Source organism: Arachis ipaensis, chromosome B7 (assembly GCF_059453495.1).
Source record: "Arachis ipaensis isolate K30076 ecotype BB chromosome B7, ASM5945349v1, whole genome shotgun sequence".
Taxonomy (NCBI): domain Eukaryota; kingdom Viridiplantae; phylum Streptophyta; class Magnoliopsida; order Fabales; family Fabaceae; genus Arachis; species Arachis ipaensis.
In genome coordinates, this window is record NC_142442.1 from 113,402,402 (window position 1) to 113,474,490 (window position 72,089).

General features: G+C 35.8%; 1 protein-coding gene, 1 long non-coding RNA gene and 2 pseudogenes across 2 annotated transcripts; 3 read left to right on the plus strand and 1 right to left on the minus strand.

Annotated features, from left to right (window-relative positions):
* Positions 1-2,021: 2,021 nt before the first annotated feature.
* On the minus strand, positions 2,022-4,909 carry LOC148553771 (uncharacterized). Its single transcript, XR_015891988.1, has 2 exons — positions 4,615-4,909; positions 2,022-3,780 (listed from the first exon to the last, which is right to left on the minus strand). It is a non-coding gene; the product is annotated as an uncharacterized LOC148553771 (long non-coding RNA).
* A 2,487-nt stretch (positions 4,910-7,396) lies between these two features.
* On the plus strand, positions 7,397-40,744 carry LOC148553772 (uncharacterized; annotated as a pseudogene).
* Positions 40,745-42,241: 1,497 nt separating this feature from the next.
* On the plus strand, positions 42,242-43,875 carry LOC107607484 (uncharacterized; annotated as a pseudogene).
* A 117-nt stretch (positions 43,876-43,992) lies between these two features.
* LOC107607485 (uncharacterized) lies at positions 43,993-44,558 on the plus strand. Its single transcript, XM_016309434.2, has 2 exons — positions 43,993-44,317; positions 44,407-44,558. Exons 1-2 carry the CDS (start codon positions 43,993-43,995, stop codon positions 44,556-44,558), a joined length of 477 nt encoding a protein of 158 aa, XP_016164920.2.
* Positions 44,559-72,089: the final 27,531 nt, after the last annotated feature.

Below are 72,089 nucleotides of genomic sequence, written 5' to 3' on the forward strand. Positions count from 1 at the left end.
AAATCTATACATTTTCGGACCACGATTATACCGGATAAAAACTGGGTCGTTTACATTGCATTACCTTGATACTTTCTTATAAGCTAGCATGTAAAAATATTCAAATTTTCAAAAATCCAACCATTATTTGACATGGTAAAATTCATTTAGAAAAATATAACAAGAACTAACTCTTCTCTAAAATTAAAGCATAACCATAATCAATACTAATATTATCTAATAACACCAAATATTTAAATCAATACAAATAACATAATATTATGCATTAGTCTAAAATCATATGCATTTTAAACATAAAATATTAACTTATAGTCTTATAATAACTAATAACACAAAATATTAAGGTTTACAATACTTAAATTCCACGTAAGAATAGCCATCATTCATTACTAATAACACAAAATATTAATTGTGTATAATGACCAGGCTACCAGGCCGAGTTCGGGTGACCCGAACCATGGTCCGGACCCGACCCGAAATAATAACCGAGTCTATTTTTGAGACCCTTACCCGACCCTAAACCCGGTGAAATCACACCAAATTAACCCCTAAAGTGTTCGGAACCGGGTCGGGTCTTCGAGCTGGGCCGGGCCATGCCATGCACACCCCTATTATCTGTTGTAAAACTGAAAAAGAACATGAACAACATCTTACAATTATGTTATAGATTCTAGAGGAGACACAATTGTATGCTAAGCTTGAAAAGAGTGAGTTTTGGTTGAATGAGGTCAAGTTCTTAGGTTATATGATTACCAAAAGTGGGGTAACAATTGATCCGAATAAAGTTGAAGCAGTGTTACATTGGAAAAAAGTCAAAAAACCAATGTTTATAACTGATATTAGGAGTTTTCTAGAGTTAGTAGGGTATTATAGGTGATTCATTAAAGGATTTCCTCAACTAGCTTTATCTTTGACTAGCTTTATCTTTGACTAGGTTGACTAGATAAAACTAACCTTTTTTATGAGGTGAAAGTCGTGGAGCTAGCTTTCAGGAGTTGAAACGTAGGCTTACATCCATTCCTATCTTAATAATTCCCAGTCCTCAGCAAAGTTCTGTAGTGTATTGTGATACGTCTAAGAAAGGTTTAAGATGTATCCTAATGCAACAAAAAAGGGTTGTAGCCTATGCTTTTCGGCATCTTAGATCCCATAAGGAAAACTATTTAACCCACGACCTAGAACTAGAAGTAATAGTGTTTGCATTAAGAATTTGGGGACATTTCTTGTATGGAGTAAAGTTTATGGTGTATAGAGACCATAAAAGTTTAAAATATTTATTTGATGAAAAGAAAATGAACACGAGTCAAAGAAGATGGAAAGAGTTTCTAAAAAATTATGATTTTGAACTTAAATATTATGTTGGAAAAGCTAATGCAGTAGCTAATGCTTTAAGTAGAAAATCTTTACACATGCCTTCAATGATAATAGAGGAGTATAAGTTATTGAAGGAATCTAGAAACCTAAAATTTTCGGTGTCATTATAACCTCATTGCTTATATGCTAGCAAAGTTAAAATTGAGTCTAATCTTAGGGAACAAGTGAGACTAACTCGAGAATAATCAATTTCCTTTCTCCCTCAAGATTAAGCTTTCAAGAAAAAATATTGATCATTTCAATATAGATGACAAGGATATTGTGTTGTATGAAGGGAGATTATGTGTACTTGACATGAAGAGTTAAAAAATTAGATTTTATCAGAAGCACACTACAGCAGGTTTACCATGCATCCTGGTGAAACCAAGATGTACCATGATCTAAAAGGTTCAGATAGAACACCAAAAGTTAGTAGGATTACTTCAGCCTCTAGAGATCCCAAAATGAAAGTGCAATAGTATATCCATGGACTTTGTTGTAAGATTACCTAAGACATCTTTTGGCTACGATGCTGTGCGAATAATAGTCGACAGGTTAACCAAATCTACCCACATTCTGCCAATAAGGATTAGTTGGCCACTGAAAATTCGCAAGTGAATATAGAAAAGGGGTAGAATCAAGGAATCACTTTTAATGCTAAAAATCAATTGCGCAAAAATCTGATTTCATGAGATAAAATATGTTTTTGTCTCGTGCTTAGTAGAACATAATATGAAGAGAGTAGAAGGAAACAAGAATAAGACCACGATATATCCTAGTTCGGTCACAAAGTGCAATGTGACCTATGTTCAGTCTTTACCACAACTATGATAAAATTTCACTATGATCAGATTGAACTACAACCGCTAATACTAAGAGAGTCACTTTTGTAAAAATTCCTAGGCAATCTCAAACTTAGTCACTCACCTAGATGCTAACCCAACCCATTTAAGGAGAATCAAGTGCAATCAATCCTAGTACACTTATCTCGAAATCAGACCTTCAAACAAAATTTAATTGGCTTTTGTATTCACACTTTTCTTTGCCTTTTGTATCACTTCAATGAAAGGCGTAACTCTAGACAAAGATAAAACAAGAACACATGTAAAAAAGGAATGATGATTGTGTGTTTCAAATCAGATGTAATTCTCAAGCCCGTCTGTTCTTTACATCCAATCACCTGAGCTTCCTTCATGTAGGAGAAATTTTTTTTTTGCTTTGACTAGCCGTTGCACACCTCAGGGCACCCAACCGAGGACAATCAGTGAGGAAGCCTTCCTTTTTGTGTTCTCTAAACTTATGGCAATAAATCAGATGTGCAGTACGTTAATAAGAAGGGAAAGGATATTTTCTTCATTGAATTGAAATGTGCAGCAGCTGTCCTAGTTTTTTTCTTTAAAAAGCATTTATAGCTCCTTTGATTTGCAATGTCTTTCCTATCTTGATATGAATCTCCTTGATTGATTCCTACAATATTTAATCATAAAGTTATTTATAATAGGAAATAATTAAGTATGTTTGTCATCAAAAGGTACAACTTAAATCTTGAATCAACAATCTCTCCCTTGATGACAAACATAATTAAACTTAAAAGAATATAGCGAGACTTCCTTGAAATTCATTGTGCTCCCCCTGTTTATGAGCACTTATCAATCAAGAGTAATAGTCCAAGGAACATGAACATCATACTAAACAGCAAGCATAGAGCTAATGCTAAATAAAGTAATCTAATACAGCATTCGGAGATAATTACCAAAAAAAAAATGTCAAGAAGAAGATAGAGAACATAGGCAACAGTATTAGCCAAAGAACATAACAAGCTAGAATTAACAATAACATAACCAAAGAACCAGCAAAAAACAACCAACAGTTTAACCTATACACTTTACTTTCTCCCCCTTTGTCATCAAGGGAGGAGACTAAAAAGAACCTGCAGCAGGAAGAAGTCTAAGAAAAAAATAAAAAAAGTGGTCGTAAGTCATTTTAGTTATCCAAAAGAACAGAAAATGAGATATAAAGAAACAAATCTCATAAAAGGTAAACAGTAGCAGCAACAGTGAAATATCCACTAGGCATCAGACTCAGATCCCCCATCTGAACCTCCTTCTTCCTCTTCTTCGACCTCCGAGAAGTAAGAAAAGTCGTTGAGCTCCTTAAAATACTACTCCACGACGCCGATACGTTGCTTTGACATTCGAATCTTCAACTCTAGATCAGCTTCAACTCGGCGTTGCATCTTAGTGCGTGTAAGCATCAAGTCTGTGAGGATAGACACCTCATGGAGCACATCCTTTACAATGCTAGAGAGAATTTTAATCTTGTTTCCCGGGGTCCTCTTTTTTCGATCTGTGGGTGAGTCTGGTACCTAGAAGTCTTTCGGAAGTTCAGTGGGTTGACCTCTTATGTTTCTTTTTACGCCACGACCTCCTTTCAAGAATGAATTATGGATTTTGATATTTTCAGCTAATAAATCAACATTATGAAATGCAAATATTTTTGAAAGAAATAGACCATAAGGTAAGCCAGCATTTTTCTCACTCTTCACACACTCATACATATGTCTCATCATGAGATATGCTAAGGAGATTAGAATCCCTTGATGAGTGCATACGTGACCAGAGTGTCACACAAGGTTATCCGATGTAAAAATTCACTTTGAGAAAGTATGAAATGTGTGGCAATGCGATGGAGTTGTGCATTAATGGGGCCAAGGGCTTGGTGTGTAGGAGTGAGGCCAAAGAAAAGAGAAACCTGGTTACATATAATGCGGACGGTAGTGCTGAGGCTAATGTTCAAATCAGAAACCCATTTTTCAAAAGTAAAAACGTTGATTCCAGAGTCTCAAGAACCCAGAGCTTCCCAATGCAATGTTTATCTAAAATAATTACTTGACCTTTGATATATGAAATAATTCGAGCATCTTGATAAGTCATATTGGCATAAAATTGCCTTACCAAGTCAGGGTATACCTTGTCACAAATTTCAAATGGAGCCTGGAGGTACCCATCCTTGGCGTTCAAAAATATGAACGAAATCCAGGCCCTTTTCAGTCGAAGATTCAAGAGAAATTAGTTTGGGGGAAACCATGGTTCGAGCAACAATGTTTTTGTGAAAAAAAAAAAAAAAACCAATTTGTCATATTTAAAAACTTTTTGGAATCAAAGTTTACTTTTGAAAGCTTGATAAACTTAGATTTGAAAGAATTTGGGTCATGCAACTTGGGTTCAGAGATGGGATGAAGAGAGAAGCCAGAGTCCATACCACGAGATTTGGGTGGAGGAGGTGGAGTGCCTTCATGGGTTTCCTTTTACTCAACAAGTGGTCACTTTCCATGTAAAGAACTAGGGCGCGATGCACTCAGTTCAGGTGTGGCAGCAGCAGAATGGCGAGTGGAAGATTTGGTGCGTGCCATGGATGCTGCAAGAGGTTGAGAAACGGGTTGAGAATAGGAAGGGGTGTATTGTCAACAGCAATGGGAGAGAATGGAGCTCGAGATGTTTGAGGGTTTAGATGAGAGTGATAACCTCCTTTTCTAATGACGATCTTTCTTATTGGCATTGTGACTCAGCACAAGACATAGTAATATGTGTGAGAGAAAAAGCATTTTAATGCTGAAAAGAGCAGTTATGAAAAGATTTAAAGGAGATAAAAGAGTTTTTTATAACGTATGCAATAAATTGAAAACCTTGAGAATATGAAAATATTTTTGAAATAATTTAAAAAAAAATTAGAAAAGATTTTAAAATCAAACTAAGTAATGCACGAAATAAATTGAAGAAAATCAATTTCAAATCACTATCAGGCCTACTATACATACAAATTTTTTTGAGTTCGGTTCCGTTATGTTACCAACAGCATATCTGCCAACTTCTGCCAACTCTTATTTATAATTGTGTTTTATGAAAGTGTGTTCGTGAATGTGTCTAATAAAAATGTCTTTTTTATAGCTGTGTTTAATAGAAGTGTCTTTATAGATATATTTTCTGGATGTGTCTTTTTATATATATATTTAAAATATATTAATTATTAGACACATCTACAAACACACTTCTATAAAACACAATTATAAATAAGAGTTGGGCAGAAGTTGGCAGATAATATGTTGGTACCATATACTTTTCCTTTTGAGTTATAAATTCTACAAGTTAGCCAAAATCCAACAAAAACGATGCGCACCACACTCCCTACACTCGAACGTAAAAACCACGCGCCTTACTCAACTGTTTCGTTTTTCCAAAGCACGCTCATTATGAAAGACTCTTCCTCTTCTTCCTCAATCAATACCCAAACCCTGGAGATTCAAGCCATGTTCGAAACCAAACAAAGATCTGAAGAAACTGTCCAACTCCTCGCGAAAAGTAGAAGAAATCGAGAAGAAAACATACAAATCTCCATCAAAAAACACCAAAAAGAACGAACAAACATTATTTAAGGTACTGTTTCATTTTTCTTCTAGGTTTTTCACATTTCTGTTTCTGATTTCGAAATCGAAGCACTATATCGTCGTATTTCTCTCTCTGTTTCACTGTTCTTGGTTTAGATCTCATATTACTCTTCTGATGAAACTCTTCAAGTCGTTTACGCTATTTTACGTACTTCTAGTGAAATAATTTTTAGGTGTATACATATAAACTCTGGTTTGTGCATGTTTGGATGTTTTTTAAGTATGTTTGTATACATATAAATTCTATATGGTGCATTTCTGGGTGTATATGTCGGACTTTGAATGTGACTGGTGCTTCTAGTAGCATTTTGAACTTAAATATCATTCTGAACTCATATAATGTCATTTTATGCATGTTTGGTTGAGTTGAATATGATTTTGAACTCATTTAATTTCGTTTAATTCAAAAAAGAAAATGGGTGTATGTGGCTGGTATTTGGGTGTACGTGACTGATTTTTAGGTGTATGTCTTTGGTATTTGGGTGCATTTTTTATCTATTGACAATATTTCTTTTTCCTTGCAGTAAAAATGACAACCAAAAACCAAGGTGAAAAAAATACAACATAAGCGCATATATATATATATATATATATATATATATATATATATATATATATATATATATATATATCTTAGAACAAGTCAATTTTTCCTAATACAAATATAGGTTATTTAAATGACTCTAATTTTACTTTGTTTACAGCAAACCAAAGACTTGAAGTGTGCCACCAGACTATTGAGTGAAAAATTTGAAAAGATGAGCAAGCCAAAGAAAGAGATCGTTCGTGAATTAGGTTTTGGTGGACTCATGCACATCCTGCCAATGAATGTGCCTCACAAACTATTAAAGGAGTTGGCTAACTCCTTTAAATTGGGCAAAAATACATTGGAAACAAGCTATGGTTCCTTTAAAGTTAAACCCAAAATAATAGGGGCTGCCCTTGGCCTCAATGCATCAAGTAACTGATTAAAGAAAACCTCTATAGTTCCATTCTTTGTAATATATTCTTCGTAATATCTTATTCTGATCTCATGTAATCAAGTAATAAAGTTAGGTGCATATGAGTGATATTTGGGTGCATATGAGTGATATTTGGGTGCATTTCAAGTAATAAATTATTTTCTTTTTTGTAGGAGATCTATTTCCTGATAAAGTGAGTTATAAGAATCTTTTTGAAGAGAACAAACTGATTTTTAGAAGGTTCCAGGGCAACACTCTAAAGAAGCTGACCGATGACACGATGAGTATCGGTGTTGAAAACGAACAAGATCGGCTGATGTTCAAGAGGATTTTCATCCTCTATATTCAGATGGCGTTCTTGTTGCTAACTACAATAACCAAAATATCTCCCGTGCATATAGCTCCAATTTTTGAGATGGAGAAAATAACGGAGGGCAACTGGGGAGCCCATGTGCTGAATTTCATCATCAAAGGCATAACAGATTACCGTCTGAAAAGAAAAAAAATCAATCGACGGATACCTCTATGCCTTGATGATAATCTATTTCCATCTAAAAAAAACAAGGACAAGAAAAGAGAAGAAAACCCTGAACTGCCCTGGGTTAGCAACTGGAATTGAGAGCAGTTAGTTGCAAAGATGAGAGCAGAAATAGACGGACATATGGTAAGCGAACAGAATACCTTCTCTAATTTGGGTGTGTTTTATTTATGTAGATGCTGTAAACTAACATTTCTACTGTTGCAGAGCATCATCAAGATGGCAGAAACAAAAAAGAAATTGAAAGAAATGAAAAAAAAGAAAAGAAAGAAGAAAAGAAAAAAACAAAAAAAGAAGCCAAGTTCATCGACTGAGAGTGATACATCAGAGACTGATGTTGATTTTTCCTTTGAGTCTGAGTCAGAAGAAGACTCAGAGGAACCTAAAAGGAAATAACCCAAAAGGACGGCCAAAAAGGAAGTAATATTTTTGGGTCTATTATATCAGTTTTAGGGTATTTTTTCTTAATAATTGTTTGCTTTCCAAAATGGAATCCAGAAAGAGGAAGCAGATTTTAGAGGATTCCAATTCAGAAAGTAAAAGTGAACCTAATGATGAGTAAGATTCTGAAATTACCATCACTTTCTTTCTTATTTCTATCAAAATTTAATGTATTAACAGAGGATTTCTCATTTAATTTCAAGAGTGAAGAATCGTTGCCAATTAAAAAATAAAAATTAAAGAAAAAAATTCACACTCCCACCAAAAAGTATGCACTGCTTTCGAGAGTATCTCATAATCAATATTGTTGTATTTGTCTGATTTATAATTTTTTTTATTTTCAGGACGCAATCCAAAAAAGAAAGAACATAATTGAGGATTCATCTTCAGAAGAAGAAATTCATTCCTATGATGGGTAAGATACTTTCTAAAGCTATCTTACACTCTGTAATCAAAACTATATTTTGTTAACATATACTTTTGAATGTACTGTCAGAATTGAAATTGGAACTGAAATAATAGAAGAATTTTTAAGACAATCAAAAAAGAAGAAAACAAATGAAGAGGCTGTTACACAAGGGTATGTTGAATTTGGGTGTATATTACCTTTTTTAAGGTGTTTTGGTTGCTGATTATTATTCTTCCTTTAATTGATAGAATTTTGATATCCTGATATAACTAAATAGTATTTTTAATGAATGATATTTATTCTATACTTAGAATGGCGGAAGTAAACTTAGCAAACGAGATTGATCCTTTGTCTCAAGGACAGACGGATTAAAGCAGTGTAAACAAACCTTCGAATTGCATGTAATTTCTTTTTCTAATACCATTTTCTAAATTCTTTTGTTACCATATTCTTCTAATCCTATATATATATATATATATAGATCAAAGAGCCCTTTAATGTTTTATTCAAGAAAAAAAAAGGCAGGAAAAAAAAAACAAAAATCTGCAACTACGTAAGTTCTAAAAAAAGAAAAGAGCCTTTCCAGGTGTATATGGCTATTATTTGGGTGCATTGTCTTCTTATTTGGGTGGATTTCAGGTTGAGCCGGGAAGAAGAATCGGTGACTAACCCAGCTCAACAACAAATGATCGTTTTTCAACCGCCCTCTCAACCGCTTAATATGTAAGTTTTATAACTAAATTTCAATCTTCTAATAATCTATTTTAAAGGGCTTTCTTAACATTTTATTTTTGTCTTATTTAGAGTTTCAATTCAACTATGCCTGCCTTCATTCCAGACAACATCAGTAAGCCCTGTGCCACCATTTGAACCATCACCCGCAACAGAGAGGTGAGGAAAAATATTCGGGTGCATTTTGTTATTGTTTGGGTATAATGTTTTCTTATTTGGGTGTATGTAAGACCCGGTTAATTAACGGCTAATTAACCCATAAATGAGAATTTATTCTAGAAAGCCAAAAATGTTATTTTTATGGCTTAATATGATAGAGGAGATTGAGACGAGAATTTCGATACCAATTTTATAGAAATCGGACCAAGATTGGACCGAACGGGCCAAACCGGACCGACCGGACCCAAAGTGGGCCCTTGGCCCAACATAACTAAACCAAAACCCTAGTTTTCAGCACTCTCTCTCCTCACACAACACCAAAACACGCTGAAAATTGAGATGGAAGGGGGAAGAACACTCTCTCAACTTCCTTCTCTCACTTGATCTTCAAACCACCATAACTTTTGATCTAGAGCTCCGATTGCCGCTCCGTTTGCGACCACGCGTTCACCACAGAGAGCTCTACAAAACCTATACAATCAATCTTGAGGTAAGTCACGTTTTACTATTCGAAATTCCAGCCCTTGATTTCGAGTTTTATGAGCAAAAATGTTGAGATTTTGGGTTCTTTGATGTTATAGGACCCAACTCTCTTGAAGGAGAAGGTTAATCTTGTCTCCTTGGACCTTGAGTGTGGTAAGATTCTCAACCCTAGTGTAATTTGTTGTTCTATGAGGTTTGGGTATTGAGATGTTGTGTATGGATATGATGATTGTGGCTTAGGTTGTGTATATGTGAATATTGGAGCTTGATTGGTGATTTTGGAAAGCTTGGAAGGGGGTTTTGTGTGATAAAATCTGTTCTTGGAGGTGTTGAGACCTTGAGAGCTTAAGGAGAAGTGGTTTGGAAGTGCTCCGGTTAAGCGTGGGAAATCGGCTAAGGTATGGTTTCGGTTTCCCGTATCTAATATGTAATGTGGTAGGAAATACTTAGGCTAGAGGCCCTAAGATAGGCATTGGATTGTTGATGTTGTTGAATGGTTGAGATATATGATGTGTTCATATATGTGATTATGAATATTGATGCCTTGATTGTGTGATATATGAGAAATGCATGTTGTGATATATGCTTGATGAATGATTGAGGTTGAATTGATGGGTGGTACCATGTTGATGGTGAGTATGATGTTGATCATGTATAATGATGGTTGATTGGAAATGGTATTATTGGAAATTGGGATGAGGAAGGATGTATGACATGATATTGTGTTTGTCCTTTAGCCATTTGGTTGAGAAGTGTTAAAATGGTTGGATGTGGTTTTGGAAATTTTGGTAAAGGGTCAATATGTGAGTTGAGGATGGCTTGTTATTGATTTTGGTACATTTTGAATAATTTCAAAGAGAAGGGTTGAAATTGGCATGTTTTGATTGATTTTGAAAAGAGTTGAAAGTGGCTTGTTTTGAAAATGGCACTTTGTGGTTTTGTATGAAAACATGGTTTTTGGGCATACTTTGACGGGACATAACTTGGACTACGGATCTTTGATTTGTGCCAAATCTGTTTAGAAATGAAATTGGATCCGGGATATCCATGCCGTTCGAAGAACGGGTGAAAAACGATTTAAAATGAGTAAGTTATGTCCGTCGGAAGATTGGGGGTTGAATCTGTGAATTCTGCAGTTTTTAATTTAGAAAATTTTTAGCAGAATGACCCCCCGCACGTAGGCGCACTTGGTGCGTAAGCGCCGTTCTTCCAGGAAGCGCCATCCACGCGTGCGCGTGATATGCGCGGGCGCGCCGAATGTGCTGCACCCAATGCCCAGCCATTTTCCCGAGAGTTGTGCCAAAGTTGTGCCAGTTTTGTGCCTGGGGCGCAAGAGTACCCACGCGTATGCGTGGCTAACGCGTGTGCGTCGTTTGGCTAATTTTCAATCCGCGCATTCGCGCGTATGACGCTTGCGCGTCGATGAGTTTTAAGGCCATCCACGCATGCGCGTGGAGTGCGCGTACGCGTGGACCTGTTTTCATCCCAAAGTTGATTTTTGAGTTTTAAAAGCCAAATTTCATACTTCTAAGCCTCCGATCTCACCACGTATGTCTTAAATCATTATGATATGCCTAGCATGAGAAAAAAGGGCTAGTGAATGTGGTAACTTGCGAGTGAAGCAAGGGGAAAAATGAATGATCATTGAGGATCAAAGATGATTATGTGAGATGCGGAGGATGGCGGTGGAAGTGCTTGTTTTGCCATGGGACGAAGGGCCGTAATTGTTAATGAATTGGCTGGTTATGGATTTAACCGTGAGCCGGATGGCTAGATTATTGCCGTGTTACGGCGGAGCCATGATTATGGCTAAGTATAAATGCATATATGCTGTTGAATGAATTGTGAATGTTTGCACTTCCACCATCGGAGATGAGGGTTTCCCTGGGTAGTAGCAGTGGCTAGCCACCACGTGCTCCAGGTTGAGACTCGAAGCTCTGTTAACCCAATGTCGTAAGTGTGGCCAGGCACTGTAAAAGGCCCGGATGAGCTCGCCCCCATAAATATTCACCAGTGATGGTGATGGATAAATATTCACCAGTGAGGGTGATGGATATGGATCATGATTATGATCAAGTTATGACGAGTATAACTCGAGTTGGGGATGCGCGACAGAGGGTCAGTCCAATGGTTAGCTACCAGGACTTGTCGGGTTGGCTCTATAACCGACAGATGATATCATCAGCCACTAGGGACAGGCATGCATCATAAGCATACTACATGAATTGTTTGAGATTGCCTATTTGACTGCATATTACTTGCTATTTGTCTAAATGTCTTAATTGTTCTTATTTGTAAATCTCTTGTCTGATATAACTGTGTTTGCTATATTATACTCCTGCTGGTGGTTAGGAGGTCTGAAGGAATTGGAAAGGAAAGTATTAGTTAGACTGAAGAATCTTTAGTCAGTTGCCACTTACGGTTTAGCTTGTTTATAAGCTTTGATATTATCTGGAGGAAGTTCTAGGATTGCCTTCGGCTTTCCTCTATTATTATGTATTATATATGTGGAAGTTGTTACCGTGCTGGGGACCTCTGGTTCTCACCCATGCGGATTTTGTGGTTTTCAGATGCAGGACGCGAGGCTTCTCGTTGAGGCATGCTGGAGACTTCTGGATTAGCGAAGATCCTTTGTTCTCGGAACTCTGTTTTGGGATATATATTTTGTTTAGATACTTTTATCTCCACTAAATAATACAAACTGTGATGACTCCTTCTAGAGGGGGATTTTGGAGATTAGATTTATGTATTTGTGTCCCTTTGGGTTTCCTTTGGGGTTTCCCTTATTTTATTATATGTATATATTGCTATGCTCGAACCGGTTATCTTCGCCGCCGGATTTTGAGTCTTGATATTCCTGTTTTGGATACTCTTTATATATACGATCTTGCGTTAGCTTATCCTTTGCTCGTTGTGTTAGTGATCGGAGTGTTGCGCTTTCGAGTTGCAGTTTTTGTCTACCCCTTTTTCTACAAGGCTCCTAGTTATAATCAATCATTCATACTACTATACGTACTAAATTTTTGTTTTAGAGGTCGTAATACCTTGCCATCTCTGAATTATGACTTAAGCATAAGTCTCTGTATGGTAGGGTGTTACATTATGGTATCAGAGCAGTTCGTTCCTGTAGAGCCTGAGGAATGGACTGACTATGCTTCTGTGCATTCTCTGTATGTGTGTTATGTGCTGTTAGTATATCTACTTGATATAGTTGGCATAAACGTTCATGAGCATGCATTTGGGACTTTGAAGCACTAAACTTCGGATATTGAGACTGATCAACTTAATATCGATTGTTTGGTGTGTATAGGAACCAGATGGCGCCTCGTGGACGCGGTAGAGGTCGTGGGAGGAGTCGTAATAATACTCGTGCGCCGGAGACTCCGGTGAACTTTATGACTGCGTTGGAGAACATGGCTGCTGCTATGCAAGCCACTGCTGAGGCTCTTGGTCAACAGATGAATAACCATGGTAATGATGGAGGTGGAGTTCAGGGCCCGATGACACTGGCAAACTTTTTGAAGGTTAATCCACCTAAGTTCAAGGGAACTACTAGCCCGACTGAAGCCGATACGTGGTTTCAGGCTATGGGACGAGCACTGCAAGCACAGGTGGTACCTGAAGGGCAGCGTGTGGAGTTCGCTACCTATTTGCTCACTGGTGAAGCGTCGCATTGGTGGCAGGGTATCCGACGCCTCCTGCAGCAGGGTGATGATTATATCACCTGGGATGTCTTCCAAGAGGAGTTCTATAAGAAGTACTTTCCGACTTCTGCTAGGACGGCCAAGGAGCTTGAATTGTTGCAGCTGAAGCAGGGTACTATGTCCGTATCTGAGTATACTGACAAGTTTGAGGAGCTGTTCAGATTCTCTCGTATGTGTCAAGGGACTCCGGTGGAATATGAGGAATGGAAGTGTGTTAAGTACGAAGGAGGACTCCGGAGCGATATTTTCAGTTCAGTGGGACCAATGGAGATTAGGACTTTCTCCGAATTGGTGAACAAGTGTAGGGTTGCTGAAGAGTGTGTGAAGAGGGCAACCACTGAGAAGGGAAATCACAAGGGATCATTTCCACAAAACCGAGGGAAGAGCTTTGCACCTAGAGGTCCGCCCTTCAAGAGGGGAGGTTCTTTTAGGAGGCCCAACAACAACAACTCCCAAGGGAAAAGGTTTGGGAAGCAGCCTCAGAATGATCAAGCTTGTACTAGGTGTGGAAGTCACCATCCGGGAGTACCATGCAAGGCCGGATGGGGTTTGTGCTACAATTGTGGAAAGGCGGGGCATAAAGCCGCAAGTTGTCCAGAGAAGCAAAAGCAAGGTGCTGGGAAAGCACAACAGACTGGTCGGGTGTTCACCACCTCAGCTGTGGGTGCAGAGGGATCCGAGACACTCATTCGAGGTAACTGTGAAATGGCTGGTCAAACTTTAAATGCTTTATTTGATTCGGGAGCATCGCATTCATTTATTGCATTTGAGAAAGCCCATGAGTTAGGATTGAAGATCGTAACCTTAGGTTATGACCTAAAGGTACATAATGCTACCCATGAAACCATGGTAACTAGGCTAGGATGCCCGAAAGTTTCGTTCAGGTTCAAGCAGCGTGATTTTGTCCATAATTTAATCTGCTTACCGATGATCGGTCTTGATCTTATCTTGGGATTGGACTGGTTATCTGAGAACCATGTCCTGCTTGATTGTTCTACAAAGTCGGTGTACTTTATGCCGGAGGATACAGAAGGGCCGGTTGTGGTGAATAATTATTACTTGAATTCGATGATGGTGAACTGTTCTGGAATCGAATGTCAGGGTATCCTGTTGTTAACCGCGGGTGTTTCGGGTGATGATCAAAGGTTGGATCAGATTTCGGTAGTGTGTGAGTTTCCAGAAGTGTTTCCCGATGATATTGAGGAATTTCCACCTAACCGAGAGGTCGAGTTTGCTATTGAGTTGGTGCCTAGGGCGGGACCAATCTCAAGTGCTCCTTATAGAATGTCACCATTAGAGATGGCCGAGCTAAAGTCTCAGTTAGAGGAATTGTTGGGTAAGAACTTTATTCGACCAAGTGTTTCCCCGTGGGGTGCTCCAGTGTTACTGGTGAAGAAGAAAGATGGAAGTATGCGGCTCTGTGTGGATTACAGGCAGCTGAACAAGGTTACAATAAAGAATAAGTACCCATTGCCGAGGATTGATGATCTCATGGATCAGTTACAAGGAGCTGGGGTTTTCTCTAAGATCGATTTGTGATCCGGTTATCACCAGATAAGGGTGAGGGGTGAGGATATCCCTAAGACCGCTTTCAAGACTCGTTATGGTCATTATGAGTACACTGTAATGTCCTTTGGGTTGACGAATGCTCCTGCAGTATTCATGGATTACATGAATAGAGTATTCCGTCCGTTTTTGGATAAATTCGTTGTTGTCTTCATTGACGACATACTGATTTACTCCAAGACTGAAGAAGAGCATGTGGAACACCTGAGGACCGTGTTGCAGATTCTAAAGGAGAAGAAACTCTATGCGAAACTGTCTAAGTGTGAGTTTTGGAAGGATGAGGTGAAGTTTTTGGGTCACGTGGTGAGTAAGAAGGGAATAGCCGTAGATCCAACTAAGGTAGAAGCTGTGATGGATTGGAAGCAACCAACCACAGTAACTGAGATAAGGAGTTTTCTGGGTTTAGCTGGCTACTATCGAAGGTTCATCAAAGGCTTTTCGCAATTAGCTTTGCCGTTGACAAAGTTAACTCGCAAAGACACTCCGTTTGTTTGGACTCCTGAGTGCGAGGAGAGCTTTCAGACATTGAAGAAAAAGTTGACCACTGCACCTGTGTTAGTGTTACCTGAGCCGAACGAGCCTTTTGAGGTGTACTGTGATGCATCGTTAAAGGGCCTAGGATGCGTGCTGATGCAGCATCATAATATGGTGGCGTATGCCTCACGACAGTTGAGACCTCATGAAGTTAGTTACCCTACGCATGATCTGGAACTCGCTGCGGTCGTGTTTGCCTTGAAGGTGTGGAGGCATTATCTCTATGGGGTTAAGTTCCAAGTCTTCTCCGATCACAAGAGCTTGAAATACCTCTTTGATCAGAAAGAGCTTAATATGAGGCAAAGGAGGTGGATAGAATTGTTGAAAGACTATGACTTTGAGTTAAATTACCATCCTGGAAAGGCGAATATAGTGGCAGATGCGTTAAGTCGGAAGTCGTTGTATGCGTCTTGGATGATGCTTCAAGAGGAAAAGTTGCTCAAGGAATTCGAGAGTCTAAAAATTGGTGCTCGAGAAGTATCTGGAACCTTGTGTTTGAGCCGATTAGAAATCTCAAGTGACTTTAAGTCCGAACTCCTAAAGGCTCATGAAAACGATGAAGCGTTATGGAAGGTTTTACCGGCTATCGAGCAAGGAAAACAGTGGAGAGTGTCGGAAGAAAAAGATGGGTTATGGAGATTCAAGGGTAGGATCATTGTGCCGGATGTTGGCACTTTGAGGCAAGATATCTTAAAGGAGGCACACAAAAGTGGATTCTCCATTCACCCGGGGAGTACTAAGATGTACCATGATTTAAAGGCGATGTTTTGGTGGCCGGGTATGAAGAATGATGTGGCGGAATATGTTTCAAAGTGCTTAACTTGTCAAAAGGTAAAGATTGAACATCAAAGACCTTCCGGGATGTTGCAACCTTTAGAGGTTCCGCAATGGAAATGGAAAAGTATTGCAATGGACTTTGTGTCGGGATTGCCAAGGACTAGGACTGGTTTTGATGCTATCTGGGTGATTGTGGACCGACTGACGAAGTCAGCTCACTTTTTGCCCATTCGGATGACTTACACCCTTGAGGAGCTAGCTCGGTTATACATAAAGGAGATTGTGAGACTCCATGGTGTACCTGCTACTATAATCTCTGATAGAGATCCTCGTTTCACTTCGAGGTTCTGGGGTGTATTTCAGAAAGCTTTTGGAACCCGATTAAGCTTGAGTACAGCTTACCATCCTCAAACAGATGGTCAATCTGAGAGGACGATCTAAACACTAGAGGATATGTTGAGAGCTTGTGTTTTGGACCAACCGGCGAGTTGGGATCGGTATATGCCGTTAGTAGAGTTTGCATACAATAATAGTTACCATGCGAGCATCGGAATGGCTCCATATGAGGCATTGTATGGGAGAAAATGTCAATCTCCGCTATGTTGGTATGAAGCTGGAGAGAAAGGCTTGTTGGGGCCGGAAATGATAGCTGAGACCACTGAACAAGTCAAGAAAATCCGAGACAGGATGCTTACGGCGTAGAGTCGCCAAAAGAGTTACGCCGATCAGAGGCGGAAGCCCTTGGAATTTGAGGAAGGAGATCATGTTTTCCTGAAGGTTACTCCGACCACAGGAGTAGGTAGAGCGATTAAAGCAAAGAAGTTGAATCCTCGATACATTGGTCCATTTCAGATCCTGGAGAGGATTGGGCCGGTGGCGTATCGGGTGGCTCTACCACCTCATCTTTCGAACCTGCACAATGTGTTTCACGTGTCGCAGCTTCCGAAGTACACTCCTGATGCTAGCCATGTGTTAGAACCCGAATCGGTTCAGTTAAGGGAAGATTTGACGCTTCCAGTGGCTCCAGTCAGAATTGATGATACTAGTATTAAACGATTGCGTGGAAAAGAGGTTTCATTAGTCAAAGTGGCTTGGAGTCGAGGCGGTGTTGAGGAACACACTTGGGAACTTGAGTCGGAGATGCGTACGGATTATCCGCACTTATTCTCAGGTAATTTGATTTAAATTTTGTGGGCAAAATTCCCAATTAGGTGGGTAGAATATAAGACCCGGTTAATTAACGGCTAATTAACCCATAAATGAGAATTTATTCTAGAAAGCCAAAAATTTTATTTTTATGGCTTAATATGATAGAGGAGATTGAGACGAGAATTTCGGTACCAATTTTATAGAAATCGGACCAAGATTGGACCGAACGGGCCAAATCGGACCGACCGGACCCAAAGTGGGCCCTTGGCCCAACATAACTAAACCAAAACCCTAGTTTTCAGCACTCTCTCTCCTCACACAACACCAAAACACGCTGAAAATTGAGATGGAAGGGGGAAGAACACTCTCTCAACTTCCTTCTCTCACTTGATCTTCAAACCACCATAACTTTTGATCTAGAGCTCCGATTGCCGCTCCGTTTGCGGCCACGCGTTCACCGCGGAGAGCTCTACAAAACCCATACAATCAATCTTGAGGTAAGCCACGTTTTACTGTTCGAAATTCCAGCCCTTGATTTCGAGTTTCATGAGCAAAAATGTTGAGATTTTGGGTTCTTTGATGTTATAGGACCCAACTCTCTTGAAGGAGAAGGTTAATCTTGTCTCCTTGGACCTTGGGTGTGGTAAGATTCTCAACCCTAGTGTAATTTGTTGTTCTATGAGGTTTGGGTATTGAGATGTTGTGTATGGATATGATGATTGTGGCTTAGGTTGTGTATATGTGAATCTTGGAGCTTGATTGGTGATTTTGGAAAGCTTGGAAGGGGGTTTTATGTGATAAAATCTGTTTTTGGAGGTGTTGAGACCTTGAGAGCTTAAGGAGAAGTGGTTTGGAAGTGCTCTGGTTAAGCGTGGGAAATCGGCTAAGGTATGGTTTCGGTTTCCCGTATCTAATATGTAATGTGGTAGGAAATACTTAGGCTAGAGGCCCTAAGATAGGCATTGGATTGTTGATGTTGTTGAATGGTTGAGATATATGATGTGTTCATATATGTGATTATGAATATTGATGCCTTGATTGTGTGATATATGAGAAATGCATGTTGTGATATATGCTTGATGAATGATTGAGGTTGAATTGATGGGTGGTACCATGTTGATGGTGAGTATGATGTTGATCATGTATAATGATGGTTGATTGGAAATGGTATTATTGGAAATTGGGATGAGGAAGGATGTATGACATGATATTGTGTTTGTCCTTTAGCCATTTGGTTGAGAAGTGTTAAAATGGTTGGATGTGGTTTTGGAAATTTTGGTAAAGGGTCAATATGTGAGTTGAGGATGGCTTGTTGTTGATTTTGGTACATTTTGAATGATTTCAAAGAGAAGGGTTGAAATTGGCATGTTTTGATTGATTTTGAAAAGAGTTGAAAGTGGCTTGTTTTGAAAATGGCACTTTGTGGTTTTGTATGAAAACATAGTTTTTGGGAATACTTTGACGGGACATAACTTGGACTACGGATCTTTGATTTGTGCCAAATCTGTTTAGAAATGAAATTGGATCCGGGATGTCCATGCCGTTCGAAGAACGGGTGAAAAACGATTTAAAATGAGTAAGTTATGTCCGTCGGAAGATTGGGGGTTGAATATGTGAATTCTGCAGTTTTTAACTTAGAAAATTTTTAGCAGAATGACTCCCCGCACGTAGGCGCACTTGGCGCGTAAGCGCCGTTCTTCCAGGAAGCGCCATCCACGCGTGCGCGTGATGTGCGCGGGCGCGCCGAATGTGCTGCACCCAATGCCCAGCCATTTTCCCGAGAGTTGTGCCAAAGTTGTGCCAGTTTTGTGCTTGGGGCGCAAGAGTACCCACGCGTATGCGTGGCTGACGCGTGCGCGTCGTTTGGCTAATTTTCAATCCGCACATTCACGCGTATGACGCTTGCGCGTCGATGAGCTTTAAGGCCATCCACGCATGCGCGTGGAGTGCGCGTACGCGTGGACCTGTTTTCATCCCAAAGTTGATTTTTGAGTTTTAAAAGCCAAATTTCATACTTCTAAGCCTCCGATCTCACCACGTATGTCTTAAATCATTATGATATGCCTAGCATGAGAAAAAGGGCTAGTGAATGTGGTAACTTGCGAGTGAAGCAAGGGGAAAAATGAATGATCATTGAGGATCAAAGATGATTATGTGAGATGCGGAGGATGGCGGTGGAAGTGCTTGTTGTGCCATGGGCCGAAGGGCCGTAATTGTTAATGAATTGGCTGGTTATGGATTTAACCGTGAGCCGGATGGCTAGATTATTGCCGTGTTACGGCGGAGCCATGATTATGGCTAAGTATAAATGCATATATGCTGTTGAATGAATTGTGAATGTTTGCACTTCCACCATCGGAGATGAGGGTTTCCCTGGGTAGTAGTAGTGGCTAGCCACCACGTGCTCCAGGTTGAGACTCGAAGCTCTGTTAACCCAATGTCGTAAGTGTGGCCGGGCACTGTGAAAGGCCCGGATGAGCTCGCCCCCATAAATATTCACAAGTGATGGTGATGGATAAATATTCACCAGTGAGGGTGATGGATATGGATCATCATTATGATCAAGTTATGACGAGTATAACTCGAGTTGGGGATGCGCGACAGAGGGTCAGTCCAATGGTTAGCTACCAGGACTTGTTGGGTTGGCTCTATAACCGACAGATGATATCATCAGCCACTAGGGACAGGCATGCATCATAAGCATACTACATGAATTGTTTGAGATTGCCTATTTGACTGCATATTACTTGCTATTTGTCTAAATGTCTTAATTGTTCTTATTTGTAAATCTCTTGTCTGATATAACTGTGTTTGCTATATTATACTCCTGCTGGTGGTTGAGAGGTCTGAAGGAATTGGAAAGGGAAGTATTAGTTAGACTGAAGAATCTTTAGTCAGTTGCCACTTACGGTTTAGCTTGTTTATAAGCTTTGATATTATCTAGAGGAAGTTCTAGGATTGCCTTCGGCTTTCCTCTATTTTTATGTATTATATATGTGGAAGCTGTTACCGTGCTGGGGACCTCTGGTTCTCGCCCATGCGGATTTTGTGGTTTTCAGATGCAGGACGCGAGGCTTCTCGTTGAGGCATGCTGGAGACTTCTGGATTAGCGAAGATCCTTTGTTCTCGGGACTCTGTTTTGGGATATATATTTTGTTTAGATACTTTTATCTCCACTAAATAATACAAACTGTGATGACTCCTTCTAGAGGGGGATTTTGGAGATTAGATTTATGTATTTGTGTCCCTTTGGGTTTCCTTTGGGGTTTCCCTTATTTTATTATATGTATATATTGCTATGCTCGAACCGGTTATCTTCGCCGCCGGATTTTGAGTCTTGATATTCCTGTTTTTGATACTCTTTATATATACGATCTTGCGTTAGCTTATCCTTTGCTCGTTGTGTTAGTGATCGGAGTGTTGCGCTTTCGAGTTGCGGTTTTTGTCTACCCCTTTTTCTACAAGGCTCCTAGTTATAATCAATCATTCATACTACTATACGTACTAAATTTTTGTTTTAGAGGTCGTAATACCTTGCCATCTCTGAATTATGACTTAAGCATAAGTCTCTGTATGGTAGGGTGTTACAGTGTATATCTTGAAAATTGAGCTGTAATTGATTTTTTAATAATTTGATTCCTTTTCTCTAATCCCGCAGCACTCCACAACCCCAGAAAGTTGATGAAAGCACACCGACGGTGTCACCAACTCCATCTAAAATGTAAGTTCAGCACAATAGAACTTAATTTTCAATATCATTCGTCTATTCTTATTCTTATAGTATGATATATGTCAACATGCAGTGATCCAGCCCCTGAAGTCACCGCTGTTACACTATTGATGATGGCCCGGACAGCATCCTACGTACCTAAAGAATTTTCGTTGCCATCATTTAGCCTTGACTTGACTGATTCAAGCCAAGAAGAAGCACAGACCCAAGAGGGGTAGGGGCAACCAGAACCTCAGGTGGGAAAAAGTCCGAAAACTAGAGTACTAATAGAAGAATTAGATGAGTTGGTGGAAAAAATTACAAAGAGTGGAGAAAAGACAGCACTGGATTTTGTAGAAGGTAAAAGTCCTCCAATTGAAAAGCAGACTATGGGCCAGATTTTTGACAAGTTTGAAACACCTGCAAGGAGAAATTTAATGTCGGCCGAAATGAAAGAAAAATGCTACCTCTGGGCCACACGTATAAGAACATATGGGGACGGAAGTACTGATGAGTATGATCCACTTTGCACACTCAATGTCCAACAACCATTGGTGTTGTCAAGAGTCCACTTTGCATCTCTAAAAGCTACTTCACATATCGAAGTTGACATAAGATTAGAATAAGATTAATGATTATGTTATGACATGTGACTGCAATATTGATTGATGTAATTAATTTGGCTATTTTGTTTTTCTAGATTGTCACTGCTATGTGCCTGATCCTGAACCAAGAAAATATTAAAAGATTCCAGGAAGAAATTTACTGTCTCCCACCTAATATTGTGGTAAGGTGTAATGTATTAAAATTTGGGTTCATTTTGTTATCTTTTGGGTGTATTAAAAGATTTCTTTTGGTGTTTCTCAAATGCTACAGAGCATGGCCATTGGAAATCATCCAGTTGGGGAGTTCTTACAGCTGAAATCCATAAAGCCATTTAAGGTCGAAGACTACCTAATGTTTATACCCTTTTTGGACCGAACAAAATTAGTATCACATCCATATGTAAGTTTTCATTTCTAAAACTTCTTATCACAATTCTTTGGTTATCTACGAATTAAACTAAAACACTATTCAATGTGGACATGTTTCAAATTTTTGCACCTGTTTGCTATTCAGAGCATTGGTGGATATGGGTGGCTGATGTAAGAAAGAAAAAATTTTATATACTTGACCCCTATCACAAGGAGTGTCTGTCCAAAGCCAGAATGAAGTTAAATAAATTTATTGTAAGTTTATTATATTTTTTGCGTTTTAAAATTTTGGTGCATTTCAATTCAAAGTAAGGCGTATATTGTGATCCTTTGAGTGTATTCATTTGTTAGATTTATTTCTTCTTATATTCAGCTTTGTTTTTTGTTTTAAGGGGTATGTGATTTCGAGAATTAGGGTATATGCCGGGGGACACCTCTCAAGATAAAAGATCATGAAATTGAACCTCCTTACATTGACATTTCAGACCAACAAACACCGTACAAATCTTTCACTCTGAAAATTGTGTTTTCACTTGCTGTCCTATTTTAATTTGCTAAATTATTTTTTGTTTTTAGCTATGATCGTGCTGTTTATGTCATGAAATGGCTTGAAATAATCAACCCTCAAAACGTTAAAAAGGGGAAGTATGAGTGGGACAATTGGACTCAGGTAATCTATCTATCTATTCTATTATATAAAAATCATATTTCTGTACTTAATGATGGAGCTGACGTGGCATGCTTTTGAGAGTGTTTCCCGATTTATTTCTTTTAACTCATTAATACAACTTATTACGATAAAATAACTATATCAATTTGATTTGGTGGTATTTTCTAATTTATTTATTTTAATATTCTGTTAATAATTTTTAATTTATTTCTTTTAATTTATTAAACTAAATTTATTATGTGTACTAATTAATTAATTTGATTAATTTATTAATCATTAAAATAATAAATTTATGAATAAAATAGGTAATTGAAATATTTTCAACTAATAATTGAGTCAAATCAAATCATATCATATATATTGAGCTAAATTCAAATAATGTGAATTAAAGACTAAATTAAAATGAGATAATTTCTTATTTATTCAAATTGAGTGCAATAAATACAAATTAATTTTGTTAGATAATCATAGTTGTCTAATCTACTATATATAGATGGCCACACAAAATTATAAGAATCGTGATTTTTATCGCTCTTACTATTTCAACTCTTCTTTTCTTCTTTTTTTTTTCTTTATGTATAATTTCTTTTATGTATAAATATACTCAAAATAAGAAAGTACGGATGAGTATTTTATTGATTGTTTGTTTGATGAATATATCTCAATTTAGGCATTGTACTACTGTAGATAGAAGTTGACCTGTAGCAATTCAAAATGACCAATGTATTTTTTTATAGTATTAGATAGAAGAATATTTGTTAAAATGAATATACCTATTGTAATGAAAATTTTCAATTGTTATATTTTTATGTCAGTCATGTAAATTCTTTGAAGGCACAAGATAATAAAATAGGTTGACTTTAATATCATTAGAAGCTAAATTTAATAGTTCAAATAAGCACCACTAATTATGTTAAAAAAGTAATTTTATAATAATAATGTGATTTACATATTAATTTTTTCGAGTAAATTCATTTCAAAATTAAATGTAGAAGTTAGATTCAATTACGCTAAAATTTTAAAGGTAATATAGAATTTGACAACAAAATTAACATTTATTAAGGAAATAAATTTATTTATGGCTATTTCCTAATTATAAATAATAACAAGACTTATGAAAAAGTATTAATGTCATCATTTTTAACAATTAAATCATAATATTAGGTAGTTGATAGTTTTATAGGCGGAAATTATTAAGTAATTACGTAAAAATTAGCAACGAACAAGCAATAAGGATTAAAAAAATCGATTATATAATACCAATTTCATAATTAAAATATGTCACATATCATATTCTTATATATTCTATTTATTATCTATTCTATTATATAAAAATTAAGTTTCTGCACTTAATGATGGAGTTAACGTAACATGTTTATAAGAATGTTCAGCGATTTGTTTCTTTTAATTCATTAAATACAATTTATTATGATAAATTAACTATATCAACTAACTGATTTGATTAGATATTTAAATATCACATAATTTATTATAATTTATATCAATTTGATTTGGTAGTATTTTTTAATTTATTTCTTTTAATGTTCTGTTAGTATTTTTTAATTTATTAAACTAAATTAATTATACTAATTATCTATATTAATTAATTAATTAGATTAATTAATTAATCATTAAAATAATAAATCTATGAATAAAATAGGTTCTCGAGATATTTTTATTAATAATTAAATCAAATCAAATTATATTTATTGAGCTAAATTTAAATCACGTGAATTAAGGACTAAACTAAAATAATATTATTTTTTTACTCATTCAAATTGAACGCAATAAATAAAATTAATTTTGTTAGATAATCATGGTCTTTTGGTCTTCTATATATAGATAGCCACACAAAATTATAAAAATTATTATATTTTTTTAAGTTACTACACAAATATTATATTTTAGGTAATTGTATATTTTTTATGTTATTTTAAAAATTATTATATAATTTTAAGATCATTTAGTTATGTTTATTTTTTTAAAAGCATTTTTATTATTAGAGAGTAACTAATGTTTGTGATAGTCTAAAATTGAAAAATAAAAATATAAAATATTAATATACTGAATTTTTAAAGTATAAATCTTGAAATAAATATGTGATTATAATTAATGTCATAATTAAAAATCTTTATTTTATTTCAATTTGTTTAGGACATGTTTATCTTAAATTTTATTTTTTTATTAATTAGTATTTTTTTATACATTTAATTGTCATTAATTTATATAAATTAAAATGTATAACTTTAAAAAATAGATACATATCTAAAAAATGAAAAAAAAAATTGTTAGTAAAAAATTTATGTCGCTTTAGCTTTTTTTTGACATTATATCTTATCTTTTTACTATAATTAAAAATTAGAAGTAAATTATTAAATATAAATTAGCAAAAAAAATATAATACTTAATGAATTATCATAATCACATTTAAAAGTATTTAAGTTATTTTCATATAATAAAAGTGATATGCTTCAAAAAATATTTGTACATAATTTACTAACAAATATATGAGATATTTATCATAATTTTATTTTTAATAAAAATATCATTGTATTAAAGTGATGCATTTTAAAGATGTATAAATGAGATTTTTATTAAAAAAATTTACAAGATAGTAAATGCAATTTTATTTTAATTTTATCCTTAACATTTAGTTTTAATTTTACCTTTAGAGTTTTAATATGTTTCAATTATATCATTAGAGTGAACAACATTAATTATAACTAATCAATTATATTATCTGGTTTGACCAAAATTAAATAAATATTAAATTATTTAATAAATAATAAATAAAAAATAAAATAAATGAATTTAATTTAAATTATTTTCTTATTATTTTCTATATATAGGAATCTTAACGTACTTTTATGTATTTTGATTAATAGTTCTCAAAGGAGTTACTATTTTATTTACTAACATTTTAAATTTTTTATAATATTTTCATAAAACTTGATTAATAGATTCTTCTTCACAATGTTTTTCTTAAATTTTTTAACAAAAATATATTTTAATTTTTGTCTTTCATCTTTTATATTTATTTATTATACTAATTTTTTTACAGTGTATTTTTATCAACTACATACATTATTTTTAGTATTTTTTTACTTTTTTAAATTATTTTATTACCTTATTTTTAATTATTTATTTTATTTTTACTTTATTTTAGTTTTAATTTTATAGTTAACTTTCAATTATATAAAAGTCAATAGTTTCTTTCAAAACATGGTTAAATATATTATCTATTATATATAATCATTAGGATAAACAAATAAATATAAATTGAATATATAATTTAATTTTAATTTAAACTAAAAACTAAATGAATTGTCAGAAAAATAGCAACTAATTTTATTTTTAATTTCTCTATAATTTATTTAAAGGTAAAAATCTCTCTATAACCACTAACATCATCGATAACAAAATTATAAGTCTCTATAAAATAAAAAATATATAAAATAAATAACATATATATAATTTTAAACTTATTAATCATAGACTATGGACAAATTTTTTTTTTTTTAAAAAAATCTTATGGATCAACATGTAATTTTTTATATTTTTATTTTTTTTCTAAAATTTTTTAGACTTATCAACCTTTAAGTTGTCTATATATCACTTCTCAAAATATTATGATTTCATAGGATATAATATGTGGGGTAAATCACCTTTAAAAATCATTTGCATACCAATTTTATGTATATCCCCCAAATTAAAAAAGGCTACGCGCATGTCTCAATTTACATATCTCTGTAAATCAAATTTATGAAGTTCGAATTATGTGTTTTCGTAGTAAATCGAATCTATAATATTCAAATTACTTGGATGCTATCTATGTTACTAAATCGAACGAAGGAGATTCAATTTAAAATGAGTTGGATTGCTACTAAGTGAGTATAAATCGAACCATATTGCTTCGATTTAGCATGGACCACATAAATCGAAATTTATAGATTCAATTTAGTAGGGGATGACATAATTCAAATTCTTTGAATTCAATTTACTTTCGAATCACAATGTGAAGTAATTTGAATCCTATAGATTTGATTTACTATTGATTACCCTAATTCAAATTCATTAAATTTGATTTATATGGAAATGTAAAAGGAGACAACTAGGTAACGTTTTTGGATTTGAAGGATTCAGGCAATTTTGGGGTGGCTTTAGTTTATCAACGTAAATTAACCTAATATGTGATATTAGTTATTGTTATATATATAAAAAACGTGATTTATTTATGCATTGTTTGGATTAGAAGAATTTGTAGGGAAATAAAATGCTAGAAAAGAAAATGGATGAAAAAAAATCAATTTTTCATTATTTGGATCAACAAAGAAATTGAATGAAAAACATAAAAGTGTATGTAGAGGTCATGTAAATTTTTTCTCTTCAAAATTGCGAAAAAAATTGATGCAGAAGTGCAAACATGGGTACAAATACGAAGTTACTATTTGAATTATAATTTATATATAATATATAAAATATTAATATAATTTTACTCTATTATAATTTTTTATTTTCTTACTTTTCCTTCCATCCAAGCAAAAGAAAAATTTTTCTCTATTTTCTTTCCATTCATTTTTGCTTTATCTAAACAACACACACAAAAAATATACTTTTCTTTCCTCTCATTTTCTTTCCTCTTATTTTCCATCTTATATCCAAACAATAGCTTAGTGTTTATCCTTTTATCTTCTATTAATATTGTTATAACAAGGATACATATGACCTTATGAAAATGATATAACCTAAACTCTGATTATCACAAAAACAGTTAAAATGGATATTTGCAAGGATCACTCGCGTTTTGTGGCTAGATGGGGACTCGTGAAATCCTCACAACCTGCCACGCGAAAAAGAATAGGGACTAGGGGCGGCAAACAGGCCGAACCCGTCGGGCTGTCCCGCATAACCCGCCAAAAATGGCGGGTTGGGCTGGAATTTTGAGACCGCCAAACTTAAAAAGCTGGCCTATCCCGCACCGCTTAATCCATGGGTTTCGGCAGGGCGGGGGCGGGATGGGACAAACTTCTCCGCTGGGCCAAGCTTTTATTTTATTAGGGCCAGTTTTTTACAAATTTCTATGATGTTATTGATCTACGAGAGGATGAAGATGATAATTGAAGATGTTCTAAGTTATATTTCGGATTACGTTTTATGTTTGATTAATTATAAACTTGAAGATGTTTAATTATATATTTTGGATAATATTTGTTTTGATTTGAACAATGTTGGTTTTATTATTTTATTTCAAAAAATTTGGTTTATAATTATGTTTATTACATATTTATAATTATTAAAATTTTAATGTGTGTGAATTTAAAAATTATAATTTTTTTATATTTTTATAAATTATAAATTTATTGAAATTATTGTGAAAAATTATATATTATTTAATATTTAATGGTTTATAAAAAAAGGAGATCTCGCCAACTCGCAAGTCTACCATTAGGTGGAACGGGGGAGAAATTCAAGACCGCCTTACTAGGCGGGGCGGGGCGGGGTAGACCAGCCCACTAGATGGCAGATTTTTGGCGAGACAGGGCGGATTTTTCCATTTACCACCCCTAATGAGGACACAGACATAAGTACCCGCTCCATGGAACGTATTAAATATACACAAATATAAAATTATTAATTTATCCTAATTTATACATATATAAATCCATTTCTTGAATTTAGTAACCCTAATTTCTGCTTCCAATTCAAATTTTTTCTTTTTCTTCCAAACTCATTCTCAACCTCGATCCTCTCTCTCTAACTCACTTTCTCTACCTCTCAAGTTCGTCACTACGTCGCTCAGTATCGTCTCAAAAAATTATGTTATGTTATTATGTTGGAACATGTTTTTATGTTTTCTCCTTTTAAAATGTTATTTTTTATAACGAATATGTTATAAATTGTGTTGAATTATATTAAATTGATTATTTTATGATTATTATATTATGTCTTTTTATATTAATTTTTTTCAAAAGTTTTCAAAGAATATTCGTAGATACCCGAAAAGATTTACGTTTCCTAAGGGATAATTAAACATAAACTTGCAATGACAAAGAAAGAACGCAGTCATTTTTTTAAAATAGGAATGAGGGATGGGAAGGGGGCTTCTCACGCTCCCCTAAGTACTCATTACCATATATAACTAGCAATGGAGATCCAATTTGAGTCAATTTAAGAGGGGACGCATAGACTTTATCTACATTGGGCCTTTAAGGTAATGAACCTAAGTTAAATTTAGAACCCTAACAATGGATTTTAGTTGATCTTGCTTGCATTGAGGTCTTACTAGACCCAAATATATATTGGATTAATATTTTGAGTAATTGTTATAGCAAATACTATACTATTTAATATTATAACACTTAGTATATATAAAAGTTGTATATATTTACAAGATATTTTTTATTCAAATTAAAAAAATTAATTATCTCTTTTTTAGCTTTAAATATCATTTTTTAATGTAACGAAAAATAAAAATAACAATAATTACTCACATAATTAAAATAGATAATCTTAATATATACATGACACTATATATATATATATCAAAGATTATTATATATGATATATAATTTTTTTTCTTTTCTATAATGACTATTTATATAATTTATTCAACAATTTTTTCATCTTAACATTTAATAAAGTTAGCATACAAAAGATTATTTAACATACAAAATAAGTAATTTAAGTCATCATCTAAGACAATAAGCATAATAGTGCAAATACATATTTATTTATTAGTAGTGAAAAAATATGTAAATAGTATAAATTGATATTTTTTAGTATAAAAGTAATAATAAAATTTAATTACATAATTAAAAAATTATGAAGAATTTTTTAAATAATAATAAAAAATAAGATCACTATTTTCATATATTACAAAGTTTATGAAAAAAATTTGGATAATAAATCAATCCTCACTAAATTATACATTAATTCTGTCAAAAAATAAATAATCAATACATTGGATATTATTATTTACGTACTAATATAATATATATTATCGATTATTAAGTTTATAATTAATTTTTAACCTAATTTTTGGTAATTAAAATTTAAATTATTGAAATTATTAAATGTTAAATATTTTGCATTTAACCGATTTATTTTTTTATTGAAATTAAAAAAAGATGAGTTGTTAATCAATTCTAAATTTAAATTTAAATTTGAGTAAGAAAATAAAAAATATTTTAAATTTTATCTCGCTAACCAGAATTAATTTCAAGATAAGAAATTACTTTATACATCGTATATATTATAGGATAGTATGGTCATTTATTATTTTTTAATGGTAAAAAATGGTGTAAGAAATTAGAAGAAAATGTATTTACAAGTTTAAGAAATATTAATTTATTTTTCAATAGAATAAATTATATATTGAATAATAAAAGTTATTATTAGTTTCTCTTCACACTAATTAATACTCAACGATGGTGTTTCGGTACACCATGTTATCAAGAAATATTAATCGATCTAATAACTTTTGTAATGATATAAGTTTATGAATTTAAAAATTTAAAAATCATTTCATAAAATGTAAAGTTTTAATGAGTAACAATGTTGATCATATTGTTTTGACTTCAAAAATGAATATGATACCAACGAGTAAAATTATCCCAAGTAAATTTCAATAAAGACAAAAGTCCATAAGTATTGCTATTAATGAAAAATTAATCTATTTTAAAGACAAATACAATTTTTTTCTACGGATTCCTAACTCAGCAAGTCGAGGACGACTAATCCACCGCATATTGATACTCTATTTATTAAGGGTTTGTCGCGCTAACTAATGGATTATTTATACACACAAGACGAGATTCAAACTCCAAATACTTACTTAACCAGGCAAATAAGATGATCATTCAACCAATCCAATTGAATAAAAAAATATTAATTATTTTTAATACTTTTAAGTTATAAAATATTTATAATAATAATTACTATATATATTTTTTATTTAAATTTTAATAAAAAAATTTATATAATTTTATATATTCCCTATACAGGATACGGGAACATACATAAGTTGTATTTAAAACTATATAACTCTCCATTACTTTTCTAAATTAATAGAGTTGATTAAAAAAATATTCTTTCAAACTGTAGGTAGAGAGGTGGACCACTTCAGAGTAGAAGTTGCTTCCCGAATTCTTTTTCATGAGATGAATCATGACAGTGATACAGCGATCAGGAGAAGTGAAGTAATAAGATTGTTGAAGCCATCTACAGCTTTGTTGAGTCCATATTGTTAAGTAGATTCATATGACATTAACAGTGACAGTGATTGATTTTAGTTTTATCTAGTCTTGAAATAGTTTGAACACTTGTAAATTTTGTGAATATTTAATGCAGTTGTATTATAAAATTTGTTTGCATAATAAACTGTCTGTGCTGTATTTAAAAGCTGTAAATTACAAGTACAAAAAAAATAAAGGAAAACAACAATAAACTAACTAATACGCCCAATTACTTTAATTATGGACCCAAATATAATCCGAATACACCCAAATATATACCCTAAAACCTAAACAATAAACCTGTAAACCCTAAAACCCTAAACCTCTAAAACCATAAACTCTAAACCCTAAACTCAAAATTCTAACACCCTAACCCCTAAACCACTAGACCCTAAACTCTAAAACCCTAAAATTGTAAACCCTAAACCCCAAAACCCTAAACTATAAACCCTAAAACCATAAACCTTAAACCCTAAACCCTAAACCCTAAACCCTAAACCCCTAGACCCTAAACTATAACCCCTAAAGCCTAGAATCCTAAACTCTAAACCTTAATTATGCACCCAAATATATACCCTAAAATTCTAAACCCTAAATCCTAAACCCTAAAATCCTAAACCCTAAACCCTAAACCCTAAACCTTAATTATGCACCCAAATATAAACCGTATACACCCAAATATATACCCTAAAACCCTAAACTCATAAACCCTAAACCCTAAAACCCTAAAACCCTAACCCCTAAATCCCTAAAACCTAAACCATAAAACCCTAAAACCATATACCCTAAACCCTAAACCCTAAACCCTAAACCCAAACCCTAGACCCTAAATCCTAACCCCTAAAACTAAAATCCTAAATCCTAAACCTTAATTATGCACCCAAATATATACCCTAAAACCCTAAATTCTAAACCCTAAAACTCTAAACCCTAAACCTTAATTATGCACCCAAATATAATCCGTATACACCCAAATATATACCCTAAACTCCTAAACCCCTAAATCCTAAACCCTAAACCCTAAAACCCTAAACCCTAAAAACTAAAAAGAACACTAATTTCTAACATAAACAGTAGCATCTGAAAAATATAAAATTAAAATGTCAAACATAAGAATATTCAAAAATACACCCAAAAAGCTGAGCGTTACACCAATATCCTGTAACTATACACCCAAAAACCTATCTGCTGTTGCTGGATCCCTGAACTGATAATTCATAATATGTCCGTGATATTGGCTGGAATTTGCTTGGACCACTGATGCAGCATCAAAAAGGTTTAACTGAAAATAATAAACTCACATATTAGCAAAACTATTAACAAAATAATTAAACTCAATTACCACCTATTTAAAGAACATCACTTTTACCTCGCTTAGAGCTTTCATTTTCTTCTTCTTTGAGGCATTTGCAATCTGTTTGTCCAACTTTGAACCTAGTCTATTTTTTGGACGTCCTCTTGTTTGAACCCTTGGAGGGCTTTGAAGCTCGTTAACGGATTTCAAGTTGGCATCTTCGTGAGATAATGAACATGTCCCTTTCCTTTTGGCTTTCAGTTCTTCCATCTCAACCATGACGTTATCGTACACACGGCGCAGAATGGCAGTCAGCTCCTCAGATTCTGATACAAATTCGCATATATTTTGAGAACGAAACACCAATTTGTCAAACCTCTTGCTTCTTGGCTCCAACAGTGGCTCGTCATGGCTGCTCTTGATGTGTGTGTGTCGCCTCTTTACCTTCTTGCTCCATCGTTCCAATATATATCTCGGTGACACTTGGGTTACTCGTTCAAAGCTTAACATGCTTAGGGCGTGATGGAACAATATCCCTCTTGACTCGAATAATAAGCATTGACATTTCACTTGGGCCGCTACTGAGTCATAAGTAACCGTAAACTTGTTGAATATTGAGCTGAAAACTTGTTCTCCAACTTCGTATACTGAATAGCCTAGAGCGAAATTCATTAATCTTGTGATGCAATTCGCCTCCCCTCTGAATTGTGCTTGGACTTTCCTAAACTTTTGGTGAGTATACACATGTTGAAACTGAGCTTCAATGGAGGATTTTGTTGCACACGGTATGACCGTGTGAAAATCTGTAGCATCCGATTCTCTCTCTGTTTGCTCCGTACTTCTAAGGCAATTATCGTATTTTTTGACAAATTGGATAAGTGAGCTGTTCCGGGTAATGAACTTGTTAAAAAATGAATGCATGCTCTCGCTCCTTTGTGTGCTTTTCATCCTGGCCTAGAAGTGCTGATCCAGATAAATTAGAACCCATATATGACGGTCTTCATAAAGATCTGCAAAATACACCCAAATCAGACTATAATGCACCCAAAAACATGCAATTTGCACCTCTGCTGCAGATTTTAAACATCATTACCTGAAAGCCACTTGTTGTCCACAAGACCATACTTCAGTAGAAAATCATCCCAATTCCTATCAAATGATTCTTTGGTATGAGAGTTCCAAACAACTTGACTCATTTCTTGTTCAATTTCTGTGTGTCCCTTGTATCCGTTTAATTTGCTTGAAATCTTCATGACGTGCCAAATACACCAACGGTGAATTGTTGTGGGTATACAAGCTTCCATAGCCCTTTGAATCGATGCACATTGGCAGTGAGAATCCCTTCAGAGCATTTCCTCCCATGCAACGAAGCCAACATTGAAATAACCATTTGAATGATTCAATATCTTCGTTTTTCATCAAAGCGCATCTAAGAAGTGTTGACAGACTGTGGTGATTCACCCCGACAAAAGAACCATAAACCAGATTATACCTGAAACAGATTACGACAAAATAGAATTAAAATCAACAAAATAAACCTAAATAATGATCCTATACACCCAAAAACCTCCAATATACACCTCTGTAGCAGATTCATAAAACAACATTAATTCAACATCATAAACCAGAACAACATGTTACCTGTTTGTATTATAGGTGGTGTCAAATGAAATAACATCTCCGAAATACTCACAGGAAGCTCTGCTCCTTGCATCTGCCCAAAAAGTAAGCTTAATGGACTGATCGTCCTCGAGTTTGAGCTCAAAAAAGAAATTCTGATTCTTCTCTTTCATTCTTAATAAGTATTTTCCGAATTCTTTTGCATCCTCTTGTTTCGAAATATTTCGCACTTCTCTAGAGATGTAATTCCTCACGTCTTTTTCACTAAAATTTAACTCGTGGTGACCCCCGGCTGCTGCAACAAATGATTGGAAAGTTTTGCTAGGTCTGATACCGGCTTCCTCGTTATTCTCTATTGTACGACGCATGGACATGCTTAGTTTCCTGTGCTGTTTGAGCATCTGTGGATTTGGACAGTAAGGATGTGAATGATGCAACATGACCTTCGAAATGATCCAAACACCAACATCCTTCAATACGTGTATATAAATTATTGCAGGACAATTTAAACCAACTGAGGGGTTTTTCTTCTCGGTCGGAGATATTTTCGATTTCTATTTTCCTTCTCTGCTACATGTAATCAATTGATTCTTAATTCCGTTTCCCTTCTTATTTGTGCACCAAACTCTTGTAGAAAAACCTGCAACCTTTGAATAATCCTTGTAGAATTTTACAGTGTCTTCAAGGGTTTTAAAAGTCATCTCAGCCTTGGGGACAAACTGGTCATCAACACCACAGAAGGTCTGCAAAAATACACTCAAAATACACCATATTAAAACAAGCATAAACTATTGAATGCAAATACAACTATAAAACCATTATCAAAAATAAGAAAACCAGATTCATGAATCATAACGAAATAGAAACTAAAATAATTCAACTAAAATAATTAGACAATTCACCCTCTGTCAGATGAAAAGTCATAAACTGTAAATGCACCCAAACTTTCCTAAAATGAACCCAATTATTACTGATCTACACCCGAATATTTGATATAAAATGGACAAAATTATTTTAATTCTAATGAGAACTAGTGCATTAGATTCAATTCAAACAAGGAAGAATAAACAGCAAATATAACAGGCAAAGTGCACGCATTATTCAGCTACACAATCAAAAACTACTAATTAGATTCAAATTCAGATTCAATTACTAACTAAAACTAAATTACACATCAGAAACTTCATTGGATTAAGTTTCAAAATCCACTTCGCTCTGGTTCAGTTGACAATCTGAAGTTGAATCATCCATTATCTTCAAAAACGATTTCACAGCTTGATGTCAAAAAATAATGGATAAACGCACAATGAAAAATCTGAAGCACGTAAAAGACAAAGGAGATGGCAAAGAGAAATGCACGAAAAAGATGGAAGAGAGAAGGCAAGAAAATGCAAAAAAAATTCGAAAAAGGAAATGAAATCCTTTCGAAAAAGGAAGTTATATATTCGTGCATTGATTGATTGAAAAATCTGTTAAGCAGACTCGTGAAACATACGTGCAATAAGAAGCGCGTTTTAGGGATAAGGGATATTGAGGACTTGTAAGACTTGTATAGTAAAAGACTTGTATGTGGAAAATCAGTAAAGATATATAACATAAAAACAAATATTCCATAATTATTCCAAAAAGAATTAAAGGTGGCAGCTTGAAAATGAATTGAATGTTCATCATCTGCCTAGAATATCTCATCCTAACCTGTGAAACAAAAACTCAAAAAATATCGTCAAATTAAAAAAACATATCAAAAGCACTTAAAATACCCAAGGCAGTTCTTAACTTATAAAACATATCCTCAGCTAAGAATTTAGTAAAAATATCAGCTAATTGATCATCAAATTCAACAAATTGAACATCAATATGTTCTTTTTGTGCATGTTCACGAATTGAATGATATTTCACTTCAATGTGTTTGGTACGAGTGTAAAACAGAATTTTTTAAAATGGTTATGGCACTCAAGTTGTCTCAATATGAAAAATATTTTCAACTTTAATCTTATAATCAATTAGTTGAGTTTTTAATCATAGAATCTGTCAGCAGCAGAGGGACACTGCAATATACTCTACTTCAGTGGTAGAAAGGATAACAGTAGCTTGTTTTTTGCTACACCAAGCATTGAGAGATTTGCCTAGGAAACAACAAATTTCATTTATGCTTTCTTATCCACCCTATCACCTTCCAAATCAGCATCACTAAAAGCAATAGAGTTAAAAGAATCAGTTTTTGGATATCATAGGTCGTAGTTTGTTGTTCCATGAACGTAACAAATTAAATGATCCTTTTCACAGCAACAAGGTGCGAGTCCTTTGGTCTTGACTGAAATCTTGAACACAAGCCCACACTTTGAATGATGTCAGGTGTTGATGACGTTAAATACATCAAAGACCCAATCATCCCTTTATACTGAGTTTCATCAACATCTTTGTGATGTTCATCCTTTTCCATCTTAATGTTAGGATGCATAAGAGTGTCCATAGGCTATGAGTTTTCCATACCAAATTTTTTGACTAGCTCTTTAGCATATTTTTCTTGATGCACGAAGATAACTTGAGAGGTTTGTTTGATTTGTAGCCTAAGAAAGAATTTCAATTCTCGCATCTTGCTCATATCAAATTCACTGGATATTAATTTTGCAAAATATCCATTTGGTACAGCTTGAATCCTTGAAACGCAGCATAAGCAAGAAGTAGCTTATTCCTTCCATTCGAACAACTAGAGCAAATGATTCATCAAAGTCTATTTCTTTTTCTGGATCATATCCTTATGCCACAAGCCTTGCTTTATTTCTCACAATCTTGTCATCTTCTCTAAGCTTGTTTCTAAAAATTTATTTTGTTTCTATGACTTTCTTTCCATTTGAATCCGAAACCAAAGTCCGGACCTTATTCTTTTCAAACTCTTTTAGCTCATCTTCCATAGATTTAATCCAAGATGGATCCTTAATAGCTTCTTCAATATTTTGAGGTTCCATAGTTGAAATAAGGGCAAAATTGCTAAATTCTAGTCTTCTTGCGAATGATCTTGTAGTAATACCTTGTGAGAGATCACCAATAATAAATTGATTAGGATAATTCTGCATGAATCTCCATTCTCTAGGTTTGAAAGCGTTCGGGTACAGGTTCAACAGAATCTATTTCTGCAGTCGAATTGTCTCCTACAGAATTAGGAGATAATTCTATTTTATCTCCAGAATTTTCATAAAAAAGAAGTTGTTCATTACTCAAAGTAGATATAAAAGTTATATTGATAAAAGAAAAAGACCTCTAGAATTCAAAAAAAGGATCATATTTTTCTTAAAGTTATTGATACTACTGATATTGGTAGAGCGCTAAAATCCAAAAAGTTTAATTTTAAATTCATTGATCTATCCCAAATTCTTAAGAGAATTGACTTGTTGTTTACCAAATTGCACTTCTTCCTAATATTTTAAATTTTGATAATGTCTTCTATGTTTTTCAACTCAAAAAGTACTATTTTGACCCGTCATATGTCCTAGTATATGATGCAATAAAAATAAAAGATGTTTTAATATATTATTATATTATGATGATAGCAATTATTGATATATCTGTTAAACATTTAAGAGAAAGAGAAATTCATTTAGTTAATGTGGTGTAGATAGGGTTAATAAAAGGAGAAGCAATGTAAAAATTAGAAGATAAAATAAAAAAATTTTATCCAAAATTTTATCAAATAAGATATCAGTAACTTTTAGGAACAAAATTCATAAATATAGAGAGAATTATAACATCTATTTTTTTTACTAAATATTTGTCATAATATATTTAGTTTTATTTTTTTATATAAAAATAAGGTAATAATATAGATATTAATTTTTACTAATTATAATATACATTTAAAATTATTTGTAGCCACTATATGATTTAAAAATAATACACGTAATGAGTTTTAATGCAACAAAATTTTAAAAATAAAAAACAATACAATAATAAAGAATGGGTTAGCAACACAATACCATGGATGTCCTTTTTTTTTTTTTTTGTGTGTGTAAGGAATAAAAATGAAAAAGAGTACGTGAAGGAAGGTCATGCAGAATCAGCACCAACAAGTGAGAGGAAAAAGTTGGTTATTGGAAATGGACAGCTGTCAAACGATCCTTCAATTCAAGAAATCAGGAGAAGCACGAGGGGGAGGGTCATTAATAGAACGCTGGATGACTTTGAGTGGTAGCAATGCAGTGGTAACCTCATTCCCTTATGAAATTCCTCCTCTGCTCTCTTTTCTTCTTCTCAAATTCTTCCCTCTCTCTAGTCTAATTCTCTCTTCTGTTCTTGTTCAGGTGCTAATTGTTGTGGCTAAACCTTGACAATTTTCCATCATTTACCGGGATTGCATTCTGCTGTTCCTTTTCTTATTAGTATGAGACAATGTTACTGTTACATTGAAATTATTTTTTTTCTTGAATTACCACTGCACTTCTTGTTAATATTACTTATTATCACTTACTCCTATTAGTTCACCCTTACATTGGTGCTTTCATTGGCCATGGCAGTGGCCGATAACACCCGGATGAAAGGGATGGAAGCAGATATTAAGCGATTGTTCCAGATGATTGAGACGGTATCCGAGGAGAACAGAACGGAGCGAGCACGAGCTTCCGAGGCAACAGATCTCAAGCTAAATGCGATCCAGTCCTCTCTTGCTCAGCTTCTCAACGAGCATCCTCACGATCGTTCCCCTTCCCGTGATTCCCGGCATGGTTCGAACTCAGGCTACGATCCTTTCACACGCAATGGTCGTCATCTTCGAAGGGTGAACTTTGATCTGCCTAAGTTTAATGGTTCTGATGCCCTTGGTTGGATTTTTTCTCTCGATCAGTATTTTGAGTTCTTTCGAGTCCCAGAGGAGGAACAACTTGCAATTGCTGCAATCCATATGACAGGTATGGTCATTCCGTGGTACCAAATGTCGCAACGCTCTGCCCCTTTTCGATCATGGGCACAGTTGAAACGTGAAATTGAACTTGAGTTTGCTCCTTCGTTGTTTGAGTCCCCAAGAGAATTGTTATTTAAGTTACAACAACAAGGGTCTGTGGGAGATTATTATGCAGAATTTGTTGCCTTAGCCAATCGCACCAATCTTGAACCGCATGAGGCCTTGCGAGATTGCTTCGTGAGTGCTCTTCGGCTTGACATTCGCCGGGAGGTGAAGGCACAATGCCCTCCATCTCTAATGCAGGCCGTCACACTCGCGCGGCTCTATGAAGACAAATTTGCCACCGTACCTCGCACTACCTACGGCCCCAACAATTTCCCTGCTCAGCAAGCTTCCCAAAACTCCAGCACTCCACAGCGGCCCACTGGCCGCAATAGCCTTCCCCCACTCTTACCCGCCCCTAACCAGCGACCCTCCACCAGCAATTCCAAGAATTCCGTCAATCGCCTTTCCCCTGCCGAAATTCAGAATCGTCGAGAAAAAGGGCCTTTGCTTTTGGTGCGCTGAAAAATTTTCGACATCGCATAAATGTGCTAACAAACACTTGATGTTGCTACAATTGGCGGGAGAAGATGACCCTGCATTAGACGACCCTGGAGAGCTTGCCCAATCCGAGAGCGCCATTTTAGAGCAATTAGAGTAGGACGTCGTGGCACATCATCTTTCATACAATGCCATGCATGGCACTAAGGGACCTTCCACCATTCGACTCAAAGCTATGACAAACGGGTTGGAGGTGCAAATTCTTATCGATGGGGGTTGTTCGGACAGCTTCATTCAACCAAGGATTGCAAAGTTTTTAAACCTGCCAGTTGAACCTTGCCCTGGGTTCAAGGTTGTTGTAGGGGACTTCGATGTTCTCACAGTGGAGGGATGCATTTCCAAGATCGATATTCACGTACAAGGCTGCAAAATAACAATTCCTGAGGTGTATGTCCTTCATGTAGCGGGTGATGATATGGTAATTGGCACTACTTGACTTGAAACCCTCAAGACCCACATTGTTGATTATGACAGTTCTTTTCTGCGATTTCTGAATCAAGGCAAATTTGTCACTATTCGTGGTGACAAGACCTTAGCTCCAGCACAAGCACAATTTCACCATATTAGAAGACTTGCTCAGACTGATTCTATAGCCGAAGCCTTCACTCTTCAAGTCCACAAAGCCGACAACAAGTCTATCAACTCTTTAGAGCTGCCTGGGAACATGGACCCTGCACTGATGTTATTGCTTCATAAATATGTGACGGTGTTTGATCAACCAGTTGGCTTACCTCCGCAGCGAGCTCAGGATCACAGCATTCCTCTTATCCAGGGAGCGGAACCTGTGAAAGTTAGGCCGTATAGATTCCCGCATAGCTAGAAAGAACAGATTAAAGTCATGGTCCAGCAAATGCTTCATGAAGGTATTATCCAACCTAGTAATAGCCCCTTTTCCTCCCCTATTTTGTTAGTTAAGAAGAAAGATGGAACTTGGCATTTTTGCACCGATTATAGAGCCTTGAACAAAATTACAGTGAAGGATAGTTTTCCGATTCCGACAGTTGAGGAACTACTCGATGAACTATTTGGTGCAACCTTTTTTTCGAAATTGGACCTTCGATCTGGTTATCACCAAATCTTGGTTAAACCAGAGGACCGATTCAAGACGGCGTTTCGCACGCACCAAGGTCACTATGAATGGCTTGTGATGCCTTTCGGCTTGACTAATGCACCGGCCACCTTCCAAAGCTTGATGAATGATGTATTTCGACCATATTTAAGGAAGTTTGTCTTAGTCTTCTTTGATGATATTCTAGTATATAGTCCTTCTTGGCAGCATCACTTGAATCATTTGGAGATTGTCCTAAAGCTACTGCAACAAGAGACCCTGTATGCTAAGTTCACTAAGTGCCTTTTTGGTGTATCTGAGGTTGATTATTTGGGTCACACAATCTCATCTAATGGTGTCCACATGGATAAAGCAAAGGTTCAGGCTGTCTTGGATTGGAAACAACCAAAAAACCTCAGGCAGCTTAGGGGTTTTTTTTGGGTTTGACAGGGTACTATAGGCGGTTTATTAAAGGGTATGCGGCCATAGCTTCTCCGCTCACGGACTTACTAAAAAAAGATTCCTTCAATTGGAATGGCAAAGCTGAATTGGCTTTCAACCAACTCAAGTCTGCAATCACATCCCAACCAGTACTTGCCTTGCCTAACTTTGCACTACCCTTTGAAGTGGAAACGGATGCTTCGGGCAATGGTATAAGAGCAGTTTTAACCAATGTTCTAAAAACCGGACTGGACCAGCCGGTTCAACCCAGTTAACCGAAAACTGGTCACCTAACCGGTCCGGTCCACCTCTAAAACCGCCCTGCAAAAAACCGATGAAAAAACCGATCAAACCGGTGGTTAACCGGCGAACCAGGCGAACCGGCCCAGTTTTTATAGGTGCCGGTTTTTCCCGCTGCTAGCAAAATGGCGTCGTTTGAAAAAAAAAAAGATGAAGAACGCGTGACTTGCAGGCTGTCACTCCCAAAACTGAAAATCCAAAATCCCTAATCTCTATTCTCCAAAGTATTTGAAGAAGTAAGAAGTGAAGACTGAAGAGTGAAGAAACCTCCACTGCCACTCCCAACCATCAGCTCCACTCCCAATCTATTCTCCACTCTTCAAAATTGAAGCAGCTTCTGCATACAACGGATCTTAGGACGCCGTGAAGAACACCCGACGTTCGGCCACGTTCGCGCACCGTCGCCAACGTTCGCGCACCGTTGCCAACGCTCGCGCACCGTCGCGCACCGTTGCGCACCTGGGTTTCTGGGTTTCTCCGTTTCTGGCTTCTGGGTTTCTCCGTTTTTGGCTTCTGGGTTTCTGGGTTTCTGGGTTTCTCCGTTTCTGGCTTCTTAGTTTCTGGGTTTCTGGGTTTGTGGCTTCTGTTCGTGCTGTGTTGTTTTCTGGCTTTTCTTCGTTCTTCTCTTAAGGTAAGATCTGGGTTTCTGGCATCTGTTCAGTGTATACTGTTTCAATTTTTTTTTCTGGCTTCTATTCTTCTATTTTTTTATATGATTAATCAAATGTGGAATCAATTTGTTGTATACTTGTATGTTGGATTTGAGAATAAAATTGATGCATGTTGAAATTGAAAATTGTGTTCTGCTCTGTTCTTCAATTTTAAAGTCTGCTCTGTTTAGTTTTTTTAAAGTCTGCTCTGCTCTGTTCTTCAATTTTTTCAAGTCTGCTCTATTTAGTTTTTTTATTTTGTCGATTCTGCTCTATTGAATGCATATAAAATTATAAATTGTATGAACTATGAACTATGAATTGATATATTGGTCTAGATTCTGGATTGCTGGCATTCTAAATTTAGATGGAACAGTCACAAAATGATCAACAACAATAACATAATGCTGGACAAGAATCTCAGACAGCTTCCTCTCGAGAAAAATCTGACCCGGCTTGGGAATATTTCACTGTGAAATATGATAAAAATAATAAGGCACAATATACGTGTATTTTTTGTTTGAACACTTATAATGGAGGGGGGATATATAGGATGAAATATCATCTTGCGAAAATTCCTGGACAAATCAAAGTATGTAGCAAAGTAACCGAAGAAGTTGAACTTCAATTCAAAAGGATTCTGATGGAAAACAAGAAAAATAAGACGGAGAAGAGAAAATTTGAGGAGGAAGCTTATGGTGGGGAAGCACATGCACAAGAGGCTGAATCGCCTAACCCTATACAAGCTGCTGTTCCTACAAAAACGGGAGACAAAGAAAAGAGAAGAGCTGTAGTAGCTACACAAATTGGAAGTTACTTTAAAGAAAGAACTACTCCACGATCTCAACCGACTATGAGAAGTGTTTTGGCTAGCAAAGAAATTGTGCACAAGGCTAAGTTGGGACTTGCCAAATGGATTGTTGATACACGTATTCCTTTCAATGCAATTCAATCACCTTACTTTCAACCTGCATTGGATGGTGTTGCTGCAATTGGACCTGGTTTTAAGGGACCGTCATATGATGAAATGAGAGTTCATTTGTTGGTTGATCTTAAGAGAGAGTGTCAGTTGCTGGTTGAAAATTATAGGAGCTCATGGAAAAGCAAGGGTTGTACACTAATGGCAGATGGGTGGACTGATCAAAGGCAACGAACTTTAATTAACTTTCTAGTTTATTGTCCTGCTGGTATGTCGTTTGTTAAGACTGTTGATGCTTCTGATGTGATAAAAACTGCCAATGCATTGTTTAATTTGTTTGCTGATGTTATTGAGTGGGTTGGGCCTAGTAACATTGTGCATGTGGTCACTGATAATGCTGCTAATTATGTATCTGCTGGAAAACTTATTCATGAAAAATACCCAAATATATTTTGGTCTCCCTGTGCTGCCCATTGTATCAATCTTATATTGAAAGATATTGCAAGTATTCCTCATATATCTGACCTTGCTTCCCGTGCTTCAAAAGTGACTGTGTTTGTCTACAATCATATGATCTTATTGTCATGGCTTAGAAAAAGAAAAAGTTGGACAGAAATTGTTCGACCAGGAGTCACACGTTTTGCCACTGTTTTCATTACTTTGAAAGTATATATGATCACAAGGTAGATTTGCAGACATTGATGGTAGACCAATATTTTACTTCTCATAAGTTATCCAAAAGTGCTAATGGAAAGATGGTTAGCTCAATTGTCTTGGACAGTAAGTTTTGGCAAGACTGTCTTACCACTGTGAAAATTGTTGGTCCTCTTATTAAGTTGTTGAGGCTTGTTGATGCTGATGAAAAACCCTCTTTGGGAATCGTGTATGAAGGCATGCAAAGAGCAAAAAAGGCTATCAAGACCATATTCAGAAATCGGAAAGCTGCTTATACGCCATACACGAGTATCTTGAAAATGAGGTGGGATAAGCATTTGAAGCGTGATCTCCATGCGGCAGCGTACTTTTTAAATCCGGGCATTTTCTACAGTGAGGGTTTTGTTGAGAAGGCAAATGTTTTGAGATCTTTACTTGATTTGCTTGACGTTGAAACACTTTGTGATGACTCAGTTGCTGCAATGCAAGAGATACAGCTGTATCGAGATTGTAAAGAAAGTTTTGGGAGGGAAAGTGCTAAGAGAGCGGCATCAAGACTCAAACTTGGTAAGTTATTTGACTTATTTGTTATTTCGTATCCAAGTTCAGTTTAGTTTCAAAGTTTATTATGTTGGGTGATAATTGGTAAACATTAAAAAATATTTGATTTTTATATCTACATAGGTGAATGGTGGAGGCTACACGGTGGGAGTGCTCCTAATTTGCAAAAAATGGCAATTCGTCTTCTTCATCAAACCTCTTCTTCATCTGGATGTGAGAGGAACTGGAGCCTTTTTGAACAAATCCATTCAAAGAGGAGGAACCGATTAGAGCATCAAAGGTTAAGTGACATTGTTTATGTCACCTATAACCTACGCCTTCAATCTAGGTTGCATCGAAAGAAGAGGAATTATGACCCAATTGACATTCAAAGCATTGACACAGTAGATTTTTGGGTAATGGCAGATGAGGATGATCCTGAATTTACTAATGGAGATGTTGAAGGCATTGAAAGTTTAATATACACTGATAATGCTATGCCTTCGTATCCTAATGGTGAGTGACATAGCAAACTTTGTTTCCTTCCATAAAGATACATGTCATTAACATTGATTTCTTATTGAGTTTTCTTTCTATTTTATTAGATGGTGGAGACATGGAAGTTGAAGTGGATATGTCTGATGTTGTAATTGAATCCTCAAATACTTCTTTTGGTGGTATTTCTGAAGATGCTGGCTTTGGATTACCTGTTTATGATGGAGACATCGGAACACTTAATGATGATTATGACTTCTGATGAGTAGTGTCTTTGTTTAGTTGAAGTATTGTTTGTTGAACATTGTTTTTTTTGGTTGCAAAACATTGTGTTTGTCATTTGTCATTTATGTGCATTTTGAATATTGTCATTTGAAGTTGTTTATGGCCTTTTAATGATAAATTATGTATTGTTCATTTTGTGAAATTGTTAAATTTTGAATCTTATTAGTTTAAAATTATTGAATTTAACTTTTTAAAATTATGTATTCAATTTTTTATAATTTCGCTCTATATTTAATTAAACCGGTTCAACCACGGTTCAACCATTGAACCATTGAACCAGTCACTTGACCGGTTTGATGACTGATCCGGTTCTCGCAACCTTGGTTTTAACACAAGGCAGGCACCCCATTGCATATTTTTCTAAGAAATTGACTCCTGCTATGCAGCGACAGTCAGCATATATTAGAGAATTTCATGCTATTACTAAAGCCATTGCAAAATTCAGACACTACCTCCTTGGACAAAAATTCATTATTCGCACCGATCAACAAAGTCTTAAAGCCTTATTGGAGCATAATCTTCACACGCCAGAGCAGCACAAATGGCTGCACAAATTGCTGGGCTATGACTTCGAGATTCAATATAAACCATGAGTGGAAAATGTACCAGCCGATGCCTTGTCCCGATGTTTCTTGGCAGCCTGGTCAGGGCCTAAATTAGAATGGGTTCAAACCTTAAAGGGAGATATTGAAAATGATTCTACTTTGAAGGACATCCTACAACGCTGCAGCAACAATACCAATGATGACTTGAACTATACTTGTAGGAATGGCTTGCTATTATGGCGAGGGCGTGTTGTGATTCCTATACACACTAGTTTAATTAAACTCATTTTGCATGAATATCATGACAGTAGCATTGGTGGGCACTCAGGAATCGCAAAGACAGTGGAGAGGATTTGCTCCCATTTTTATTGGCCTAATATGCAGCGGGACATTCGACGCTATGTCCTCTCATGTGGCACTTGCCAACAGGCCAAGATGGAAACAAAATCACCAGCCGGCCTCCTCCAACCTCTACCCATTCCGGCTCAAAGTATGGGAGGACATATGCATGGACTTTATAACTGCACTACCTCCAGTTAATGGTTATTCAGTGATCATGGTCGTCATCGATAGACTCACGAAGTTTGCACACTTTATTGCGCTCAAACACGACTTTAACAGCAAATCGGTGGCTGATGCGTTTATTAAAAATGTAGTGAAACTTCATGGCTTTCCCAGATCAATTGTCTCGGATAGGGACAGGGTGTTTGTGAGTAAATTTTAGCAACAATTATTCCAGCTACAAGGTACAAACTTGGCCATGAGTTCGGCATACCATCCGGAAACCGATGGTCAAAGTGAGGTGCTTAACAAGATGCTGGAAATGTACTTACGATGCTTCTGTTACGACACTCCCAAAAAGTGGATGGACATGCTTCCTTGGGCACAATATTGGTATAATACCTCTGCCCATATAAGTATAAAAATGTCTCCTTATAAGGCCCTATATGGTAGAGAACCTCCTTCATTAGTTAAATACGAATGGTGCCAAGAAGATGAAACGTCCCTACAAGAGATGTTGTTAGCAAGGGATCATCTCTTGGAGCAGCTCAAGGCCAATTTGTCTAGATATCAGCAATATATGAAGCATTTCGCTGATAGAACTAGAAGACATGTAGAGTTTGAGGTCGGCGACTGGGTCCTTGTGAAGTTGCAACCTTATCGGCAGCATTCAGTTGCCTTAAGGAAGAACCAGAAACTCGGTATGCGCTATTTTGGCCCCTTTAAGATCGACAAGAAACTTAGCGCGGTTGCTTATCGGTTGGCCCTGCCTGCAGAAGCTAAGATTCACAATGTTTTTCACATTTTCGCTCTCAAGCAATTTCGTGGGGAGTATGATACACACTACTTCTCTCTCCCTCTTCAAACCACCGAGTTGGGCCCGATCCTGAAACCATACAAGGTGGTGGGGCAAAGAACCATATTACAAGATGGACAGGAAATGCCTCAATTACAGGTGCAGTGGGGACCGACTCCTGAGGCGGACACGACCTGAAAAAATGCTGACCAGCTTCGGAAGGCTTACCCGCATCTCAACCTTGAGGGCAAGGTTGAAGTTAATTGGGAGGGGGGGGGAGTAATGTAAGGAATAAAAATGAAAAAGAGTACGTGAAGGAAGGTCATGCAGAATCAGCACCAACAAGTGAGAGGAAAAAGTTGGTTATTGGAAATGGACAGCTGTCAAACGATCATTCAATTCAAGAAATCAGGAGAAGCACGAGGGGGAGGGTCATTAATAGAACGCTGGACGACTTTAAGTGGTAGCAATGCAGTGGTAACCTCATTCCCTTCTGAAATTCCTCCTCTGCTCTCTTTTCTTCTTCTCAAATTCTTCCCTCTCTCTAATCTAATTTTCTCTTCTGTTCTTGTTCAGGTGCTAATTGTTGTGGCTAAACCTTGACAATTTTTCATCATTTACCGGGATTGCATTCTGCTGTTCCTTTTCTTATTAGTATGAGACAATGTTACTGTTACATTGAAATTGTTTTTTTTCTTGAATTACCACTGCACTTCTTGTTAATATTACTTATTATCACGTACTCCTATTAGTTCACCCTTACAGTGTGTTATACGCAATTAGTTTTAATGTAATAAAATTTCAAAAAACAAAAACAAACCAATAATAAAAACAATGAATCGACAATACAGTACCACTCTTATCCTTTTCTTTCTTTTCATTTGTGTGTGTGTGGAGAGTATCGAGAAATTGAGAGAGAAAAGTGAGAGCGGCAAGAAAGAGAAGAGAGGAGAGAAAAAAAAAAGGATAAAAAGAGAAAATAAAAAAAAATTAAGAATATTAAAGTTTTGAAATATATATATATATATAAATATATTAAATAAATTTTTTGATTATCGTATATATTATTATAATTATTTATATACTGTTAATGCCTTATTTTTTTGCATTTAATTATTTTATAGATTGTCTCTTTTTATGTGAAGTTTAGTCAAAATTATTATTATTGTTATTATTATATTTATTGTCTGTTATTTTTTTTCTTGGTCCAGTGCGGATTATTGTCGTTTCGATTACTTTATAATTATTAATAATATTAATATTATCTTTTCTCGGTAATATATTATTATTATTATTATTATTATTATTATTATTATTATTATTAATATTATCTTACATGTTATTATATATTATTATATTTTATTTAATCTTATGTATTGTTATTATTATTACCTATTGTAGTTATTATTATTCATTTATTATATTATTTATTTAGCATATCACAATACTATTCTTTAATTAATTATGATGAAAAAATAATGTAAGATGATCCGCTGGTCGTTAGGAAGGTAAGATACTTAATTGTTACGTCGTATTTTTTTGCTTTGTTGTCACGATATTGTGACACACTAAAAAATAAGAAATTTTTAAAAGGTAAATTCTACTCTACTCTTTCTATAATAACATGTACATTATCTTCTGTGATATGTCACTCTCTAATTGGTGGTTATGTTAACTATGGTTAAACTATTGATAATTAAAGTATAGCCCAAAGTGGGTAATTGTATAATTTACTAAACTATTAAAAACCCAATTTTTGTTTCTTCCCCAAATCATGCTCCTAGAAAATGAACCCTAATTTTCTGTATCTCCTCCTCCGTTCCGTCGCCGTCGTCGCCACCCGAGCATAACCGCCTCATTGGGTGCCCCATTCTCTCCGTCTATCGTGCCGTTTCCGTCCTACAAAACGACGTTACTATTGCACATGCTTATGAATTCTCAATTTTAATTTTCATTGTAGTGCCTTGTTAATTGAGTGTCAGCAAGGTTTTGTTCGTTTGTCCCCTTTTTTGAGGCAGTTAATTGCGTTGATTGAGAAGGTAGGTATGGCGGTGGAAAAGAATCAACGATGCCTTATGGTGCTAATGCATACAAGGATCTGCGGCATCAACCCAAGAAGGTGGAGGAGGAGGCTATGGTTTGGGAAAATTTGCCTCCGTTTCCTTTAATTTCAGAGTGGATCTTCCATTGGGTCGCATGCACGCTTTGGAGTTGGATTCCAAGATTCATCTCGTTGGAGGTTTCAAATATTTGTCCGTACTTGATTATTATTGTAATGGTCCTTGCTATCTTTCCAAAAAAGTCTACAAACTAGACCTTGACAAAGAGGTGGAGGAGTCGAATCCAATAGATGATTTTCCAAAGTTATTGATACTAGGTTCTATGCTCTTCACAAAATCTGAAGTGTTTATTATTTTATAAGGATGTGTGGTCTCGACCATCTCGTACATGAGGCTGGTCCTCCGAATTTTTGGGGGTTTAATTATTCTGTTGGTCCCTATACTTTTTTTCCTTTTAATTGGGTCCCTACACCTACTTTTTTTTTTCAATTAGGTCCCTACCGTGACCAAACAGTTAGATTTAACGGAATATTCCGTTCCTAAATTAAAAATTCTGTAACTTTATGTGAAATCCCTAACTCACTTTGCACTCATATTTTCTGAAATACAATTTTACCCTCCCACACTTAGAACTGTTCGTTCTCTTCTCCCAAACTTAGAGAAAAAACCCATTCACATTCGTTGGTTGCCAACTCGCTCAGCTGCAGTCTTTCAACTCCACCAGAATATTGCTAGAGGTTTCGCGTCTCCGGTATCACTGCCGTCGTCGTAGGCGTTGGTGCTGCCTCTAGGTAAGACAACGCTCAACCTTTCAGTCGTTGAAGGGTTTTTCTTTTTTTCTCCTGGGAAAATTTGTCATATTGTTTAGTAGAGCTTCTTTTTGTTTCTGAAAATGTTTCAAGAGGGATTGATGGCATTATTTTTTTTTGTATGCAGTTATGGGTGATTCGGATTTTACTATCGAAATCCACCATGGTGGCAAATTTGTTGACAGTAGACAACGATTAGAGTATTTAGGAGGAATGGTTGTGGAGGATTTACATTTTGAGGTTGATGAATGGTCATTGCAAGAGATTGTCAGTCAGCTAAAGCAACTAGGGTATAAGGGTTTCGCTATGGTATGGTACAAGGAACCTGGGATGGATTTGAAGTTAGGTCTTAGAGAGATGAAGTCCGATCGGGATGCGATGAGAATGGCTAGGTCACTGGTGTCAAGTTCATGCAAACATTGTGAGGTATATGTTGTCGATGGAGCCAGAAAAAGTAACGGGATTGAAATCACTTCAAGTGATGCTAATTATGTGCCAGAAGAAGGTGAAGACAGTGGTTCTGGGTTGCTAGAGGTTGAAGTGGATGCTGAGTCAGAGCCTTCTACTGAAGAAGAGGTATTTGATCATAGTGCTGATGATGGTGACCATGACGATCACTTTGGGTTTGAGGTGGAGGATAATGATCCACTATCAATTGCATTTGGGGGATTTACTGGCCCACTAAATGATAAGGGAACTGCAGCAGCTAGAACAGCTGAAGGTGATGAAGGTTTAAGGGAGGGTGATGAGCAAGTTGGGGGCATATCTGATGGATATGAGACTGGTGACATAGACAGTTATGAGGGGGACTCTGATGATATGATAAAAAGAGGAGGTTCCCTAAATACAATGAGGCAGAGATGAATAGAGAGTATGAATTTCAGGTGGGGCTGGAATTTAAATCACTTAGTCAATTCAAAGAGGCTGTTAAGGAGCATGCCCTATTGAATGGTAGGGACGTTAGGTTTCGAAAAAAATGATAGGGTGAGGTGTAGAGTTGTTTGCAAAGGAAGAAAGGGAAAGTGTAAATGGGTTTGTTTTGTGAGTAAGGTCGGGGGTTTGGACTGTTTCAGGATCAAGACTTTGAATGGAAAGCATACATGTGGAAGGAACTATAGCGGAAGACTAGCATCAAGTAGTTGGATCTCAAAGAAGATTGCCAACAACATCAGTAGAGGGGAGGAGATGAAGCTTGCGACAGTTATTCAGACTATCCAAGACAAATGTATGGCCAATATCAGTGTTGGTAAGGCTTACTGGGCAAGGAAGAAGGCAAGAGAAGAAGTACATGGGCGGGCAATCCAACAGTATGCTAAGCTAAGAGATTACTGTGCAGAGATACTTAGGGAAAATCCAGGATCTAGTCTGAGCATATTGGTATATGATGATATATGCAACTGATAAGTTTGTGAATATAAGTCTGAAATGTATATGATCATATATGTAACTGATATGTTTGAGAATATAAGTCTGCTATGTATATGATGATATATGCAAATGATAAGTTTATGAATATAAGTCTGAAATATATATGATCATATATGCAACTGATATGTTTGAGAATATAAGTCTGCTATGTATATGATGATATATGCAACTGATAAGTTTGTGAATATAAGTCTGAAATGTATATGATCATATATGCAATGGCTAAGTTTGTGAACATAAATCTGCTTTGTTTGTGAATATTAAGCTGCTTCAAAATTTGATATGTTAGTGAACATTAATTTTCTATGTTTAGATGCTATATTAATCTGTTACGTGGGTATATTGTCTTCTGCACTTAAACAATAAATCAGGGGTTGATGCAAGTCTTTCAAGAGGCATTGCCAACACTGGAGCATAGGCTTTGTTTGAGGCATTTATATGCCAACTATAAAAAATCATATGGGGGTGGTACTGTACTAAGGGACCTCATTCTATCTATTGCCAAAGCTACCTATGTGGAAGAATGGTAAAGAAGGATGAATCAACTAAAGGAGATCAACAGAGACTGTTATGACAAGTTGTTTGCTTTGGATCCAAAATTATGGACCAAGAGTCACTTCACATTTCTGGCCAAGAGTGACATGCTGATGAACAACATCTCAGAGGCATTCAATGGAAGAATCCTAGAAGCAAGAGACAAGCCAATTCTGACTATGTTTGAATGGATTAGGTGTTACTTGATGACAAGGTTTGCAGAGAAAAAAAAGAAGGCAGAGAGGTATGAGGGCTCTGTTTTGCCAAAACCCAAGAAAAGGCTAGATATCATTGCGGTTAGAGCTATGGAGTGGCAAGCTAAATGGGCTGGAGACCTGAAGTTTGAAGTGAACCATAAGAACAGGATGATCATGGAAAGGTTTGTGGTTGTTTTGATGGCTGGAAGGTGTAGTTGTAGGTTAAGGGAAAGGGAGAGTGCCTCTGACATGGACCCTGGCCATGTAATACCGGATGAATCATGGAAGATACAGGTCCTTACCCTCCATCACACACCAGAGGAGGTTGATCATAGCAGCAGGCAGCTCCGTCTCATGAGTGCTCGGCATAACAAAGTTGCTTAGGATCTGGTGCCAGAGCCGAGCCTCATCATTTAGATACATCAGCTTGATTCCCTTAGGCATTGCTGTTTTCTTCCCCATGACTCAGGGAACATTAGGATCAAGGGCTATCCTCTGCTTGACAGCATCCCAGTTAAATCTCATAAAACGCATATCCTCTTCAGCCTTTTGGTAACTGTTAGGCTGATCTGACTTAGGCTGAAGCTGTAGAATATCCTCAATGGCTTCCTCAGTGACCAGTATCTGTTTCCCTCTGAGGTGCACTGCATCCAGGGAAGTCTTGAAATAGTTGCAGTAAAACTCTCTTACCCAGGAAGTATTGACCTCTGTCAAGTTTCTCTCCAAGAAGAACCAGCCTCTCTGTTTGATCTGATCAGAGGTGTACTGCTGTAGTTCTTCTGGAATTTTCAGAGTTCTCTCCAGGTACAGGTTCCTGGAGGTGGCAAACACTGGATACTTCAGCTCACAGTATCTGTTTGCAAATTTAACTGGATCGTTGGCAGGGAGGAGTTGGTCAGCCTTCTCCTGCGGGGTAAAGTGCTTTTTCCGCCAGGAGTCATCATGCATAATGTCCAAGATAGACATAGAGGATTCACCTCTTTTCCTTTTACCAGTGGTTGCCTTGCCTTTTTCTTTGCGCTGAGGGTCAGACATCCTGAAAAAAAGATATTCCAGGATATAATTGAAGAACAAAAGCAGGAAAATAGTAGGCAAATAGAAAAATAACAATATAAGCACATAGTGGCAAAAGAGTAGTAGAATAATGAAATGAGTTAAATAAATGTACATTTTGGATTGTTTCGAAGTTAAAAATCTGAGATGAAAAATCACAAACCAAAATATATTATAAGTAGAATACCTATTAATTAGGAGAAACAATAATCATGCCATGAGTTAAAAAGTTGAAAGAGTTAGTTAAAAGGCAAAGGGAGAAGTTAGAAAGTTAAAAGTGGTTAAAAGCGAAAAAGAGGTTAGAAAGTAGAAAGCAGTGAGTTAGGAGAAAGAAAGTTAAAGTGAGTGGCATTGATAAATGTTTCCTAGGTAACAAGAAATTCACAAATTTAAAGAATAAGCAACTCATATTCAAGCAAGGATATCAGGGTGATGATGATTCATATAGATATAGAAATGGCAGAAATTGAAAATGAATCATCAAAAGTGCAATTTATGAACCAGAAAATTGAAAGAAAAAAGAATGCTGGCCTGTGCATTCATGAATTGGTTTAGGTGTAGCTAAGTAGTGCAAAATTGAAAATTTCCAAAACCAATTCCTGAATGTAAAAATGAAACAATTTGCAGAAAATTGGGCAGCATTTCGGCTAAAATTGGATGTTCCCGGGTAATAAACAGCAAGCAGAACAGTTCATATAAATTAAAATAAAGCTGCAAATAGACACAAGTAATAAGAACATGAAAGAGCAATGGAACAGCAGCATGAAACAGTGAAGAACAACATATGAACAGTATCAACATCACAACCAGACCAAAATTACAGAATAGGTAAAACAAGCAACAAGTACGGCGCAATTATCAGGCCTAAATCCACTAACCACATCCTAGCTACCTAACCACCTAGAATCTACTACAAACATGTATCTCTAACTAGCCTAATTTTGAACATAAACTGAAAAATATGCAACAAACTACGAATGAAAGAAAAGTGGCGTTCGACGAAACCTGATATGCATACGAACTAAGGGATCAGAGAGATGGCAGTGGTGAAGTGGCGGTGCTGGGAGGGGGCACGGCGGCGCTGTGGCGGAACAGGGCGGCGCGGTGGAGGGCCAGGTTGGGTTGGAGGTTGGGGTTTGGGTTGGGTGAGGGGTTGTGATGGTGGGAGGCGCAGCGGTGATGGCGCGGTGGTGGTGGCTGGCCGCGGTGGGGACAGCGGTGGTGGAGGGGAGAGAAGGGAGGGGAAGAGAAAGAAGAAGGAGGGGGGTGGTCTTCGACGATGGGGTGTGGTGGTGGGGGTGGTGCGGTGGTCGGTGGTGGTGGCTAGGGGTGTTGGTGGTTGGGTGGTGGAGGAGTGAGGGTTGCAGAGAAGAGAGGAAGAAGAAGGGGGTATGGGGGGCGCGATGGGGTTAGGGTTTGCGTCACTGGGGGTTAGTGGATTTGAATCCACGCGAACGCATGGGGAACACGATCGCGTGACTAGGGTGAAATGGGGTTGACGCGGTCGCGTGGTTGACGCGATCGCATGGAATGGGTAAAAGATGAATGACGCGGTCGCGTGAAGCACGCGACCGGGTCGCTGAAAATTGTGCTAAACGCATAATTCCAGCGTCATTTCAGCGTAACTCTCTGTCTCCATTTAGGGTGCCATGCTATCCACGCGACGTGGACGCGTCGCTCACGCTTTCGCGTGGGATGGGTGTTTTGCAAGTGACGTATTCGCGTGATAGACGCGAACGCGTGAGCCGTTTTGTGCGAAACGCACACCAGCCGCACGATTCCAGCCCAGATTTCTGGGCGTTGGATTTTTACGCCGATTTCCAGATCACGCGTTCGCGTGAGTGACGCGGACGCGTGGGAGGTGTTTTTCGCGACTGACGCGATTGCGTTTGCGACGCGGTCGCGTGGAACAATTTGTGCTAAAGGCACGTCTCCAGCCACGCTTTCGCGTGACTTTCTGTTCACTTTCCTTTTCTTCCTAATGCAATTGTGACGCGGACGTGTCAGCGACGCTTACGCGTCGCGTGCATTTTATTTTATTATTATTTTTTTTATGCAACTATGCAATTATGCAGTTATGCAGTATGCAATGCTAATGTAAAGGCCACGAATAATATCCAGGTTCAATAAAAAATGCTATAATATAAAACAAATAACACGAAATAAAATTGAAAAAGAAATGACCATACCATGGTGGGTTGTCTCCCACCTAGCACTTTTAGTTAAAGTCCTTAAGTTGGACATTGGATGGACTTCCTGTTATGGTGGCTTATGCTTAAATTCATCCAGAAATCTCTACCAATGTTTGGAATGCCAACAGCCTCCGGGGTCCCAAACTAGACATGTGAAGCTTCTGAGTAGCTTCAAACAGATTCTCAGGCTCCCGGGGTGACGAATGTCAGAATATATTCCAGGATCCCAAACTTTGCTTTTAAATCCGCCTTCGTCTTGATTTATATTCTTCCATCCGAGCGGTTTAGGAATTGTATTCTCACCAAGATGACCAAACATAATACCAATTGAACATAATACCAATCCTTGCACTTCGAATTGAAGCATGGAACCCTATTGAATCTTGCACACCAGCTCTGAGTACGAGCCATTTCCCTCTTACTCTCAAAGCCGCAGAGAGCTCTAAGCTGGCCATCTGTTTCAAGCAAACCATATTCAAGTGGAAAGGTAAAGATAAAGGTTAAGGATTGTACCCACTTGAAGCTTGTATTAGGTGGTAATGGCCTTGGGATAGGTGTTTCCAGTGGTTCTGTAAGCTCTACTCCCTTGTATTCTTCTGTGAATTCCTCCACTTCTTTGCAAAATTCTTCAACTGCAACTGCGTCCTGATCAAACTCTTCTATGTTTTCCTCATCACTCAAGTCATAAGCTGGAGGTTGAGAGAAATCTACCTCGACATCATCTTCGTATTCACTTGGATAAGGTTCTTCAGGTTCATGGAGGTCAGTGGCGGTTGTAAGTTCATGATTAGGAGAGCTTGATTCATGATCATTACTGCCTATGAAATCAACTTCTTGGTCTGTTCCGTCCAATTTTTCACAAGGTATATGCTTTGGAGGTTGTGTACTGTCCTCTTTGGCATCAATTTCTAACTTCTCAGTGGAATTCTTTACAGTTCTTGATTCCCATGGAGGTTTAGCATCTCTTAAATCTTCAACCACTTCTTCCTCTACAACTATCATGGCTTCTTCCACTTGTTCCAGTATAAAGCCATGCTCCTCATTGTCCACCGAAGTTTCTAGTGTCTCCTTCATGCTATGCTCTTCTTTAGATTCTCCACATGTAGCCATGGGAGTACTTTGAGTACTCAGATGTCGGGAAGCTATTAAATTTACTACCTCGGTTAAGGCAGTAGTGAGTTCTAGTACGCCCTTTTGTATCCTCGCTTGCCCTTGAAGAAGAACACGAAGTTTGTCATTCATTGGGGGTTGGGGTGGGTATGAGGGTTCATTGGTTGGGGAAGAGGGTTCAAAATAAGAATGTGGTGGTTCTTGGGAGTAATTGGATTGGAATTGTGGTGGGTAAGGGTCATAGGGTGGTGAATGGTGAAAAGAAACTTGTGAGTGTGGTGGTTCAAAGCTACGTTGAGAGGATGGTCTATAAGCACAGGGTGGGGCTTGTTGGTGATTACAAGGGGGTCCACCATATCTATCAGCTTGGTATGCATTGTAGAGTGGTCCTTGCCCATGATATCTTGGAGGGTGTTGTTGCCTAAAGGCTAGATCAGATCCTCTTGGCTCCGTCCATCTTTGATTGCTTGGACCTTGATGCATATTCTTGTTATAGTTTCCATTCCTTTCAACAGATTTAGAACTAAACTCAAAGCGAGAGGGGTGAGAATTCATGGTAGCTAATAAAAATTGAAAATGAAAACAGAAACAAATAAACAAGCAAAAGAAAAATATTTACAATAACCAATAATAAGGTACACGTTTGCAATTCCCCGGCAACGACGCCATTTTGACGATCGGTTTTTTTCTATCGGTAAAGAAATATAAAAATATGATTGCGTTGTAAGTATAGTTTCTAAACCAACAGAAAATCCTTTCGTACAAAATGTTTTGGTTGTCACAAGTAACAAACCCCTTTAAAATTGATAACCGAAGTATTTAAACCTCGGGTCGTCTTCTCAAGAAACTGCAGGGAGGTGTTCTTATTATTGGTTATGAGTGTTGTAAATTGGGGGTTTTGAAAGTAAAAAATAAGTAATTTAAATGACAAGTGAAATAAATAAATAATTGTAAAATAAACTATTGGCAAGATATGAGAACTGGAATTCCTATCCTAGTTATCCTTATCAATGGTGATGATAATTGGGTTTTAATCCCATTTAATTAACCTTTACTAAACAAAGGAAAGTCAAGTGGACTAATCAATTTGATCCTCAGGTCCTAGTCAATTCCTAAGGAAAGACTAGAGTTATTGGAATTCGATTCAATTAGCAAAAATAACAATTATCAATCACGATGAGTTTGATAACTCAAGAGTCTCCAATTAATCAATTAAAGCCGAGAATATGAAGAGCTAAATTATAAATAATAAATCTTAAATACCTCAATTGCATTAATAAAAGAAAATCAATCTAAATATAAAGAGTTCATAAGCCAAATTGGTAACATAAGTAATTAAATGAGAGCATTAAAGTATCTAAAAGTAAAAGAGAATTATAAAGTAAAAGAGATATTGAACCTGATAAAGAGTTGAAATATTAAATCCTTTAAGAGGAATCATAATCCTAAAACCTAAGAGAGAGGAGAGAACCTCTCCCTCTAAACACTACATCTAAATCATGAAAAGTGAATAAAAAAATGGAGGCCTTCTCTTGAATGGATGCATTCCCCCACTTTATAACCTCTAATATGTGCTTTCTGTACTTGGATCTGGGCCAAAAAGGATTTCAGAAATTGCTGGAAGCATTTTCTGCAATTTCTGGTGCGTGGCGTCTGTCACGCATCCGCGTGGGTCACGCGGTCGCGTCATCTGGGAGTTTTCCTTATCACGCATTCGCTTCGGTCACGCGTACGCGTCATCTGCATTCTGCTCAAGGCGCGCGTCCGCGTCAGTCACGCGTTCGCGTCGTTGCCTTTTCGCGCTGGGCATGCGGCCGCATCGTCCATGCGTTCACGTCGCTACCAGTTTCTTCAAAAATTCCATTTTGTGCTTTCCTTTCATTTTTGTATGCTTCCTTTCCATCCTTTAAATTATTCTTGCCTTTAGGAGATCTGAAAATACTCAACACACAAATCATGGCATCGAATGGTAATAAAAGGTAATTAAAAAAAATTATTTTTAAAGCGTAGGAAATATGTGTTTCACGTATATCACATAATATGGAAGGGAAAGTAAAAACCATGCAATTTACATGAATAAGTGAGTGAAGGATTGAATAAATCACCTAAATTGAGCACAAAATATATCATAAAATATGGGTTTATCACTAACTTATTTTGTTCATATGTTGAGGAACTATTATTAACTGCTATTTCATTTTGTAGCTCCTGAATGCACACAAGGATATGATGCTGCAACTGGAATTGGAGGAGTTGATGCTGCTGCTAATCTACCTGGTGCTGCTGTTGAAGCAAGTGGATCTGCAGCTGCTCCTACTGCTAGATCCAGGATGGTTAGAGGGAGAGGCAGAGGAAGAGCAGTAGTAGGGATGGGCAGAGGAAGGGGTAGAGGGAGGGCTGCACCCATGACTGCACCAGCATCAAGGCCTTCAAACACCCCAGCACCACCATCACAGCCTCCGCACATCCCTGTACCACCATCACAGCCTCCACATACCCCTGCACCACCATCACAGTCTCCACACACCCCTGCACCACCATCACAGCCTCCACACTCCCCTGCACCACCATCACAGCCTCCACAAACCCCTGCACCACCATCACAGCCGGCCACCTTTCCCACACCAGCATCACTGCCCACCACCTTGCCTACCAGCATCACTGCCCACTGCACCAGCATCTCAACCTTTGCCCAAAACCAAAATCTTTGGTGTGAGAAGAAGTGGAAGACTGAAGATTGGAGTTAGGAAGGCAACAAATTAGCCGCCTGAACATGTTGACCTCACACTTGATTGAGGCTGAAGAGAGTTTAGGGTTTCTTTTTGATATCTAGTGTTATGTAGGATTTGTGTTCACATGTGACTCTGCTTTCTTTATGGTTTGGACCACTGTTATTATGTGTTGTGGACCACTTTTGTTATATGGGTGGAAAACTGTTATGAGTGGGTGTCACATTTATTTTGTGGCTATCTAGGTGTCCTACATTATATAATGTAAAAAACAATGGTATCTATTACAATTCAATGCATCTCCTGTTTTACCTACTTTTTTCTCAGTCTCATACTTGTATGCATATTAAATAACAAAGGAACAACTTTCATTTAGAGAAATTAAACAACATTTCATATAACTTCATTGCACTCAACATAAACAGTACACTATTGTCTTATATAGACTATTACATTATCATAACAACCATGCTTTCTACATCTTTACATATAACACTGCAACAATCAAAACACCTAATATCAAAACCAGCATAATTAGCATCTTGTATTGCTTTTTCACACTATCTTCCAGTTTAGCAAATTGCTCTTCCACTGAACTCAGCTCAGCACATAACCTTTCTACACAGGCATCAATTTCTCCAACCTCTGCAATTAATCTCTCTAGATCCACACTTAATCTGTCTATCTTCCTTTCTTGTGCCTCCAATTCTCTAACTCTTCCAAGTACTTGCTGTGAACTGTTTACTCCATCTTCTCCAGATAACTTTTTTTCTTTCTCATCAACCCACTCAAAAAACTTGCATCTCCTATTAGGGCAAGAAATGAATCTTCTGTTTGAATTTTTTGATGTACTTGAACTACGAAGAATCAGAGTGTCTCCACAAAAGCAACGAACCCTCCTTTCCTTTTGCTTCAACCATCCACTCTTCTCATCTTCTTCATCATCAATCCACTCGAAGAACTTGCAGTTTGGCATTCTCTCAAAACCAACATACCTTCTTCCATGGCTTGCTACTGCCGAAGAAGACATCACAGCAACTGCCTCACCACAAAAATAAAGATGTCTCTTCTTGACGAGGGTTTTGGAACTACAAACTCCTGAAGATAACTGACTCTGATCCATGAGTATTGACATAGTAAGGGTAAGGGATGAAAACAGAGGAGGAGAAGTTTAAGGAAGAGGCGAAGAGAAGAGAGTTAAACCTCAGAACCCTACTGAGTCTCGTTCATTTGTAAGGGATAAGCGAGGGTTATAATGGTCAAATCACTCATTCTTAACGTTTTTTGTAACGTTTACCATGAATAGGTACCTAATTGAAAAAAAAAAGTAGGTGCAGGGACCCAATTAAAAGGAAAAAAAGTATAGGGACCTAATTGAAAATTTTGCGAAACTATAGGGACCAACAGAGTAATTAAACCATTTTTGGGTTCTACACGCTGCGACCAAGGTTTGGGCCCCTGATCATCCTGACCAACACTCACATTCCTTACTTGATCACATGTATATCTATGGTAAGCTATACCTCCAAATCTGTTTTGAAGATGGAAGAGTTTTCGTCTACTTTTATGACACCCATAACTCACATTGGACCAGTGAGGGTGGCAATAGTTTTACGCGTTCTTTTTTGTGTCCAAGTGGGTGGCCAGCGTCTGTCCTTTCTTCCAAGTGTGTATACTCCAGGTATCAGGTAATTTCCTGCATCTTCATGTTGTTTACTCCTGAGTATTGTTATTCGTATTGGTATTGCTATTGTTACAGACTTGTTTTATCTTGGCAAATACCTGGCACTTTCATGCGAATGCATTGGAGAAAAATACTTGATGTGTGCTTTCCAGGTGGATGAATTGGGTGTCTGTTATCTTCCAAAGGCTTGAAGGTTGCTTAGATAGAATGCCATCCTTCAATCACGAGGAAAGGTCTATGCTTGTTGATCTTGATGGCAAAGACACGTTTCTCGTTATGTTACCTGGCTTTGCAAAGGAACGAAGACAGGACCCAGTCCTGTGCGTGTTGGTTCTTTAAGTCATTGTGAAGAAGGTTGTATCCCATCCCTCCCAGATCCTGCATAGATCTGTGAGGTCCCCAATGGAGTGTGATTTCTTAGATTGGAAGGTCCTTAGCATGAACATGTACAGCATAAATAGTTCCTTCCATGATTGGTTTAGTGTCTCTCTTTTCCCTGGCATCCCCTGCAACAAAGCCATTGCATACCAGGTCCGAAGGGGAGGAAAAAGAAAATGCAACCAAATTTGAGTTCCAAACATGCTTGCTTGCTTCAAAGGTAATGCTTGCCTCTCTGCTTTTTGTCATTATTGTCTTATGTACCTTAAAGTAAAGTAGCTTTGTTATTTGTTGTTGTCCCATATTGATGTGAGTAAGTTTGTCAATGTATGGCATTCTTGTTTCAATTCATGAATAGAGGAAGGTTCTTCCTGGTGATTTGATTGTTAGTTTTGAATATTGTATAGATTCATGTCAAGGACAACTATGCTAGTTTTCTTAAAATTTCTAATCTATCTTATGTATAGATTATGATGTCAACATAGTAAACTTTTGCCTTCTTGTTCCAATCCAATGGGAAGAGCACTACTTTTTGGATGATGATTTCTTTTATGTTTTTGATTTTCTGTGATTTTCTATGATTTTAATTCTGAACTCTATTCAATTAGTCAGTTTCTGAGTTGTGTTTCTACCTTAGCTTTTTTATTGTTTTAGCTATATTGAATTATCGATCATGGTTGTTGGGATGTATGAATTAAAAGGCTATCTTTAATTAATTTTAAGAAGCCATTAATTTGTTCTATTTTATTATATAAATAGAAAAGATCACTCAATTAAAAAATGATAATTTGTTTAAAAAAAGATTTTCTCAGTATCACATTAATTATGTTGATATGAATAATTACTTTTTAATAAAATATTTGTTTTACAAATTATATTCAAATACTTCTATAATTATTTAATTATATAAAAGTATTTTTTATTAAAAGAAAAAAAGGTTTATCAAAAGAACAACTAGATGGTTGACACATGAAATGAAAGTATGAAACTAATGCTCCTGAATCCTTACGATGGCAATTGGTTTGGCATTTAATTGAATTGGAAAAATAAAATAGGAGAATTTATGTGATAAATTATTAAAAATAGGAGTCACAATTTAATTGATTTTCTATTAATAATATGTGGAGAACTTCTTTTTTTATCCTATAAGAATTTATTAGACTCTTAAATTCGGCAGAATTATGTATCGAGTACATTATATTAATACAACAAACAAGCAAGTTAAAAAGAATTTAATACTTGATCTTGGTACGAATGTTTTAATTTTATTGTTGTGTCTGAAGAAGAATAATTATACTAATTTAGTATACTCGAAAGACACCTTAGTATAATATTAACGATCTAATAAAGATGATCTTCAGTAAATTCCTATTCACGGCGGAATGATGCCCCTTTGACTATACAATAATATATAACACTCATCATGTTTGGAAGCAATGAAAAACGTTCTTTTGTTGATATTATTACCAGTATTTGATATTGAATTATTCATAGCATTATTATACTCTCCCTATTCTCTTCACTTGTTTTTTTCCACCAAATTGTTTTAAGATAACAAATTAATTAAAAATCTTTTATTTTATTAGCCTAGTTGCTCTTTTGATTTTGGAAAAAATCTTTATTAATATACATTTTTTATATGATCGTCACTCCGTAATAAAAATTAGCTAATAATTAAGGCTCATAACAAAAATAAATAATCTATTTACGGAAAATCTTTTCTCGCATCAAACATTAATATATTTTTAACATCTAATTAAATGAGATAATTATTCAATTAAAAATAAAAATTTGTTGCCTTTTGTTTTTCTATAATTAGAGTTGTCTACTTCTTTCCCTTTATTATTTAAATCTAACTGAATCTTTATCTTCAAAAATAAAAAAAGTCCTATCCAATAAAAATGTATTGACCTTATTTAAAAATAATATAAAAAGATTTTTTTTTATTCTTAAGATTTTTTTTTATTCTTAAGATTTTTTTTATCATAAACTTGTCAAATAAAAAATAAATGACATTATACTGCAATTTATATGGATTTACATGTAGACTCCACAAATTAAAAATTAAAACAATAAACCACTAGTTTGAACCATGAAGACCAAGTACGACATGAGTATAAAAATTCACAAGAACATTTTCAAGAAATTCACAATATGACTTCAAAAGGCTAAGTATGCAAATTAATTAGAAAAATACCAACATTGAACCATGTATGTTTTCATGCACAATTTATTGATTCTTTTTTAGTTCGGTGTAAGAGTCTACTTGATTTCAACTAATTTGATTTGAGGTACAACTTGCTGTGAGATAAATCTCTTCGAAACCTGTTTTTTCAATTTTTATTTTTCCATCAATAAGACTCAAGAATTATTTATACAAAAATAAATGACAAAGCAATTTCCTTATTCATATGCATTAATATACTTGTTTTTTCATGTCAAAATTGAACAAATGGTACCTTCCAATGTACAGAGTATCACCAACGAACACAACTCCCATGGCAGTAACAATAACAAATGAGTGGCCTGAATGTTGCTACATACACTATTAAAGGCATTAAAATTAAAAATAAAAAAAATAAGAACAAAATTCTTCACTAACTACCTTTCTTGAAAGATATCAAATTTGGAATCATAGCTAAATAAGACATGCAGATTATCGATCCCTGAGAGAAAAAATGCATAGCATTAGATCAAACCCTTTACCATTAGCCAAAAACTATATATATAACCTGATTATTAGGATGAACGACTCTTCTCTGATTCATGAAGAATATAACACTGCTCTAGTTCAATATTCGAAACCACAATATTGTATTAGTTGAATGGTAAAAATACACATCAAAACATGGTTAAAGAACTATAACAATCTAATTAAGATAGCATATACCAAAGAAAACAACGATTATTTTCCTTGATTGATAAAGGGAAAGCCGTGAACAGCAATAGCGAAAAGCGAACAACGAAGTAATGAACATCAAGTGGAAGCAAACAATAGCAGTGACACAAATGGAGAAGTGAATAGCAACAATAATTGAAGAAAAAGACAACCAAAACCACTAACCTGAAGAGCTGTTGGAGAACAGAGCCACTGTGAAAGTGTTATAGAGGCATATCAATTTAGAATCCAAAACAAAAGTAATACACAAGCAAACATGCAATTTAGAATCTAAAGTGTTAGAGTCATATCACTGAACACTTGGCGTGCATGAATTCATTAAACAATAATTATCACAATCCAAGCAAATCAAATGCACAAAATCTTTAATTTTAAGCACAGCAAACCAAAATCAATCAATAATTATTAGCCAAATCATCAATAATACCAAACTCAAGAACTAAAAAAACATATTCAAAGTTCACTAACTATTTACAAAGCATGCCTATTAACGGAAAGGATAAGACAAATCCTGAAAAAATCAATCCACAAGCTATGATTGCCAAAGTAACTCATTAAGTCCTTAACTTATACAATATTAAAGGCATTAATATTAAAAAAAAAAAAAAGAACACAAGCTAATAAGAAAAAGTAAAAAAAACCCAATATGAGTAACTAAGAGAGAATTAGGGAATATTCAAATAAAGTTTAACCAAGTTAATTCTTTGGTTGACATGTATGTTAAATGTGACAGATTCGGGGAAGCAAATAGGTTTTTTGCAAATTTGGATCTTCAAAGTTCAGTTCCTTGGATAGCCCTGATCTCGGGTAATGTTCAGAAGGGACACTCTGAAGAATGTATAAAGTTATTCATTGAGATGCAAAGAGCTGAAAAGACTGCAGATGCAGCTACCTATGCCAGCATCCTAAAAGCCTGTGCAAATTTAGCCTCACAGGCTCTGGGAAAGCAGTTACACTCACACATAATCATATCAGGGCACATATTGTGTTTTTAATCAGATCAGGGCACACATTGTGAATTATGGAGTATACAAATCAAATATACAAATTCTTCAATTTTGAGTACAGCAGTCCAAAATCAATCAAGAATTATCATCTAAATCATCAACAATACCGAACTCAAGAACTAAAATAACATGTTCAAAGTTCACTAACTAAAGCTAATTCTAATTTGAAAATCCTAATTCAAACTAAGCTAAACCTCAAAATTTAGATTTAATTAAATGCAAACTAAATCCGAACAACAAAATCAAAATTAACCTAGAAACTTCATCAACTACAAGATCAAAAAAAAAATGAAACCTGGTGGGAATTGACAAAATGAGTTATAGGGAGAGGGGGGATGCTACTTGAACTTATAATTGGAGCAGCTAGCAGTAGGGGTGGCAGTGGGGCGGGTAGGGGCGGGTTTTTACCCTACCCGACCCCGCCCCGCCGTCCTATTATTCATCAACTACCCGCCCCGTCACTACCCGCGGGTAGTAAATTGCACTACCCGAACCCGCCCCTGCGGGTACCCGCCCCACCCCTACCCGCCCCTATAAAAATTAAATATTTTAATTTTTACATATTTATATATAAATTAAGACAAAAACTTAAAATTCATAAATAAATTAAACTACAAACATAAAATTCATACAATGTCATTAGCTCAAATAACTTGAAATTAAAAAAAAGTGTTAGATCACTACAAATTTAACACCATAATAAAGAAATTACAATATTAGATATAAAGGAAACTTCAACCCTTATTCTTGATCACTTTCAACATCTTCATCATCATTAAAAGTTTGCAAATCAAGATTTAAACCTGAAAATCATATAAAAGTTTGCAAATCAAGATTTAAACATGAGGGTATAAAATTAACATAAATCATATAAATGTATAAAGATCAGAATGCACAATTGCAAAATCAGAATAAAATCAAAATTTAAAATGCAAAATTAGAATAAAATCAGAAATTTTCTACTCTTTATGAATACACATTCATAATCTAAATGATCAAAAGAAACAGAGTCACTACAACACACTAAAATGATTTGAAATGGAAAAAAAAATTAGAAAGAACGGAGGGTAATAGCTATCAGCTTGTCCTCATAGAGAACAACAAAATTGACTCAAGAGGTAAAAGGACATTGACTCAAGAACAACAAAATTTTGATGTCTCTACTCTAGGAAACACTGAATAAAAACAATAGTATATATAAATAATATACATTTCAGTCTTGTTAACACTTAACACAAGGCTTTAAGTCACATGAATAAGTAAAGTGGCTCCTCTAGCCTAGTGGGGTCAAGTTCAAGTTCAAGTTCAAGTCATCATTTCTAACACAACATTCCTTAGATGAACAACATTAATCTAATAATAATGATAATAATGGAATACATACATTTGAAATGTTTAGAGCTATATAGCATGTATAATAAGCAAGCATTGAAATGTAATAATGACGAAGATTGGATTATGAATCTTTGATAATCTCATAAAATTAATTAAGATGATGCATGCACTGATGATTAAAAAGAAGAGGAAAAGGCTGCTATGCTGCAGAGTGTAGTAGTGTCTTGCAAATACAAACTCATAATACATATTACAAAATACTAATATGATCTACAAACATAAACAGGCATAGCACAAGTAAATTAAAAGGAGTAATTATTATTGTTACTATTATATTCATGATTAAATAATGAGGAAAAGAAAAGGGAGAAGAAAAAGTTGGACATGGTTACAGCTAAGCAGTAGGCAGATCTAGAAGGAGCCATGGTTCAAGGCAAGAAAGAAATGTGTGTGTTGTTGCTGTTTACAGGAAAAAGGAGCAAAGGTATATATATAAATAAAACAATAGTATATATAAATAATATACATTTCAGAGCTCAAGTTTTTAAAAGAATTGAAGCTAAAGTTTAGGAGGAAAAAACAAAACCTTTTGGTTCAGTTTGATTAAACAGAAAAACATAAAGGGTGAAGCTTCAATAAATGAATGAATAAATAAAACAACAGTGGAATTACTATATCATCATTCAACAGGATGAAGCCATCAATCTCAGACTCAGAGTAATGAATTCAACAAGAATAAAGCTATTTCAATTTCAACAGGATGAAGCCATCAACCCACACCGTCATTTCATAGCTCAATTTCATCATTTAATTTTTTTATTTAAAAAAGGGGGAAATGATTTTTTTAATTGAGCCAACAAACACTGATTGTTCCCTGAATCAAGCTATTTCAACCCACAAAACTTAGTAACAAACTCAGGAAACTCCCTAGAGAATCTGTTATCACCCAAATCAGAAATTGAAGAATCTTACAAGAAGAGTTACACAATGCAGGAATCTACCTAGTCAAAAGAATCTATGGACTGAATTTTAAATGTTCTTTTGAGAATCAAAATTAATTTTAGTTTTATCTTAACTATTTTAACATAAAACATAAATCATAAACATTAAATTAAAGAAAAAAACTGAAGATGCACATCAGCGGTAAGTATTGAGCGAGAAGTGCTTAGTGCTTACCAGTCACCAGAGAGACAACGACGGAGGAAGGAGGGACGACAAGGTGAGCAGAGACTAGAGAAAGAGGGGTTCACTCAGTAGCTTCGGTAGACGGTAGTGCAGCAGTGATGACTCGATGAGTAAGTTCGAGCGTTCAGCAGGGCGACGACACGGCGCCAACAGGACGACAGTGCAGCGGTAGTGACTCGGTGACGGGCTTGGCAGGACGGCAGCGCAGCGACGGCGACAAGCTCGGCGGAAGGCTCGATGGCGCAGTAAAGGTCACCAGATCTGAGGTTCACTGGGGAGAAGAGGAAGTGACTTTCCTTCCCTCTTCAATCTTCTCCGCTAGGGTTCTTTGGGGTTGAAGAGAAACGCGTAAATGAAAAAATGAGATGAGTACAGTGGTGGCTGTGAGGAATTGAGGATTAGAAACCCTAGAAAATTAAAATGGTATATATATATATATATATGTACTCCGGGGCGGGTAGGGGCGGGTTTACCCTGATCTCGACCCCGCCCCACCCCGCCCCGCTCTTCCACCCGCCCCGGTCAAAACCCGCCCCGATCGGGTTGGGACGGGTCGGGTACCCGCGGGTTCGGGTTCTCCTGCCACCCCTAGCTAGCAGTTGCAATGAGCAGAGAGGATGAATACGGTGGCGCAACAGAGAGTGCCAGAATGACGCTGGCAGTGGCTGTGCAAGGAGGGTTGACGCAAAGGAAGCAGTGGCAGTTAACGAGGGGTGCGGTGGTTCGTGGCTCAGTGGTCAAGGATAAATAAAGAGAAAGGAAGAAGGACAGAAGTGTGGCAACAGGCGAACAGCAAGCAAGAGCGTCAGCAAGGCAACCAGTAGTAGCAGCAGCCAATGAATAGAGTTTCTGACGAGAAGATCGGTTTGGAGAAGGATAGGCGATGGGTGTAGGGAACAAAGATTGCGTTAACAGAGCTTCTGGTGAGAAGCATAGACGATGGATAACGATGGATTTAGGGAAGGATTGACAAGAAGGTTTTGGTTTGGGAGGGTTTAGGTCTTCATTTTGCGCCAAATTTTGGAAAAAAATGAAAGAAGCGGCTATTTACCCAAGATTAAAAATTTTTTAACGGGGTTTATAAAACTCCTGTAGATTAAAAATAGAAAATCATGTAAATTGAATTCCGAAAAATGAAAAGGGGAAAAGGACTTCTCTTAGTAATTTTTTTGGGGTTTATAAAAAGTTCTGTTAAATAATTGCGGTAAAATAAAATATTTTTTTATTGCACGATGATTCTAAATTGGATGGGATACTACTCAAATCTAGTGTACTGACCTGCTTAAATATTATATTAGCGGTTTAACATATTCAGTAGCTTTTTAAGAGATTAACTTTTCTAACTTTAATTTTAATCTTATAAATTGGATATAATAATTTAAACATTAAAAATAAAAATATTCAAAAAAATAAAAAATGTATAAGTTATTTAATTTTTAGATGGTATAAAATTTATAAATTTAAATTAAATAAGATATTAAACAAATTTATTACGTTGTTATTATGTATAACGAAATCCAAATAAAAATTTATAAACATTATAAACAATAAACTATTTATATACGTTATTAGCTTTACTTATTTATTTTCAATAGTATTTAATTTGAAGTAGAGATAAAAAGTCATATTCAAAATACTCTTTATATTCATACATAATTTTAATTGGTGAAAAATATTTTTTAAATTTTATATTTAATTTTTTAAACTATCTTTATTTTTATTATTTTTTTAAAACATTAATTTACATTTTTGTAATATCCCTTCACCATATTAAACACTATTCTTTCTCTTACTATATACTATTTTCTGTACATATACCTGTTATTGACTATTAAATTACCTTGGCTTTCTTTCTGATTTTTTTTCTCCTGCTACCTTCTCTTCACCCGATCGTTATGAATTATCACCACGTATTATCATCGAAACTTTTACCCTTGTCTATCACTATAATCTACAACCATCTATGCTGCTAACTTTTATGAGTTGTTGAAGGTTTGCTGAAAGAATTAAGACACAAAGCATTTAAAATTTTTGGCCAAATTATCAAAATTTGATGTCAGTAATCCTATAAAACAATATCAAAATTTATTGTTTTGAACTAAATTAATAAAAAATAGCACATAAGTGTAAGTTTTTTAACTAATAATTTATATATTTAAATCGCAGTGTAATTTAATACGTTGAGAGAACAGGCAGCCATTGCAATTCCACATGTGGCTGCTACTATATACAATTCACATTTATTTTAATGTACACATTAATTATACTATACTTTATTGCTAGGTTTTACATCTTTAGAAAAAATGATATCATATCTTTAGGATGAGATTGATTTTCATAATCGAATGTGAATCTTCTTATTATTATGATCGCCATTTGAATGCTATCCAGAAACAACATTTACTTTAAGTTCAGAATATTATTAGATAGTTATATAATAAGTATCTTTTAAATTATGTAATGCATACAAGTTATATCTTTGGATTTATCTTGAAAGCTAAAAGTTAAAGTTAAATGATATTAGTTATTTTATTAAGCACATAAATAAACATCAAATGACTTAACAGTAGGTTCAATTAGAGAACAAAATATCGAATAATAATAAATGAATCACTTAATCTAAAAAATGCATAACAAAATATGACGTGTCTCAGCAAACATAATATGCGATAAAAATAATAAAAAAAACTATATATCCTTTTACAGTCGTGACTGTTTTTGTAGTATGTCTTTCATATATGCATGTGCCTTATTCATAACTTCTGACTTCTTCATATTGAATTCCTTGCTAACCAAGTCGATTGCTAGCCTCATCCTATCATTGTCATTGACCTAATAATTTTTAAAAGTACGAAGCAATTAGAATATATATATACACTTAGATACATATTACATTTTTTCCCTAATAATAATAAAAAATTTATAAAATGAATAAGGTTGGTTACCGTGATGCCAAAATTATCAGTCTACCCGCACTCTTTCATCCATTGAGCAACCCAGATACCGCAGTCGTTACCGTTTAGTTAAATGTGTGATTATACTACTTTATCAGTTGAACCGAACACATGATTCGTATATAACAAAATGAATAGACATGACAGTAAATTTTTTTTAAAATAATATTACTTACGAGCCTTTCTTTTGTTGTGGCAGGTCAGACGGTTTCACAATACGAAACTTAGAAATCCGAGGTACAGTGATTTCACTAGAATTGTAGAAAGATTTGTGTTCTAACATTCGTTCAATGAATATAGCTTGTGTAACATAAAATGTGGTTGGATATTGTGTAGTGCGAGCAATGTAACGGGTTAATTTTTATTGCCTGTCTAAAATGGTTAGATTATAAAAATTTTAAAAATTATTAATTCGATATTAGTGTTAACAAATGAACCTTAATTTCAAATTAAACAAACTACTAAATCACTTACAAACCGAATACAACAATGATCCTAAAATACAAATTCAAATCGTAATTTTAAACAATGTGGTGTTTTTTTTCGTTATATACAAAACATTCAAAATTAGTAGAGAATAAAAGTTGAAAAACTAATTTTACTTTTAAAGAAATCAAACTGGACCACTTACCATGGTTTCAACTGATAATAGCCTGCCATAATTTTTGTCTGGTATTTTACAAGACTCAAGCACAAAGATCTTATGTTTTCATGTCTACGATTATCAGGAACCAATGCTCATTGAGGTCGTTGATGGGGACAAAAATCTACTTATTCACAAAATAATGAGGATTGTGAGTCTATGCTATTAAGATAAACATACATTTTGGATTAAATAAATCATATTTTATTTACTAAAAATTAAAGGACTTACCCTTGACAAGTACTCAATCTTATACATGTAGTTATATGCATATTGTTCCCTTAGTTGATTGGGTGGTCTGGACCATGTAAGTGCTAGTTGTTGATTATATTGTCATAAAAAAACATGACATCTAATTATTCATATGCTGCTTGAAACTTAAACCAAACAACATATCAAATACAAATTTTTTTGGAGTATTTTTGTACTGAAACTTACTAAAAAAGTTGTTGGCAGAAACCATACGGATGACAATTTGTTAAGCTTCTTATGCTCTTGTGTGAGAATGCAAGTAAGGGAATCTATAACCTACAAACAAATACATTATATATTTTTAATTTTACGATACATGACATTAACATTTCGTACTTTTCATGTTAAATAATAAAAAATAAATATTTACATCTTGGATGACTTGTTCACCTGGAATTAACGTGGCTAAACTTTCTCTATTTGCATATGAGGTACGAGTTGACACCAGTACTTCATTCCTTTACGAATACACATGCAAATATTTAGTTCAGAAAATTGTTGTTACCAACGTATAAAATATACTTGCATCAAATCAAATATTGTTATAAGAATTTATTGATTAACTTGGAACTTTAAATCCGGGCCAAAAATATAAGCGGCACAAGCAAGCTCATCTGTCGTTAGAATCATGTCCTCCGATAGTCTAAAACTAATGGGCGTTCCCTGCAAACACGAAGCCATCATCATGTGTAATTAAACAATAAAATTGAAAATAGTAATACTAAACAATGTCATCACAATACAAGTGCATGTTTTTATACATATACCTGTGGAATTCGGGCCACATGAACGCCGCGGCAGCGCAAATGATGAGGTACCCTTTTTACCAATATATATTCCCGTATTTAAATTCTAATCTAATTTAGATGATCTTCGTGGGGAGACATTATGTTTGAAGAGCTCCTTGAGAGTAACGTGTTTGTGTGGTTATCGAAATTGTTGCTAGGGAAAAATTTGTGTAGGGTGGGTTGTACAACTGTTTTATGACATTTTTGGGATCGAATGAATTTGCTCATTATTTTATCTATGTCAACTTTGTTATCAGTTTTTGAATTATTGATATTTGTCGTATTATTAATAGCTAAATTTTCTATGTACGGATTGTCCGATCTAGTTCTATCAACAGCGTACAATGGATAAGCCATTTGGTTTGGTTTTTCGAGGATTTTTGTCAGAGAGGTTATGGCTGTTGTCATCTTATCAACTGCATTAGTAAA

Excerpts from the sequence above, each read along its gene's own strand:
- LOC107607485 (XM_016309434.2), top strand. The coding sequence starts at position 43,993 with ATGGCAATTCGTCTTCTTCATCAAACCTCTTCTTCATCTGGATGTGAG. Across the intron at positions 44,318-44,406 it reads TATGCCTTCGTATCCTAATG|ATGGTGGAGACATGGAAGTT; the intron begins GTGAGTGACATA and ends CTATTTTATTAG.